At 41.0% G+C, this 72,089-nt stretch overlaps 1 protein-coding gene and 1 pseudogene across 2 annotated transcripts; both read right to left on the bottom strand.

Annotated features, from left to right (window-relative positions):
- Window positions 1-11,688: 11,688 nt before the first annotated feature.
- LOC120065061 (transcription factor E3-like) lies at window positions 11,689-23,768 on the bottom strand. Of its 2 annotated transcripts, XM_039015743.1 has the most exons (9): window positions 23,430-23,765; window positions 21,654-21,865; window positions 21,270-21,494; window positions 18,962-19,057; window positions 17,239-17,350; window positions 16,964-17,014; window positions 16,752-16,827; window positions 16,417-16,564; window positions 11,689-14,003 (listed from the first exon to the last, which is right to left on the bottom strand). In XM_039015743.1, exons 2-9 carry the CDS (start codon window positions 21,843-21,845, stop codon window positions 13,566-13,568), a joined length of 1,338 nt encoding a protein of 445 aa, XP_038871671.1. In that variant the 5' UTR covers window positions 21,846-21,865; window positions 23,430-23,765; the 3' UTR covers window positions 11,689-13,565. The 2 variants fall into 2 exon arrangements, with proteins under 2 accessions (XP_038871671.1, XP_038871672.1); XM_039015744.1 differs by lacking the exon at window positions 18,962-19,057 and having other exon boundaries at window positions 23,430-23,768.
- An 11,712-nt stretch (window positions 23,769-35,480) lies between these two features.
- On the bottom strand, window positions 35,481-37,447 carry LOC120065062 (annotated as a pseudogene).
- Between the last annotated feature and the right edge of the window lie 34,642 nt (window positions 37,448-72,089).

Consider the following 72,089-nt stretch of genomic DNA (forward strand, 5'->3'; position numbering starts at 1 on the left):
GCAGTGCCCTTGTTTGGGTGTAGGGCCTGATCAGAGCCTGAAGGTACTGAGGTGCCGTTCCCCTCACAGCTCCGTAGGCAAGCACCATGGTCTTGTAGCGGATGCGAGCTTCAACTGGAAGCCAGTGGAGAGAGCGGAGGAGCGGGGTGACGTGAGAGAACTTGGGAAGGTTGAACACCAGACGGGCTGCGGCGTTCTGGATGAGTTGTAGGGGTTTAATGGCACAGGCAGGGAGCCCAGCCAACAGCGAGTTGCAGTAATCCAGACGGGAGATGACAAGTGCCTGGATTAGGACCTGCGCCGCTTCCTGTGTGAGGCAGGGTCGTACTCTGCGGATGTTGTAGAGCATGAACCTACAGGAACGGGCCACCGCCTTGATGTTGGTTGAGAACGACAGGGTGTTGTCCAGGATCACGCCAAGGTTCTTAGCGCTCTGGGAGGAGGACACAATGGAGTTGTCAACCGTGATGGCGAGATCATGGAACGGGCAGTCCTTCCCCGGGAGGAAGAGCAGCTCTGTCTTGCCGAGGTTCAGCTTGAGGTGGTGATCCGTCATCCACACTGATATGTCTGCCAGACATGCAGAGATGCGATTCGCCACCTGGTCATCAGAAGGGGGAAAGGAGAAGATTAATTGTGTGTCGTCTGCATAGCAATGATAGGAGAGACCATGTGAGGTTATGACAGAGCCAAGTGACTTGGTGTATAGCGAGAATAGGAGAGGGCCTAGAACAGAGCCCTGGGGGACACCAGTGGTGAGAGCACGTGGTGAGGAGACAGATTCTCGCCACGCCACCTGGTAGGAGCGACCTGTCAGGTAGGACGCAATCCAAGCGTGGGCCGCGCCGGAGATGCCCAACTCGGAGAGGGTGGAGAGGAGGATCTGATGGTTCACAGTATCGAAGGCAGCCGATAGGTCTAGGAGGATGAGAGCAGAGGAGAGAGAGTTAGCTTTAGCAGTGCGGAGCGCCTCCGTGATACAGAGAAGAGCAGTCTCAGTTGAATGACTAGTCTTGAAACCTGACTGATTTGGATCAAGAAGGTCATTCTGAGAGAGATAGCAGGAGAGCTGGCCAAGGACGGCACGTTCGAGAGTTTTGGAGAGAAAAGAAAGGGATACTGGTCTGTAGTTGTTGACATCGGAGGGATCGAGTGTAGGTTTTTTCAGAAGGGGTGCAACTCTCGCTCTCTTGAAGACGGAAGGGACGTAGCCAGCGGTCAAGGATGAGTTGATGAGCGAGGTGAGGTAAGGGAGAAGGTCTCCGGAAATGGTCTGGAGAAGAGAGGAGGGGATAGGGTCAAGCGGGCAGGTTGTTGGGCGGCCGGCCGTCACAAGACGCGAGATTTCATCTGGAGAGAGAGGGGAGAAAGAGGTCAGAGCACAGGGTAGGGCAGTGTGAGCAGAACCAGCGGTGTCGTTTGACTTAGCAAACGAGGATCGGATGTCGTCGACCTTCTTTTCAAAATGGTTGACGAAGTCATCTGCAGAGAGGGAGGAGGGGGGGGGAGGGGGAGGAGGATTCAGGAGGGAGGAGAAGGTGGCAAAGAGCTTCCTAGGGTTAGAGGCAGATGCTTGGAATTTAGAGTGGTAGAAAGTGGCTTTAGCAGCAGAGACAGAAGAGGAAAATGTAGAGAGGAGGGAGTGAAAGGATGCCAGGTCCGCAGGGAGGCGAGTTTTCCTCCATTTCCGCTCGGCTGCCCGGAGCCCTGTTCTGTGAGCTCGCAATGAGTCGTCGAGCCACGGAGCAGGAGGGGAGGACCGAGCCGGCCTGGAGGATAGGGGACATAGAGAGTCAAAGGATGCAGAAAGGGAGGAGAGGAGGGTTGAGGAGGCAGAATCAGGAGATAGGTTGGAGAAGGTTTGAGCAGAGGGAAGAGATGATAGGATGGAAGAGGAGAGAGTAGCGGGGGAGAGAGAGCGAAGGTTGGGACGGCGCGATACCATCCGAGTAGGGGCAGTGTGGGAAGTGTTGGATGAGAGCGAGAGGGAAAAGGATACAAGGTAGTGGTCGGAGACTTGGAGGGGAGTTGCAATGAGGTTAGTGGAAGAACAGCATCTAGTAAAGATGAGGTCAAGCGTATTGCCTGCCTTGTGAGTAGGGGGGGAAGGTGAGAGGGTGAGGTCAAAAGAGGAGAGGAGTGGAAAGAAGGAGGCAGAGAGGAATGAGTCAAAGGTAGACGTGGGGAGGTTAAAGTCACCCAGAACTGTGAGAGGTGAGCCGTCCTCAGGAAAGGAGCTTATCAAGGCATCAAGCTCATTGATGAACTCTCCGAGGGAACCTGGAGGGCGATAAATGATAAGGATGTTAAGCTTGAAAGGGCTGGTAACTGTGACAGCATGGAATTCAAAGGAGGCGATAGACAGATGGGTAAGGGGAGAAAGGGAGAATGACCACTTGGGAGAGATGAGGATCCCGGTGCCACCACCCCGCTGACCAGAAGCTCTCGGGGTGTGCGAGAACACGTGGGCAGACGAGGAGAGAGCAGTAGGAGTAGCAGTGTTATCTGTGGTGATCCATGTTTCCGTCAGTGCCAAGAAGTCGAGGGACTGGAGGGAAGCATAGGCTGAGATGAACTCTGCCTTGTTGGCCGCAGATCGGCAGTTCCAGAGGCTGCCGGAGACCTGGAACTCCACGTGGGTCGTGCCGCTGGGACCACCAGGTTAGGGTGGCCGCGGCCACGCGGTGTGAAGCGTTTGTATGGTCTGTGCAGAGAGGAGAGAACAGGGATAGACAGACACATAGTTGACAGGCTACAGAAGAGGCTACGCTAATGCAAAGGAGATTGGAATGACAAGTGGACTACACGTCTCGAATGTTCAGAAAGTTAAGCTTACGTTGCAGAAATCTTATTGACCAAAATGATTAAAGTGATACAGTACTGCTGAAGTAGGCTAGCTAGCAGTGGCTGCGTTGTTGACTTTGTTTGAAAGTGTAGCTGGCTAGGTAACCTCGATAGCTAGCTAGGTAACCTCGGTAACTGGCTAGATAATTAGTCTAAACTACACAATTGTCTTAGATACAAGGACAGCAAAGACAACTATGTAGCTAGCTAACACTACACTAATCAAGTCGTTCCGTTGTTCCGTTGAATGTAATAGTTTCTACAGTGTTGCTATTCGGTGGCTAGCTGGCTAGCTAGCAGTGTTGACTACGTTACGTTACGTTAAAAGGACGAAAATAGCTGGCTAGCTAACCGATAATTAGTCTAAACTACACAATTATCTTAGATACAAAGACAGCAAAGACAACTATGTAGCTAGCTAACACTACACTAATCAAGTCGTTCCGTTGAATGTAATAGTTTCTACAGTGTTGCTATTCGGTGGCTAGCTGGCTAGCTAGCAGTGTTGACTACGTTACGTTAAAAGAACGAAAATAGCTGGCTAGCTAACCTAGATACTTACTCTAAACTACACAATTATCTTTGATACAAAGACGGCTATGTAGCTAGCTAAGATCAAACAAATCAAACCGTTGTACTGTAATGAAATGAAATGAAATGTGATACTACCTGTGGAGCGAAGCGGAATGCGACCGGACAGCGACCCAAGTCAGACAGTTGAGAACACATCTTTGTCGTATTATTCACTCTCTCAGAATTTGCTGCTTCAAGTGAAGTAGCCTACCTCTCCTAGTTGGGCATGCAAGATCAAGTGTGCCTAGTACACTGAGTTTACAAAACATTAAGAACACCTGCACTTTCATTGACATATACTGACCAGGTGAAAGTCATGATCCCTTATTGATGTCACTTGTTAAATCCACTTCAATCAGTGTAGATGAAGGTGAGGAGACAGGTTAAGGAAGGATTTTTAAGCCTTGAGACATGGATTGTGTATGTGTGCCATTCAGAGGGTGAATGGGCAAGACAAAATATTTAAGTGCCTTTGAACGGGGTATGGTACTAGGTGCCAGGCACACTGGTTTGTGTCAAGAACTGCAACTGCTGGGTTTTTCACGCTCAACAGTTTCCTGTGTGTATTAAGAATAGTCCTCCATCCAAAGGACATCCAGCCAACTTGATAAAACATTGGGAGTCAACATGGGCCAGTATCCCTATGGAAAGCTTTCGACACCTTGTAGAGTCCATGCCCGCAACAAACTGAGGCTGTTCTGAGGGCAAAAATTATATTGATCACCCATATTTGCCTCCATCAGAAAATTGTCCCACTCCTAAAAGGTAGGCTATAAAACATGGCTCAAGAGAAAATGCAAGTCTCTCCAACTCAGCTCTCTAGCTTATTCGTCAATATAGCCCAGTACTGATAGCCTAATATAATGGGCCACATGAGAATTTTTGTAATCTAACCTACACTGAGTGTACAAAACATTAGGAAAACCTGCTCTTTCCACAACATAGACCAGGGGTATTCAACTCTTACCCTAAAAGGTCTAGAGCCTGCTGGTTTTCTGTTCTACCTGATAATTCATTGCACCCACCTGATGTGCCAGGTCTAAATCAGTCCCCGATTATAGGGGAACAATGAAAACAAGCAGTGGAACTGGCTTCGAGGTCCAGAGTGGAGTTTGAGGGACATAGACTGACCAGGTGAATCCAGGTGAAAGCTATGATCCCTTATTGATGTCACTTGTTAAATCTACTTCAATCAGTGTAGATCACGTGTCAAACTCATTCCACAAAGGGCTGAGCGTCTGCAGGTTTTCACTCTACCCTTGTTATTGATTAACGAATTAAGGTCGCTAATTAGTAAGGAACTCCCCTCACCTGGTTGTCTGGGTCTTAATTGAAAGGAAAAAACAAAAACCTGGAATGAGTTTGAAATGAGTTTGACACCACTGCAATAGCAACCCGTCATTCAGGGTAGGTAGGCCAGCGGAAAATACGGAGCGTAGGGCTCGGTAATGTTCTCTAGTTGGGCCGTGATTGGCTCAGTGTTCGGTTAGTCATGGCAACACTACATCGCCGCAAAATCTACGGGGAGAGCTCAAATATTCATGCCCCTTGGGCGCTGCCATAGAGCTACATTAGAAGTGCCCATCCAAGAAGGCTCAAGGTCATTAGCCACAGATAAAATGACGTCACATCACGTTATATCTACCGTAGCTTTGATTGGACTGATCATGTCAACATCATACTTTCAAAATCTTAGCTAGCAAGCAGTCATCGTCATGAACCACGTCGACAATCTACTGGCAAATCCTTTTCAATCTTTGTCATATGAAGGGAAATTATAAATAGAACATATCGGTGTTCATCCGTCATTGGACATAAACATTACACAACAAGTTGGAAATCGCAAATTCAACAACGAGTGGTTTGGAAGGAATCTGTGGCTATTTAAAAAAAAAAAATGCCCCATGGCTGGCAAGTGAGCTGCGTGATCACATACGCCTAAAATAACATTGGTAGACTGCGGTTGGGTTCGGGACCAGTTGCGGTAGGAGATGGGAGTTGGACAGAAAGCCAGCGGGTGTGGCCTACCGAGTGGATCAGCGGGAGGCGTTACTATAGACCAGATTTATTTCCAACCGGCCTTGGCAGGGAGTCCCATAGGATGGCACACAATTGGCCTAGCGTCGTCCGGGTTAGGGGAGGGTTTGGCCGGTGGTGCTTTACTTGGCTCATCACGCTCTAGCGACTCCTTGTGGTGGGCTGGGTGACTGCGGGCTTACCCCAGTTGCCAGTTGAACGGTGTTTCCTCTGACACATTGGTGCGGCAGGCTTCCAGGTTAAGCTGGCGGTTATAAAGGAGCGCGGTTAGGCGGGTCATGTTTCGGAGGTCATGTGACATGTCTGCTAAAATGTTTTATCTGGTTCTACAATAACAGATGGAACAGTACATGTTAGCTTTGATTCTATTCTATACAAGTTAATAAAATCCAACTTATTATATGGAATGTGCACAGGCTTCATGATGGCAAAAAAAGCATGGTTCTTGAACATTTAAAGAGATTGTCAGCCGATGTGGTTTTCCTGCAAGAGCTACAAGAGGAGAAATGTATTATTTAAAGAGAAGCTGGGTTGGAGAGGCTTGTGCTGCCACCTACTGTAGTAACAGCAGAGGTGTAGGCATTCTGATAAATATGAATACACCCTTTCCCCTTATATTTAATTTAATTTTACCTTTATTTCAGCACACGAACCAAGAAAGACCTTTTCTAATTTTGAATTATACCTTACATGGCGAAAAATACACATTGATTTCATTTTATATCCCCCCAGGGGCAAACCTGGTGTTTTTAGATAGAATTCAAGCTATATTAGATCCACCCCAGACAGGAACTATTATTTTAGCAGGTGACCTAAATCAAGCATTCAGCAAGTTAGACAGACATAGCAATAAAAAAAGGGAAATTTAAGGAGTCTTCAAAGAGCCTCAACATTTTAATTCTACACATTTTATACAGGACACCTGGAGATTATTATTCCGAACTACATAAGACTACTCCTTTTTTTCTCAAAGTAAGAAAACCTACTCAAGAATTGACTGCATTTTTATTTTAAAAAAAACACAATTAACAAACATCTAAAATCCATGATATAGTGATATCAGATCTTTCTCCTGTATCATGCTTAATTACACCAACAGTAAATACACTTAGTGACAGAATATGGAGAATGAACAGAGCATATCTTCAAGACTTGAAATTTATTAAATAGGTAAATGAAAACATAAAGACCTTTACCATTACAAATGTAGACATAGAGGACAGAGAACAGCTGACCTCTGACATCATTTGGGATGTTTTTAAGGCGTACATTAGGGGAATGATAATATCATATTCAGCTAAAGTTAAATCTGAGTTTAAAATGAAAAAGAAATCACTATCTTAGAAAAAGCCCATAAAAATCTTTACAAGGAAAAGATGATAATACAATTTCTGAACTTAGGCAGGAATATGGCCTTTTACTTTTGAAGAGAGCCAACAACTACAGGTTAAACTCAAATAAAGCATACTATTTAATGGCAAATAAACCTTGCAAATCCTTTCGCAGACCTCACAAAACGAATACACACCAAACCAGTTATAAACAAATGCTTTAATTAGAAATAGCAACGCAATTAATAACAATTTTAAAAGATTCTATGAAAATCTATATAAACCAGAATTGGACTGATCTTACAGCCTTCTTAGACTCAATAACCCTGAAGCAGATCAAAATCTTAATCACTAAACACGGAAATCACTCAAAAATAAATATTGGACACTGTTAAAACATTTGTGTGGAGAAAAGCACCATGGATGGACAGCTTTCCCATAGAATTTTATTTAATATTATGTATCTCCCCTATTTACTCAAATGACAACACACGTCACTCAATTCAGTGCTTCCAAGTTCCATGTATCTAACAGTTATTTAAGTTATATTAAAAGTAGGAAAATCTGGAGAGTCCCCTGCAGATTACAGACCAATACATTTAATAAATTACAACAATAAAATAGTAACAAAACTCATAAGAAATAGAATGGCAAAAGTCTTGATTGGACTTTTTTTATTGCATTTCTTTTAAATTTTTACCCCCTTTTTATCCCCAATTCCCTGAATACGATCTTATCTCATTGCTGCAAATTCTCCAACAGGCTCGGAAGAATCCTCCAAAACATGACCCGCCAAAACGCACTTCTTAACACCCGCTCGCTTAACCCAGTCGCCAGCTGCACCAATGTGTCGGAGGAAACACCGTTCAACTGATGACCGAAGACAACATGCAGGCGACCAGCCCGCCACAAGGAGTCGCTAGAGCGCGATGAGCCAATTGTGCGCCGCCCTATGGGACTCCCGGTCACGGCCGGTTTTGACACAGCCTGGGTTCGGACCCCAGGCTGTAGTGACGCCGCAACACTGCGATGCAGTGCCGTAGACCACTGTGCCACTCAGGAGGCCCTTTGAGTGGCCTTTTCTATTCAAAACTTTGGAAGCATTAAACTTAACAGCTGAAATAATACATTTCATTAAAATATTATCTTAATCACCTAAAGCAAAAATATACACAAATAATACATGATTTAATACATGATTTGATTTGATTACATTGCACAAGACAGGGATGTCCTCTCTCCCCCCTGCTGTTTGCACTGGCAATTGAACCTCTTATAGAGTTAGACAGGACCCAAACGTAACGGGTATCAGTATTGATAAACATGTATATAAACTAAACTTATTTGCTGACGATCTCCTGATATACCTGACTAATATTGAAAACTCAATGCAACTCCTTGTTAAAAATATTAACAAGGAAAGGAAAGGGGTAAAAGGTTTCATTTCCTACATGTACTCTGGTCAAGCTCTGTTGGGGAATGATGAACCTCTGAAAGCTTACATGTAGTGGCATGATGAACTTGGTCTCATTTTTGAGGATGAGAATTGGGGAAAGCTCTTTTTAGATGCTCAGCGTCTACCATTTAACACAAGGCACAAGTTGATGCAATTCAATATTTTACATAGGATCTACTTTACACCAGAGAGACTGTATAAGATCAATTCTAAATATTCAACATTTTGCCCAAGGTGTAAAACGGGAGTGGGCACACTTATGCATATGTTCTTGTCCTGCCCTGAACTAAGCAATTATTGGAAAGACATTATTCAGATCTTATCACAGGTTACTAATATAACAGTACCACTAGATCTCTCCCTTATACTTCTTGGAGATGATTCTGTTCTACCAGTTAATATTTGTAGCAAAACCAGATTCATTAAATTGTCAGTCATTGCAGCCAATAAATGCACAGCTACTATATGGAAGAGTTGCACTCCGCCAAGAAAGCAGATGTGGCTAAAAGATCTTCCTATATTCCATCTGAAAGAATAACATACAATTTACGTAATAAACCCTTTGAATTTACTGATGTCTGGGGGGACTTTCAGCAGTTTCTAAAGACGTCACTTTAGCTGCCTCATTACTACTTTCTTCATTAATGTATTATTATTATTTGTTTTTGTGTTGAAAAATTTATTTTCTAGCATGGAATGTGAAGGTCATTCTGTTTCTTTTTTTGTTGATAATAAGTGAAGCTAATACCGGTAGAGGGGAGGTAGGGGGGTGTTCCTGTGTTGGGGAGGGAAGGGTTTTGCACGATGTGCCTCCATGTAGCATGGTGTTTTGTGTAGATGGAAGGAATAACGGGGCATTATCTGTGTCATATTTTGATGATTGTTAAATTGTAAAAAAAATAATAATAATTCTAATAAATATATTGTACAAAAAATATATATTATCAAAATACTCTAAAATATCAGGATATAAAAGTTACGTGAAAAAAACTGAAATAATTGCAATAAGAAAAATTAAATAACTCATGATCTACAGCAATCCTTTAAGTAGACCACAACAAATATTAAATACTTAGAATGCTTGATAAGTGACAACAAATATATAAAGATAACTTTATCCCGTTACTCAACAACATGAAAACAGATCTAACTAAATGGAACAATCTCCCCATAAATCGTTCAGGTAAATCTTGTGTATATTTTGAACCTCGTTAGAATGGCATTTCTCCAAAGGTTAATATATTTATTTTCAGTAATACCAATTAACCCACTGAAAACATGCTTTAAAAAAGTATACCCTGCCATAACAGACTTCAAATGGGAAAATAAAACTCATAGAACAAATAGGAAAGTTCATGTTCTTAAACATGGTACATGTTCTTAAATCTGAGGGTGGTTTTAACCTTCCAGATTTGGAATTGTATCAACTCGCCACCCAAGGCTTTTACTAGCGACATAATGTTAAATGCACTAAAGAGGAAAAATGGGTACATAATGAAGAGACACAAGGTCATCCTTAGAATCTTTTCACGTGTCGGTTTTCAAAGAATGAAGCTAAGAACATTAACAACTTCATAATTAAGAACACTATAACAACATGGAAGAAAATGTCATGGATTCTACAAGAACCAATATCACTGATGAATTGGCCCACATGGAAAACTGAAGAAATAGAAACCGTAACGTGGTAATAGGATATACAGTTGAAGTCGGAAGTTTACATACACCTTAGCCAAATATATTTAAACTCAGTTTTTCACAATTCCTGAAATTTAATACTAAGAAAAATTATCTGTCTTAGGTCAGTTAGGATCACCACTTCATTTTAAGAATGTGAAATGTCAGAATAATAGTAGAGAGAGTGATTTATTTCAGCTTTTATTTCTTTCACCACATTCTCAGTGGGTCAGAAGTTTACATACACTCAATTAGTATTTGGTAGCATTGCCTTTAAATTGTTTAACTTGGGTCAAACGTTTCGGGTAGCCTTCCACAAGCTTCCCACAATAAGTTGGGTGAATTTTGGCCCATTCCTTCTGACAGAGCTGGTATAACTGAGTCAGGTTTGTAGGCCTCCTTGCTCGCACACGCTTTTTCAGTTCTGCCCACAAATTTTCTATGGGATTGAGGTCAGGGCTTTGTGATGGCCACTCCAATACCTTGTTGTCCTTAAGCCATTTTGCCACAACTTTGGAAGTATGCTTGGGGTCATTGTCCATTTGGAAGACCCATTTGCGACCAAGCTTTAACTTCCTGACTGATGTCTTCAGATGTTGCTTCAATATATACACATCATTTTCCTTTCTCATGATGCCATCTATTTTGTGAAGTGCACCACAGTCCCTCCTGCAGCAAAGCACACCCACAACATGATGCTGCCACCCCCGTGCTTCACGGTTGGGATGGTGTTCTTCGGCTTGCAAGCCTCCCCCTTTTTCCTCCAAACATAACGATGGTCATTATGGCCAAACAGTTCTATTTTTGTTTCATCAGACCAGAGGACAGTTCTCCAAAAGTACAATCTTTGTCCCCATGTGCAGTTGCAAACCTTAGTCTGGCTTTTTTATGGCGGGTTTGGAGCAGTGGCTTCTTCCTTGCTGAGCGGCCTTTCAGGTTCTGTCGATATAGGACTCGTTTTACTCTGGATATAGATACTTTTGTACAGGTTTCCTTTCCCATGATGTTAAGCAAAGAGGCACTGAGTTTGAAGATAGGCCTTGAAATACATCCACAGGTACACCTCCAATTAACTCAAATAATGTCAATTAGCCTATCAGAAGCTTCTAAAGCCATGACATCATTTTCTGGAATTTTCCAAGCTGTTTAAAGGCACAGTCAACTTAGTATATGTAAACTTCTGACCCACTGGAATTGTCATACAGTGAATTATAAGTGAAATAATCGGTCTGTAAACATTTGTTGGAAAAATGACTTGTGTCATGCACAAAGTAGATGTCCTAACCGACCTACTAAAACTATAGTTTGCTAACAAGAAATTTGTGGAGTGGTTGAAAAACAAGTTTTAATGACTCCAACTTAAGTGTATGTAAACTTCCGACTTCAACTGTACAATAATTTCCATGACAGAATTTAAAAGACATTTTGGACTGATCAATGTAGACATTTTCAAATATATTGTTCTTGTGATGTACTTGTCTGTTAATGTTATGCATTACCTCATGTTTTATGTTTTGTGTGGACCCCAGGAAGAGTAGCTGCTGCTTTAGCAGTAGCTAATGGGGATCCTAATAAAATATCAAATACCAGTCTGAGAAAGCAGTGGGTATGCAAGGAAAGGGTGTTTGGAACAATGAAGCCCAACCATTGAGACACATTGCACTCTGAAAACCCTTTACTTTGTCCATTGTGAAATATCATGATCAACAAGACAAAGCATGGAATTGAAATTTCATCACTGCAGTGAAAAGCATAAAACATGAGCAAAAGTTTTTTCTACATTTTTATTTTGGTTAAAATAAAACATACCAGAAAACAGTAAAGAGTGACAGATTGCTTAATATTGCTGAGTATAGAAAAAGCAAGTAATTCAATACACTTTCAAATATAATTCAAAGTGGCCAACAATATATTCCCTTTAAAGCCGTTAAAGGTTTGTGTTCCAGTAAACGCAGAACCATAAGTGAAAATCAGACCAGCAATATATATTTTTCTAAATGATTCAAAATAGAGGATGTCATATCAAACCACAGCCGCAGTTCAAGTAACACTAAACTGCATTTAAAGAAAACATTCAGATAATCAGACATATTGCATTGTTTTTTGAGTTCATGTGTCAAACATTTTCATCTCTTTTTATGTTTTTTAAATAAAAGCCTGTTAGGAGAGTAGACTCTGCATCCATCTTCCTTGACATGGAGGAAAGGCACAAATGTTTCAACAGCATCTGGGAAGCATCAATTGACAATACATAGAAAAACAGATCCCTAACATATACTGCTAACGAACGTACTTTTCTTTGAAAAGCTTGTCAATACAAATGAAAGAAAGACTGAGGGCTAGAGGAGTGATACGCACTAACCATGCACGGACTTCAGTCTCTTGGAAAAACATGTGGAATGTTACACATTTTCAGATTAGATGACTCAGAAAAAGGTAACTGTATGTCTAGAGCTAGAAGTCAAGTCTATGTGACAAGGCCTTGGAAAATCGCTATAGAAATCTTAGTCAACATAATCATATTATTATGGTCACAAATTACCATATGACCGTCTAAGAAATATACTGCATGGCCCAGTACGTTTCTGCAACACACACAGCATGCAGTGTTTCAGAGATTAGTGCCAAACGTTAAAGCTATACTTCCATTGACTATAAAAATATATATATAATGCACCCGTATAAAGACTTAAATCTATGATCATTCTGTGAAAGGTGGCCTGCTTTGGCTGACTAGCTGCAGCAGCTTTTGCTTTACTTCTATATTTATTTTGTTCATTGTAAGTTCAGTTACATACCGGCTGTATAGCCATTCAACAGACAAAAGCTTTTTAAAAATGCATAGACAACAGGAAAAGGTGCAACAAACATGTTTTGAAAGTTCACAAATATTTAAAAAAAAATGTAAGATACAGTAAATATATATTTTTTGTTTTTAGAGGTTATCAAATCATTTTTTTATATCACAAACTATGTGCCTTATATATTTAATAAAATATCCCTTTGGTATATTTTTGTTAGACAAACATGAGATCTGTAAAATGCATTCACTTATGTACTTTAAGCTATAGAAATCCTGATTTTCAACTACCTAAATTCAATAAAGCACCTGTTATGTAGTTCATGCCAATTTCACAAAATAGACAAGAACCTTCCCACAAAAGTTACAAAGTGCACAAAGTATATACTCTACAATGAAGCAATAATATACTGTACTTAACTAAACCACCACTCTATTTCCTCTTTAATGTCTGTGCAGGGAAATATTGGTTGAGTTGAGGCTTGCAAGAAAAAGTGTTTTAATTTTTTTTTAATCAAATGTCCATATCCTAATTTTACTATGTTCCATTTGAAAATGATTGCATTTATCATTGATGGTGTGCTGAAAAGGGGGGGGGGGGGGGGGGGTTCTAAGTTCAGGGACCAATATTAACTTGGTAAGGGAGGAAAGGGTAGCCATTTATTTTGGACTGATTCAGATCAAAGTCATTTTTTGTGAAACCGTTGGCTGTTTGTTTTAAAGCAGAGTCCAGTGCCATATGCAGTGTTCTAGCTCTTATTTTCCAGTGCTCCTCCTTCTTTCCCCAACCCTCTCATTACCCAACTCCCTGGTCTCTCTCTACTAGTTTGACCCCAGTATGTCCCTGCTACAAGTCCTCCTCCATACTGAAGCTGCTCCTACGACTGCTGGTCTTTGAGGCACCTGGTGACACGAAAAACAGTGGGTCCACCCTCTCTGGGGACAGTGTGTACCCCTCGTCCATGATGATGTCCCCTAACCCCACGTCTAGGTACAGCCCAGCATTGGAGGGGTCATCCAGCTCGGTGAAGCTGACACTGCCCAGGTCCAGGGGGCTGCTTATGGTCACAACAACAGGGGAGTCAGAGGAAGGTGGGGAGGAGGTAAGGACAGGCTGCGCCATGGCTGCCACCCCCAGGCTGAGAAAGGTTTGGGAGCAGGCCTCTCCAGAGCTGGGCCCCAGTTTATGGTCTCCCTGCTGAAGGTGCTGCTGCTGAAGGAGGGAGGGGTCTGAACTCAGGCCAGGGGACATCAGGCCATGGAGCTGAGCCTGCATCTCCAACTCCTTCACACAAGAACAAAAAAATAATAATCTCTAAATATATTGTATGATAACATTTCTAGATTTTTTTTCTCCTTATAGTCATGATAACTATAGTACCTTCAGAAAGTATTCACACCCCTCGACTTTTTCCATATTTTGTTGTTACAAAGTTGGATTTATATAGATTTAATTCAATTATTTTGCCAACGATCTACACAAAATACTCTGTCAAAGTGGAAGAAACATTTTTACATTTGTAAAAATAAAAATATAAAAAATAAAATATATAAACTCAGTGACCAGTTTATTAGGTACACCCATCTAGTACCGGGTTGGACCCTTTGCCTCCAAAACAGCCTGAATTCGTCAGGGCATGGCATTCAATCGTTGCTCAATTGGTATCAAGGGACCTGAAGTGTGCCAGGAAAACATTCCCCACACCAGTACACCACAAGCCTGTCCCGTTGACACCAGGCAGGATGGGTCCATGGACTAATACTGTTGACGCCAAATCCTGACTATCCGCATGACGCAACAGGAACCGGCATTCGTTGGACCAGGCAATGTTTTCCACTCCTCAATTGTCCAGTGTTGGTGATCGCATGCCCACTGGAGCCATTTCTTCTTGTTTTTAGCTGATAGGAGTGTAACCCGATGTGGTCGTCTGCTGCAATAGCCCATCCGTGACAACGATCAACGAGTTGTGCGTTCCAAGATGCGTTCTGCACACCACTGTTGTACTGCGCCGTTATTTGTCTGTTTGTGGCCCCCCTGTTAGCTTGCACGATTCTTGTCATTGTTCTCCAACTTCTCTCATCAACAATATGTTTTCTCCCACAGGACTGCCGCTGACTGGATGTTTTTTTTGTTTGTCGCACCATTCTCGGTAAACCCTAGACACTGTCGTGTGTGAAAAACCCAGGAGGGTAGCTGTTTCTGAGATACTGGATCCGGCGTGCATGGCACCGACGATCATACCACGCTTAGTCGCTTAGATCACTAGTTTTGCCCATTCTAACAATCAATCGAACAGTAAATGAATGCTTCGATGCCTATCTGCCTGCGTTATATGGCAAGCCAAGGCCACGTGACTCACGGTCTGTAGGAGCGATCGCTTTTTGTGAATGGTGTGGATTGAAAAAGTGTGATTAAAATATTTTTTTAAAGAATCACCGTTGGCAGTGATTACAGATGTGAGTCTTTCTGGGTAAGTCTAAGAGCTTTGCACAACTGAATTGCACAATATTTGCACATTATCCTTTTTATAATTCTTCAAGCTAGTTGGTTGTTGATCATTGCTGCTTAACAGCTATTTTCAAGGCATGCCATAGATTTTCAAGCCGCTTTTAGCCAAAACTGTAACTAGGCCACTCAGGAACATTCAATGTTGTCTTGGTAAGCAACTCCAGGGTAGATTTGGTGAATGTCTCCCAGTGTCTGTTGGAAAGCAGACTGAACCAGGTTTTCCTCTAGGATTTTGCCTGTGCTTAGCTTTATTCCGTTTCTTCTTATTCTAACAAACGTCCTTGCCGATGGCAAGCACACCCATAACATGATGCAGCCACCACCATGCTTGAAAATATGAAGAGTGGTTCTGCGTGATTTATTGTGTTGGATTTGCCACAAACATAACGCTTTATATTCAGGACATAAAGTTAATTTATTTTAGAGCCTTATTGCAAACATGATGCTTTTGGAATATTTTTATTCTTCTTTTCACTCTGTCAATTAGGTTAGTATTGTGGAGTAACAACGTTGTTGATCCATCCTCAGTTCTATCACAGCCATTAAACTTTGTAATGGTTTTAAAGTCACCATTGGCTTCATGGTGAAACCACTGAGCGATTTCCTTCCTCTCCAGCAACTGAGTTAGGAAGGACATCTGTATCTTTGTTGTGACTGGGTGTAATGATATACCATCCAAAGTGTAATTAATAACTTCACCTTTCTCAAAGGGATCATCAATGTCAGATTTTTTATTTTTACCCATCCACCAATAGGTGCCCTTCTTTGTGAGGCATTGGAAAATCTCCCTGGTCTTTGTGTTTGAAATACATTGCTCGACTGAGGGACCTTACAGATAATTGTATGTGTGGGGTACAGAGATGAGGTAGTCATTCAGAAATCATGTTAAACACTATTATTGCACAGAGTGAGTCCATGCAACTTATTATGTGACTTGTTCAGCAAATTTGTTGCCATAACAAAGGGGTTGAATAATTATTGACTCAAGACATTTCAGCTTTTCATTTTTAATTAATTAGTTAATTTTGAAAAACATAATTCCACTTTGACATTATGGGGTATTGTGTGTAGGCCAGTGACAAAAAAATCTAAATGTAATCCATTTTAAATTCAGGCTGTAACAACAAAATGTGGAAAAAGTCAAGAGGTGTGAATGCTTTCTGAAGGCACTGTATGTCCAATAACTGACCTGGATGCGCAGCATCAAGCTGTGGTTAGCATGTTCCAGCTTCTTCTGACGCATCTCTACCTCCTTGGCTCTCTGCTGCTCCTTCTGCAGCTTCCTGATGTAGTCCACCGAGGCCTTCAGAATGGTGCCCTTATTCCAGCGCGTCTCCCTACAGCCATGAGAAAAAGAGAGAAGGTTGTTAGAGAGGAATATCAAATCTGATACAAATGTAATATTGCTTTTCATTCCCAAAATGTAAAATCTGATTGAGATTTAATTTGTGTCAATACCACCACTGATCAAGTCATCCAAAGTAAAATGCCCTGAATAAGAGAAGAATAACGACACAAACTCACGGGTCACTTGACTTGGGTATTATGGCCCCCAGCTCCGTTATGCGGTCATTGATGTTAAACCTCCGCCTCCTCTCAACTGTCAAGAGAAACAATGGGGAAAGAGATTTAGAAATGAAACTCACTGCCACTCCAAGAGGAACAAGAGCTGTCTAGCATCATAGAGGGTAAAGAACAATACAGAAGTGAACAAAAATAAAAAAGGTATGACTCACTGAGGTTATGGTTGTCCTTCTTCTGTCTCTCTTTCACCAGCACTTTGGTATCTGCATATTGAACATAACATATACTTTAGTGGTGCTGCTGTGCAATCTAAAAACCCATTTTTACAATTTACAATTTAACAAAATGGAAAGTTACATAGGACATAACATAAGACGTTTATAATCCCCCCCAAAAACATTCTTATCTCCAGAGCTATATAAAATAAGGAGGAACTGGACAGTGAGGATCATGGACCTAGTACAGGAGGAAAGGAACAAGGCCATACCAGAGTATTCCCTTTTAATATTGGTCAGATCCGCAGGGCAGGAGTTGCTGACAGTGAGGGTAGGTGCTGCCATTCCAGGACTATGGTATATATCCAGGAGGTTCCCAGGGAGCTGTAAGAGGCAAGGGAAACCACTGCATTAACATCAAAGCAAGCAAAGTTTAACACTGACAACCTGGACAAGCTTCCAGGAGAAACTAATGAAACATAAAAATTCAACTCAATATATTTTCTATTGTCATACATTTTCTTGTTCTACGTGTATCAGAATACTCATTTAACTGTCATAACTTTCAAAACAGGCTGTCTCGTAGCCTCGTAGCATACTGTACTATATTTGACCTTCAATGATTGTACACAAGGATACTAAATTACCATACGACAGGTTGGCTGGCTTATATGGAATATAATTTCAAGCAAGTCATCACAATTTATTATAAGCCTAATACCTTGTTGAACCTTCAATTAAGGAAAAGTTATCCAAAAGCATTAATGCATTTGAAACAAATCTGACATGTGTTGCGGTAGGCTATAAATCCTTATAAATGTGAGAAATATTGCCAAATGTCTATTCCCCCTTTTTTAAATTTTCAACCTAAAATGACAGCCAAATCTAACTGCCTGTAGCGCCGGCCATGAAGCAAGGATATGCATATTCTAGGTACCACTTGAAAGGAAACACTTTGAAGTTTGTGGAAATGTGAAAGGAATGTAGGAGAATATAACACATTAGATCTGGTAAAAGATAATACAAAGAAAAAAGAAAAAAAAAATTGTACCATCATCTTTGAAATGCAAGAGAATGTATTATTCCAGCACAGGTGCAATTTAGATTTTGGCCACTAGATGGCAGCAGTGTATGTGCAAAGTTTTAGACTGATCCAAGGAACCATTGCATTTATGTTCAAAATGTGGTATCAAGACTGCCCAAATGTGCCTAATTTGTTAATTAATAACTTTTCATGTTCAAAACAGTGCACTCTCCTAAAACAATAGCATTGTATTATTTCACTGTAATAGCTACTGTAAATTGCACAGTGCCGTTAGATTAACAAGAATTTAAGCTTTCTGCCAATATCAGATATGTCTATGTCCTGGGAAATGTTCTTGTTACTTACAACGTCATGCTAATTGCATTAGCCTACATTAGCTCAACCGTTCCACAGGGGACCCACCAATCCTGAATAAGTTTTAACAAGGCCACTCTGCCATGTGCTGCCGAACAACCCGATTGATTTACCTCAATGTTCTTTCTTTTCTTTTCATGCTCCTGAAGCAAAACCAAAATCCCAATTTTCTGATGCGGGACGTAATCTCTTCAATCTCTTTCCCTCTAACAACTCAACTGTTAAAAATGTATTTTGAGCACCCTCTGAATTGTCCACCATTCCAATTTCACATACTGCCATGCCCTGCATGCCTTGTCCTCCTCTCCCATTTCTCCTGGTTGCTACCCCACCCAGACAACACTGGCCTGACGAGTCTTAGTTAAGTTCCAGAAGAGTATGTTTACTCCTACAGCACCACTGAATTCCAGTTTGAGAAATTCAACCAAGACAAAACAGATATAGCAAGATAATTCCAAAAATGATAGGCTAGTTGTTAATTGAATGTCACTGCCTAATTGTCACTAATTTGACAGATCCATACATTTGTCCATACTTGTGTTTTCGGATTAGCCCAATTGCAATTGACAAATACACATTTCCAGATTTCCACATACTGTACTAGGCAGCTGTAGACCCAAGTCAATTAACGTCATGAAGTCATCATTGAAACTCGATTCAAGGCTGATGATGTCGTCAATTACGCCATCTATCTGGAAAGACACACAGACACCCAACTTAGCTTTACATTAATAGAACAGCTAATAAAATATTTTTTAATGTGGAAAGTTAAAGGACAGCTTGAATTTAACTGTATTACATTACTTACTTACTTGAAATGTATATATACACTGCTCAAAAAAATAAAGGGAACACTTAAACAACACAATGTAACTCCAAGTCAATCACACTTCTGTGAAATCAAACTGTCCACTTAGGAAGCAACACTGATTGACAATAAATTTCACATGCTGTTGTGCAAATGGAATAGACAACAGGTGGAAATTATAGGCAATTAGCAAGACACCCCCAATAAAGGAGTGGTTCTGCAGGTGGTGACCACAGACCACTTCTCAGTTCCTATGCTTCCTGGCTGATGTTTTGGTCACTTTTGAATGCTGGCGGTGCTTTCACTCTAGTGGTAGCATGAGACAGAGTCTACAACCCACACAAGTGGCTCAGGTAGTGCAGCTCATCCAGGATGGCACATCAATGCGAGCTGTGGCAAGAAGGTTTGCTGTGTCTGTCAGCGTAGTGTCCAGAGCATGGAGGCGCTACCAGGAGACAGGCCAGTACATCAGGAGACGTGGAGGAGGCTGTAGGAGGGCAACAACCCAGCAGCAGGACCGCTACCTGCGCCTTTGTGCAAGGAGGAGCAGGAGGAGCACTGCCAGAGCCCTGCAAAATGACCTCCAGCAGACCACAAATGTGCATGTGTCTGCTCAAACGGTCAGAAACAGACTCCATGAGGGTGGTATGAGGGCCCGACGTCCACAGGTGGGGGTTGTGCTTACAGCCCAACACCGTGCAGGACGTTTGGCATTTGCCAGAGAACACCAAGATTGGCAAATTCGCCACTGGCGCCCTGTGCTCTTCACAGATGAAAGCAGGTTCACACTGAGCACATGTGACAGACGTGACAGAGTCTGGAGACGCCGTGGAGAACGTTCTGCTGCCTGCAACATCCTCCAGCATGACCGGTTTGGCGGTGGGTCAGTCATGGTGTGGGGTGGCATTTCTTTGGGGGGCCGCACAGCCCTCCATGTGCTCGCCAGAGGTAGCCTGACTGCCATTAGGTACCGAGATGAGATCCTCAGACCCCTTGTGAGACCATATGCTGTTGCGGTTGGCCCTGGGTTCCTCCTAATGCAAGACAATGCTAGACCTCATGTGGCTGGAGTGTGTCAGCAGTTCCTGCAAGAGGAAGGCATTGATGCTATGGACTGGCCCGCCCGTTCCCCAGACCTGAATCCAATTGAGCACATCTGGGACATCATGTCTCGCTCCATCCACCAACGCCACGTTGCACCACAGACTGTCCAGGAGTTGGCGGATGCTTTAGTCCAGGTCTGGGAGGAGATCCCTCAGGAGACCATCCGCCACCTCATCAGGAGCATGCCCAGGCATTGTAGGGAGGTCATACAGGCACGTGGAGGCCACACACACACTACTGAGCCTCATTTTGACTTGTTTTAAGGACATTACATCAAAGTTGGATCAGCCTGTAGTGTGGTTTTCCACTTTAATTTTGAGTGTGACTCCAAATCCAGACCTCCATGGGTTGATAAATTTGATTTCCATTGATAATTTTTGTGTGATTTTGTTGTCAGCACATTCAACTATGTAAAGAAAAAAGTATTTAATAAGAATATTTCATTCATTCAGATCTAGGATGTGTTATTTTAGTGTTCCCTTTATTTTTTTGAGCAGTGTATATAGAAGGTACAATGACACAAAGTAAGTAATTATCTTGCCCTAATGAAGAATGATTTCAAAAGAAAAGGCATGTGTCTAAGAGAGGTGCAGATATCATTAAGCTGCCAGTGTAGTATTTAACAGCAGACTGTGCAACTAAGCCAACAATGGCAACATGACAAGAGGCATTACAGAACAAACAAAAAAGTAATTAAGTGATCAGTAGGTTAGGCCTTCAACCTAAACTTTCATGGAAAATATGTCTGGGAATAGACAATGAGAAGCCGTTCAATTGTGAGCTTTATCCATGGACTTCCCATAGCTTTATTCCACTTAGACTAAACAAAACATCTGTAAATTGTGGGAGTTCAGATTTGTAACTAATTTGATGCCTGCCGCAAAAGGCAGTAGGTCCATACAAACTTTAGCATGATACCATCCCACTTAAGACATCAAGCCAATGTGAGTGGTGTATTGCAGTATAATGCGGTCTTCAGTCATACCACATACCTCCTCTTTGTTGGATCCCAGGTTGAGTAAAGCCATTGGGCTGTTTGGAGCACTGAGGGCTGTGGGAGCCATCTCAGGGGCAGAGCTAGACAGTGGCAAGGGAGATACACCTAGGATTTGAGGTGCCACCTTATTGCCGAGGGTGGTGGAGAGATACTCCTTCACCTGCTGCCTCTGAGACTGCTGGATGTGATACTTGGTGGGGTTCTCCAGATGGGTCTGCACCTAAACAGATTTAAAGAACATGTCAGTCAAACAGCCAACTAAGAATGCAACTTGTAACATACCAATTTAATATGGAGGTTATAAGCTACCATTTCATGGTGTGGAATGCCATGCAAGTGTAGTTCCTCTGGAGAGAAGCCATTAGAAGTGGAGTCTCACCTTCAACACCTCCACGGGCACCTGTGCGGGTGGAGGGCGAGCAGCCATTGGGGGCAGAGTGACATAGATGGCAGGGGTGGAGTCAGTTGCCCTGAGCTGAGCCACAGAGTCCTGCTGCTGGGCCTCCCGTCTCTCTTGTTCCTGGGCTTGTTCCCGCATCAGCTGCTGCCGAAGCAGCACACGCGACGACATGGCTCAGTTGGGTTGTACGCCTCCATTCAAACAGGAGAGGGAAGAGAGAGGTAAGAATATATACATGTACGATATGCTCTGGCTTTTATATGGCTTGGCTGCATAGGCCTACTTCATCCTCAGATAGCAAGCCCTGGAAGTCAGACTACTGAACAAGATTATATTTCCAACACCCAGATGAACCAGCAGAATAAATTGAAATGGGATTTTGTTCAACATTCTCACTTGCTGGGCTCCTTTCATTGATCCTGCGTTGTGGTATAACTACCCCTCTGTGTAGGTAATGCAGTCATTGGTGCAGGGTCTCATATGGTTAGTTTGCTTACTCTAGTTCTTCCTGACCAATGACTTAACTTATGGGCCTTACTTCCGTCAACCCCTTTTGGCTCCAGATACATGTCCCCAGAGCTGTGGTATTCAAACTTGTTCAGTGGGGACCCCATTTTTTTCCAGTCAGTTTCTGGGGACAGCATTTTTTCCAACCCAAATCTAATGACACATCAACAAATAACCTTCAATTCATTACATGTTAATCAAAGAAACCAATAAATACATAACATTTTATTTTTCAAATTATCTTTCTCAAAAACGTTTGTATATTGTCCCATTAAATAATCTGTACTCTTAATTTTGTTACAAAAATATATATATTTTACGTCCCCTCTGAAGTTCCCCGCGATCACGACTTTGAATACCACTGCCCCAGAAGCAAAAGGTCAAAACAGCCATGCCAATAACTTAGAGTATGGATATACTGACAAGATACACGTCTCTCCGCCCTAACAATGGGAGACGTTGTCCACACAGCTGCGCGGCGGGCTGTCTAGTTCTTAAGATTAGTGGATACATCTCATTGTTATACTTAAAAAAAATATTCGATGAGGGTTGTTGGCGTCAACCGCCGCTATTCAATGGCGAGAGAAGACACTATGCTACTATCCTCATGACATCAATATGCCTCGCCATCTCCGATAAACGTTTTTTCCTCAAAGTTGCATATATCAGCACACTCGTAACAACTTAAACATTACAAAACTTTTATTCGATCAAATAAACCTCACGTAACAAATAAGCCATTTATTTTTTGTTGACCAAATTCGACACCCATTGACCTCCATACAAAAACAACTTCCTTGGTGGGCGAAAGGAGGGAGACAGATTTTCCGACGAGTTGGGCCTCTCGCTTCCTCTCTGCTGTTTACCAACATGTTGAGTCCAGTTCAAGAATTTAACGATCTGTATTGGAAAGCTCTTGCATTGACTGAATTTAAATAGAATTCACCCCAACTGTTAATCAGATTAAAGCCTGTACATTTCAGTTTGGTTACTCCTTTTCTATTAAAGGCAGTGGATAGCTAGACCATAACGACGTTGGCTGGCTAGCTAGCTAAAGTTACACAATAATGACGACTTATGTAAAGATGTGTGGACATATTAGCTTGTTAGCTAACTGCTAACGTTACGGAGAAAACAGCTACGCTTCCAAAGTGTTCGACAACAAACAAGACAAGTTGGGTCAGTATGGCCACTATAATACAATTGTGTTACCACTTCAACACTTTTATAAACAAGACAAAAACATACCTTTACTTCAGTTCAAATAATTCAGAATGAGGCACCTGTGTGTGAGCAGCATTAGCCAACGTTAGCAGGGAGTTTTTTTTGGAGGGGGGGCAGGAAGTTGTCAAACTTGACAATTAGTTTGTCAAAATAACAACTGGAGAATTCGTGTTCCCTGTCATGTCTGCATTTAGCGTGACATTTCGAATTCTGGCGAGCTAGATACAGTATCTAACTAATAATGTGCCAATTGCGGAAAATGCCAGCAACTAGTAGTGGTGGGGAGTCGCTTCAAAAACAATCGATTCCTCGAGTTCTTGTCCGTCTACTCCCATTTCCCGGTGTCAAGCTTCAATCGACTCCTACGATTCAGTATTTTTTGCAACGACTAAACTATTTTCCGTAATCTCCTTCGAAAACCCAAGCTCTCGAATCTTTCACGGCAAATAAAGAGAGACGGGAGGGGCACAGCCTGGGATGTCGGACACTAATAAAATAGTGTTGGTCACATACACGTTATTGGCAGATGTTATTGCGGGTGTAGCGAGATGCTTGTGCTTCTAGCTCCGACAATGCAGTAATATCTAACAAATTACACGACAATATACCCAATACACACAAATGTAAGTAGGAATGAGTTAAGACTATATACACATAAGGTCAAGCGATATCAGAGCAGAACGGACTAAGATACCGTAGAATAGTATAGAATACAGTATGTACATATGAGATGAGTAATACCAGATATGTAAACATTACTAAAGTGACTAATGTTCCATTCCTTAAAGTGATCAGTGATTCCTAGTCTATGCCTATAGGCAGCAGCCTCTAATGTGCTAGTGATGGCAAGGCAGAGTCAGAACTGTGCATCAGTAATCAACAGATGTAAGCTATAGCAATGATAAGTTTAGCTATTTCTTGGCCTACAATGTCTTGAGCAAGTTCACTAAAGTAAAGTAGGGGTTATCAATGAGTAGGCTGAGCTATTTGACACGCAACAGACCAAACACACACTAGCGTTTTTTATAGCGAAGAGAAAGAGGAGCAGGCGAGGGATCAGAACCATGCGCATAGGCTATATCTTGGTAGTCTGGTAATCTAGCAATGCCTCGTAAATTCAACTAAAGTATAATAGGTTATCAATGAGTATGGTTAAGCTATTCTTCATAGTGCCAGTGAATTGAAGTTGAACATTGCCAAATGCATCAGTTTAATATAGTGTAGGATGCCACCCTTCCAACAAGTCAGTTCGTGAAATTTCTGCCCTGCTAGAACTGCTCCAGTCAACTGTAAGTGCTGTTATTGTGAAGTGGAAATCTCTAGGAGCAACAACAGCTCAGCCATGAAGCGGTAGGCCACACAATACCTGTTAGGAGCTTATTGAAATGGGTTTCCATGGCCAAGCAGCCGCACAGAAGCCTAAGATCAACATGCGCAATGGCAACCATCGGCTGGAGTGTAAGGCTTCCCGCCATTGGACTCTACCTGCCCCAATGCATAGTACGAACTGAAAAGTTTGGTGGAGGAAGTGAATACCGGAACAATATTTCTAACATAATGTGGGATATGGTCAATGGGAAACTATGGAAAAAATAATGTAATATTGGTTTTCATATTGTGATGTCATTAAACACTGTATGGATGAAATACTGTAACTTGGAAAGTACATCCCCTTTATCAAGTTTCCATCCAATACGTTCTGCATATGAAAATAATGAAAGTATTTTTGTTAAGATCAGATGGGATTTTAGGAAGTATAAGAGAAACTCTCTCCGATAAAAACTGTAGCCACGGCCCAAGTGAGGTCGGAGAGCATGTCAGGCGAACGGAGCCGTCCCCTTTGGCCAGATTGCATAAAAAGCCTTGGTAACGAAATTAACATTAGACCAGGAAACGAGGCATTAGCTACATGTTTGAAATGGTTGAAACTTTAAACCTCAACACAAGGTGAAGAAATAAACTCACCTTCCTTTAGACCAGAGAGACGAAGAGCTGCAGCTCATGTCCATAGTGGTCTGAATCCTTAACCCTGAATAATCCACGAGGGAGAAAGGACAAACTCCCCTCTCAGACAATCACTGGTACAGCTGATTAGCTGTCCTGAGTCAAATATCTTGAACTCTTCAAACCATCCCATCCTACTACGAGTCTCAAATCAACCCACTGGAATCATCAGCACGGCTGGCTTATCTTCAAATAAGCAGCTTCAGAAGGGAATGGAAGAGTGAACTCTGTAGTTCTGTTCAGGACAAAGACACCCATACGTAAATACAGTTGAAGTCGGAAGTTTACATATACAGTACCTTAGCCAAATACATTTAAACTTAGTTTTTCACAATTCTTGACATTTAAATCTAGTAAAAATTCCTTGTCTTAGGTCAGTTAGGATCACCACTTTGTTTTAAGAATGTGAAATGTCAGAATAATTGTAGAGAGAATGATTTATTTCAGCTTTTATTTCTTTCATTACATTCTCAGTGGGTCAGAAGTTTACATATACTCAATTAGTATTTGGTAGCATTGCCTTTAAATTGATTAACTGGGTCAAACGTTTTGGGTAGCCTTCCACAAGCTTCCCACAATAAGTTGGGTGAATTTTGGCCCATTCCTCCTGACAGAGCTGGTGTAACTGAGTCAGGTTTGTAGGCCTCCTTGCTCGCACATGCTTTTTCAGTTCTGCCCACAAATTTTCTATAGGATTGAGGTCAGGGCTTTGTGATGGCCACTCCAATACATTTACTTTGTTGTCCTTAATAACCTCTTGAAGCTAGGGGGCAGTATTTTTATGTTTGGAAAAATAACGTTCCCAAAGTAAACAGCCTATTTCTCAGGCCCAGACGCTAGAATATGCATATAATTGGCAGATTAGGATAGAAAACACTCTAAAGTTTCCAAAACTGTCAAAATATTGTCTGTGAGTATAACAGGACTGATTTTGCAGGCGAAAACCTGAGGAAATCCAACCAGGAAGTGCCTCTTATTTTGAAAAATCCCTGTTCCATTGCCTGCCTTTCCTCCATTTAAAGGGATATCAACCAGATTCCTTTTCCTATTGCTTCCACAGGGTGTGAACAGTCTTTAGACATAGTTTCAAGCTTTTATTCTGATAAATGAGCGAGATTTATCACATCGCGTCAGTGGACTGCCAGATATACTTCGATTAGTTAATGTGCTCGACAGTGGTAGCTCGACATTTTCTTTCTCTCTTGTATTGAATAGTTTACCGTCCGGTTGAAATATTATCGATTATTTATGTTAAAAACAACCTGAGGATTGATTATAAAAATTGTTTGACAAGTTTCTACGAACTTTACGGATACTATTTGGAATTTTCGTCTGCCCGTCATGATCTGCACGAGCCTGCGGATTACTCAACAAAACGCGCCAACCAAATGGAGGTTTTTGGATATAAAAACAATCTTTATCGAACAAAACAAACATTTATTGTGTAACTGGGAGTCTCGTGAGTGCAAACATCCGAAGATCATCAAAGGTAAGCGATTAATTTGATTGCTTTTCTGACTTTCGTGACCAACCTACTTTGCTGCTAGCTGTTTGTAATGTTTTGTCTACTGATCGATGTCCTCACACAAACGCTTGGTTTGCTTTCGCTGTAAAGCTTATTTTCAAAATCTGACATGACAGCTGGATTAACAACAAGCTAAGCTGTGTTTTGGTATATTGAACTTGTGATTTCATGAAATTAAATATTTTTTGTAATTTAATTTGAATTTGGCGCTCTGCAATTCAGCGGATGTTGACGAAAATGATCCCGCTAAAGGGATCTGTGCGCCAAGAGGTTTTAAGCCATTTTGCCACAACTTTGGAAGTATGCTTGGGGTCACTGTCCAATTTGAAGACCCATTTACGATCAAGCTTTAACTTCCTGACTGATGTCTTGAGATGTTGCTTCAATATATCCACATCATTTTTCTGCCTCATGATGCCATCTATTTTGTAAAGTGCACCAGACCCTCCTGCAGCAAAGCACACCCACAACATGATGCTGCCACCCCCGTGCGTCACGGTTGGGATGGTATTCTTCGGCTTGCAAGCCTCCCCCTTTTTCCTCCAAACATAACGATGGTCATTATGTCCTAACAGTTCTATTTTTGTTTCATCAGACCAGAGGACATTTCTCCAAAAAGTACGATCTTTGTCCCCATGTGCAGTTGCAAACTGTAGTCTGTCTTTATGGCGGTTTTTGGAGCAGTGGCTTCTTCCTTGCTGAGCGGCCTTTCAGGTTATGTCGATATAGGACTCGTTTTACTGTATATATAGATACTATTGTACCTGTTTCCTCCAGCATCTTCACAAGGTCCTTTGCTGTTGTTCTGGGATTGATTTGCACTTTTCGCACCAAAGTACGTTCATCTCTAGGAGACAGAACGCGTCTCCTTCCTAAGCGGTATGACGGCTGCCGGTCCCATGGTGTTCATACTTGCGTACTATTGTTTGTACAGATGAACGTGGTACCTTCAGGCATTTGGAAATTGCTCCCAAGGATGAACCAGACTTGTGGAGGTCTACAATTTATTTCTGAGGTCTTGGCTGATTTCTTTTGATTTTCCCATGATGTTAAGCAAAGAGGCACTGAGTTTGAAGGTAGACCTTGAAATACATCCACAGGTACACCTCCAATTGACTCAAATTATGTCAATTAGCCTATCAGAAGCTTCTAAAGCCATGACATAATTTTCTGGAGTTTTCCAAGCTGTTTAAAGGCACAGTCAACTTAGTGTATGTAAATTTCTGACCCACTGGAATTGTGATTTAGTGAATTATATGTGAAATAAGCTGTCTGTAAAGAATTGTTGTAAAAATTACTTGTGTCATGCACAAAGTAGATGTCCTAACCGACTTACCAAAACTATAGTTTGTAAACAAGAAATTAGTGGAGTGGTTGAAAAACGAGTTTTAATGACTCCAACCTAAGTGTATGTAAACTTCCGACTTCAACTGTACATTCATGACTTCTTATTCCAAACGGGTATCAGAATAGTTACCCAAAATAGAATGTGTCCAAGTTAAGTGTCCCCTTTTCTCTGTCTCTCTTTTTTTCCCCCTCTCCATCTCGGGGGAGCAAGACATATCTTGTCCGTCCACTAGGGACCTTTGTCTCATGTGAAGGGTGTATGTTTATTCTGTGTTATTATGTAGTTAGCTAGTAAATAAATAATTAAACCATTTGGTGTAGTACTGAATCATGAGCAAGGCTGGGGTTTTTGCAGATCCAAGAAGGTTACGACATTCACGCCCTGACCATAGAGAGCCCTTGTTTCTCTATGGTGTAGTAGGTCAGGGCGGGACTAGGGGGTATTCTAGTTTATAATTTCTATGTTGTGTTCTAGTTTATATTTTCTATGTTGGTGTTTTGTATGATTCCCAATTAGAGGCAGCTGGTAATCGTTGTCTCTAATTGGGGATCATATTTAAGTAGCTATTCTTCCCACCTGTGTTTGTGGGATATTATTTTGTGTTTGTGCCTGTGCACCACGTAGTCACGTTTCGTTGTTCGTTTATTGATTTATTGATTTTGCTTTAAGTTTCACTTTGGAAATAAATATGTGGAACTCAACCTCCGCTGCGCCTTGGTCCCGTTCTTACGACAACCGTGACAACAACTGGTCAGAATGATGCTATGACAAGAGATAATGATTAATAAGATGACTGTTTATGAAATAGATATATACACGTTATAGTGTTTAATTCGGGAGATGATAACTCTAAACAACCTCTTCCTTGATGCCGCAAATCCTAATGAGAATTTTTTTACATGATTCATTTAAATCAGGTAACAATTAAACATAGTTAGTGGATTAAATAAATAGTCATCAGATTAATGAAAGTCACGAGACTTGTTTCTCACAATAAACCTTTCATTTACCTTGTCTGTGTAATCGGAATGACTTGATAAACTATTTACACCAGGGTAGTCCATACATGTTTCTGGATATTTACCCTCATGCAGGGCTGCTCGTTTGGAGTGAAAACCTTCAGGAGTATAATACAGTTCAGAAAATAAATCTAAAACCCTTCCAAAAGTATAATAATGACATGGTAGACAATTTTTTTTGTCTAATATGTTTTCTCACACAAGTTCGTATCCCCAAAACTTCTCTTGTTTACGTTTGGTTGTAGGCCCCTTTGTTTCACCAACATTTGAGTCATCTGTAGGTTCAGTACTAACCGCAGGCCACAAAGACTGACAACAATAGGGAAAGCTCTGGTCCTTCATAGCTCTAAGGTTTGCTAACTGCATCCTGTGGTGGCGATTCGAAGGTGTGGTGGCGCCTCAGGGGGTCTTTTTATGTATTAGTAAACTGCTCACGCACCAATATTTAACAGGTGGTCACTCAAGACTTGAATTGATTAGCTTGTTCTACTGTAATCATTGGGTGCACAAACTAATCCCTCACATTGACATTTGTAAAGAAATCAATGGAACTGGGACCACGGTGAGAAGACAAAATGTTGGCACTTCCTGATTTGGCATTGGAGAAATATTAGATTAATGCATAGGCCTCTCTCTCTGTCTAGTCTTAGCCTGTAATTTCTGTAGTTATCCGAGTTCCACCTGTAAGAAACAGTTTGTTTGACACAGGTTCCTTCCAAATCGAGAGTGAATTAAGTATCGCCAAGTTGTCACGTTCCTGACCTGTTTTCTCTTGTTTTGTATGTGTTTAGTTGGTCAGGGCGTGAGTTGGGGTGGGCATTCTATGTTTTGTGTTTCTATGTTTAGGTCAGTGGTAATTAGCCTTATATGGTTCTCAATCAGGGACAGGTGTTTGACGTTTCCTCTGATTGAGAACCATATAAAGGTAGGCTGTTCACACTGTTTGTTTGTGGGTGGTTGTCTTCCGTGTTTGTGTCTGTGCACCACACGGGACTGTTTCGTTTGTTCGTTCGTTTGTGTAGTCTGTACCTGTTCATGCGTTCTTCGTGTTTATGTAAGTTCTCTCGTTCAGGTCTGTCTACATCGTTTATTAGTTTTTTTAGTTTGTTGAAGTATTTTCGTGTTTCGTCATTACTTTAATAAATTCATTATGTCATATCACAACGCTGCGCTTTGGTCCAATCCCTACTCCTCCTCTTCTTCCGAAGAGGAGGAGGACAACCGTTACACAAGTAAAGGTTGGTCAAAAATATTAGGATCATATATTCCGTATGCACGACCTGACACACGCTTTAGATATGCCGGTGAGGTTCAAGTTCACATGGCTACTAATGTCATTTTTGCCTTTGATATACCAACAAGTCTTTATCTGTACTCAAGTTTTGATATGTAAAATGTTGACTGAATTGCACGTCATGCTACCACTAGGGGATGTTGTGAAAAGGGTATAACAATATCGACTGAACAGATATCATTATTATTATATATTTTTTTAAACACCCTGTCTTAGATGACCTTTTATTTTTCATCCATCAGAAAATGCAAAGTTCATTGCTGTCGTCAGGCTGTCAGAGTTCGGTAGCAATTTTGTCTGAAAAGAAAATGGTGAGAAATGGGAAATTGGATAAACTCACAGATCAACCTATCAATTACAGTACTAACAGTAGAATAACAAACAAAAAAACTAACTTCAAAGTAACAAAATAGGATTGTCATGTGATCTACAAACCAAGGATTTGCCCAACAAAATGTTAGAACATAAGACATACCTGCTCTTTTCTGCTGTTTTTTCCTTTTCTTCCCAGCAGCCATGAGTGCTTGGCCCTGCTGAATGTATTTATTTATTTTATTTCACCTTTATTTAACCAGGTAGGCTAGTTGAGAACAAGTTCTCATTTGCAACTGCGACCTGGCCAAGATAAAGCAAAGCAGTTCGACACATACAACAACACAGAGTTACACATGGAATAAACAAACATACAATCAATAATACAGTAGAAACATCTATATACAGCATGTGCAAATGACGTAGGATAAGAGAGGTAAGGCAAAATATAACATTCAAAATATCCTTTAAATCCACGGCCCTGGAGGCAGCAGCATCAGCTGAACCACCCGTCTTTGCCCTTTGCACTTTTATCTCCACAGTCATAGATCTGAACTTGTGTGACAGAAAAATAAAGATATATTAAGATTCAATTCATCAAAGGACATTGAAGTGGGCCCCAGCCCAAGTCATAATACTACTGTAAAAATGAAACAATACATGATCATCTGGGTTGTGTTCAGTGCAGGGTTGTCCGACAAAAAAGAACTCCTGACCAATCGATTGGTTGACATTTTAAATGTGTATTCACTGAACTTGTCTGATGCTTTAAGCACAGTTTGATTAAATAATTAAGACAAACAAATGACTAGAGGGAGTCCGACCAGCAATTGATTTTGCCAGGTCAGGCTCAGACTTTGAGCTGTGTAAAAAAATAAGAAATGTAAAAAAAGACAGCGAGTGACTAACTAGCACCCGTTCTCGCTCACCTCCCTACTGCAGCAACCACCACAGAACATCAAATAGTTTTTCACGGAACATAAATTACAGCCATTTCTGACTCAAAAGTTCTGTTACTGAAATCCCTCCATATTCCCTCAACCCTTGCTCTCTTTACGTGACCCATGTACGCATCGCATACGCGTGACCAAAGACCTATTTGCACAGGACTAGTATTACTAGAGAACGTTGGTTACGTAATTATTACTCCAGAATTCCCATTATTCCAGAGGACAATTCAGATGGGATCAACTTTCTCCAAACTGCCCCCTGTAATCATTTTTTATTAAATATATATAAATTGACAGTTATGATAGAATCCTGGAGGTTTTTATTATAGTCGTGAAGATACAGTATTTCAACATGTACAGGTGATAATTCGAGCTTGGTTCCCAAGTTTCTAAACCATACCAAACCATCTTTGGTCTAGTGTCGCCATAATATTTGAATTGAGGAAGTGTGATCATAATCATTAGGATATTTTAGTGATCTGCAGTGCGTCCTTAATGCTCTCCAGTCTTCAGATGATAAACATTGCACTTGAGACGCGTTAAGTCTATGGATGAGAAAGTAAATTTATAATTTCCATTATTTCAGTTGTATGCGGCTTTGCAATCTATTAACAGCAAGGGTTGCATTAAATATGCTCAATATTTTTTACTGAGGCATTTGGCAATATTCAATTCTTATGCAGAAAACATATACACAAAACCATTCACTTTGAAAGTTGACAGGCTACATGTAGGCCTTTCATATAGCTTACGCCCAGCGAATCACCTGTCAAACTCGTTCCCTCAAAACACAGGGATGTCGATTCACAGTATTATCAGAGGACAGGACTAAAATTACAGATGTGAGGTTTTGTGCTCGTGTACACAATTGCATTACCCGACCTGACCCAGTAAAACTAATCCCGTCTGAATAGGGTACAATATGGCCTGACCTATAGCATATCATGATCACATCAATAAATTGGTTATAGCAAACTCTAAACACGTAACAGCATATTAACAGTACGTAACACATATGGTGTCCAGGGCACAGCTGGGGGCTGAGGGGGGTTTATAACAAGCAGCAATGGTGAGAGACTTGTTTCTGGGAAGGTGGATTTTTTAAAGTAGAAGCTCGAATTGTTTGGGCACCGACCTGGATAGTATGACAGAACTCTGCAGGATGTCTCTGCAGTAGATTGCAACTCTGCCCTCTTTGGCAGTTCTATCTTGTCGGAAAATGTTGTAATTGGGGATGGAAATTTCAGAATTTTTGGTGGCCTTCCTAAGCCAGGATTCAGACACGGCTAGGACATCTCAGTTGGCGGAGTGTGCTAAAGCAGTGAATAAAACAAACTTAGGGAGGAGGCTTCTAATGTCAACATGCATGAAACTAAGGCTTTCACGGTTACAGAAGTCAACAAATGAGAGCGCCTGGGGAACGGGAGTGGTGCTGGGGGCTGCAGGGCCTGGGCTGACCTCTACATCACTAGAGGAACAGAGGAGGAGTAAGATAAGGGTACGGCTAAAGGCTATAAGAACTGGCTGTCTCGTGCGTTCGGAACAGAGAGTAAAAGGAGCAGATTTCTGGGCGCGGAAGAATAGATTCAAGGCATAATGTACAGACAAGGGTATGGTAGGATGTGAGTACAGTGGGGGTAAACCTAGGCATTGAGTGACGATGAGAGATGTTTTGTCTCTAGAGGCACCATTTAAGCCAAGTGAGTTCACCGCATGTGTGGGGGTTGGAACAAAAGGGATAGCTAAGGCATATTGAGCAGGGCTGGAGGCTCTACAGTGAAATAAGACAATAATCACTAACCAAAACAGCAATAGACAATGCATATTGACGTTAGGGAGAGGCATGTGTAGCCGAGGGATCATATGGTCCAGTGAGTAGCTAGGGAGCTGGAGACATGGCGATTCAGACAGCTAGCAGGCCGGGGCTAGCAGGCTAGCAGATGGGCCTCAGGGGGACGTCGCAACGGAAGAGCCTGTTGAAACCCCCTCGAACGGTTTCGTCGGCAGACCAGTCGTGATGGATCGGCAGGGCTCCGTGTCAGCAGCAAAGGGTCCAGGCCAATTGGCAAAAGAGGTATTGAAGCCCAGGAATTGTCTGATTGATCTCTTCGGCTAGCCGGGAGATTGGCCTAGCTCCAGGCTAGCTCAAGGCTAACTGGTGCTTGCTTCGGGACAGAGACGTTAGCCAGGAGTAGCCACACGGATAGCAGCAAGCTAGCTGCGATGATCCGGTGTAAAGGTTCAGAGCTTGGGGTAGGAATCCGGAGATGTGGTAGAGAAAAAGCAGTCCGATATGCTCTGGGTTGATATCGCGCTGTGCAGACTGGCAGGAATTGACCGTGCTGAGGCTGGCTGATGTCCGAGTTAACGGTGATGACCACTAGCAGTGGCTAACTGACTACTAGCTAGTAGCTAGTTAGCTGGCTAGCTTCTGTCGGGGGTTCCGGTTCTAAAGTATAAAAAATAGCAGATCCATACCACATTGGGTGAGGAGGGTTGCAGGAGAGTATGTTGAAATTGAGATTAAAAATATAAAAAATATATACACGAAGAAAAACGATATATACCTGGGACGGGACAAGACAAGACAAAGACGTCTGACTGCTACGTGTGTCCTCTATCTGAGTAGGGTTAATGCTGTACTTTTTCATTACAGTCTTTATTTGATCATTGTAGCACCTTGTAGAGCAGTGGCCCCGGTGCAGTCGACCATACAAAGAAAAGGACTATTAAAGGTCCAGTGCACTACTTTTGTGAAAAACATTTATTTTATTTTTTATCCAGGGTTTTCAGGGGAGTGCTGCAACTCAGCCCCTCTACTTCCCGCGGCTATGGATGTGGCGACTGTAGACGGTCCAGGTCTTGCAGCTGTTGAGGAGAGTTAGGATGATCACTGCCTGGTAAACAGACCAGACCATTTTTTGTCTGAAGCTTGAGGACTTTGTTCTTTGAAAGGGGAATTAACCTAATGACTTTTCAGATCAAGCATACTTGCATAAGGAGTGACTTAACCGGCCAGTACGGGTCACCTTTCCATCCACTTTAGTTTCTAAGGTCAAGATTATGGCCACTTCAATTGGTATGACCAATCCAATGTCACTGTATAATCCTTTACATTTACAGACTCCATACCAAATCAGTTATTTAGAAATCACGCATTCACTTTAAATTCTAACTCATCTTGTACCATCTCAGTATTGATATTGAATTGAAAAAGGACGTGTGCTTGTTTGTGAGATATGAAATTATCCTAATTGTACCAGAGTCCGTCTCTGATTCACATTTATGTTTTTGATGTACATACAAATCCTATATACTGTATACTGTATGTATGATATCATTTCCAGGGGCTTACTATGAGAAGGTAGCATATGGGGGTTATCATTGGTTATCGTATTGTAATATAAACGACATAAAACAAAATTGTCATTTCCAGTTTGCTGCATATTTTATTTTCATCATAAAACAGTCAAATGAAAACATAACATACAAATATAAATAGCTTTGGAAATAGATTAAACACATGGCAGCAAAACATACATACAAGTTCAATGTAGAGAAGTTCCTTTTTGTTTCCTTTCATACATGTCTGTTTCCAGATCGGTTTGATGAATAGGGAAAGTTTATGCGGGTGCAACAGAGGAAACCTCTGTTTTGGATGTAGACACTTCAGTGCCATCATCTTCTGCCTTGCCAAATAGTTGCATGATGCAAGTACGGAACTGGAGAGAGAGGAATAATTAAACATAAGAAGACTTTGAAATTGAATGTCTATCTACAAAGTGAGCGAACACATCGTGATCTGATGCTTTTTAAAATAAAATATATGTACACAAGAAAGGCATTTGTGAAACATTTAGAAAAATGTGTATTGTTAGAGTTTTGTAACATGAAATCGGTAAGAAAAAAAACTGTCTGAGAATCTTGTTACGATTTACCTGTTTGTTCATGAAGACATATATAACTGGATTGTAGATGGTGGCGCTCTTGGCAAAGTAGGCAGGGATTGCGGCAGCCAGAGGGTGGAAAGCATACCCAGGGTTAGCCGCAGCAAAGCAGGTATAAGGTCCCCAGCATACACAGTAAGCTATAATCATGACAACAACCATCCTGGACACTTCCTTCTCAGCTTTCTGTGTTGACTCAGAGTCTTTCTGCTGTGCAGCAACCTGTGGTCATTCAGAAGGAATATCAAATGGTTAGATTTATCCCTCTAATATGCCTTTTCAAAAGGTACACTTGACCATTACTGTATTTACCAACATAGCTGCTTGCTACATTATAATATATTTAAAATATCACTTACAGCACGGATGGCGAGCCAAACAAAGATGTAGCAGAAGATGATCACGAACAGGGGGAAGAAGCAGCATGTAATCATGAGAACAATCATGTAGGACTTGACTCCAGGATCCTCATTGCCTCCGAAGACATCAGGTCCACATGAAGTCTTCAGGCCATGAGGCCAGTACCTGGTGGAGGGAGAGAGATAGAGAACTTGGTTAAATAATTACATGTTTTGAACTTGAATCCTCTGTGCAATAAGAAGAGAAATCCCCACCTGCTCCAGCCAAAGATGGGGGGAGAACACCAGAAAGCAGCCCAGACCCAGGAGAAGATAATGCCTCCCATGGCCCATTTGGCATCAAACTTTACACTTCCAAAGGGCTTACACACCACCACCCATCTCTCCCAGGAGATGACAGCCAGAGACCACAGAGCAGCAATACCTTTATAAGATTTACATATACATTAGACAAAAGAGACATTCTGATTACTGTCACTATGCTATGGTGCTCTAGCAACTGCCAAATACTATTTCTCAGCACTATGTAGAAATGTAGAATTTCCTTGTTAAATATTAGATCAAATTGTTGTCCATGTAAAACTGCATTTTACCACAAGTGGAGACAGTGAATCCCTCAAAGACACACATTGGGTGTCCCAGAATGAAGTAGCCAAAAACCTGGTTGATAACACTGATGGTGCTAGCCAAAAGTGTCTCCCCAATGTCAGCAATAGCAAGGTTGACCAAGATCCAGTTGAGAGGGTGTTGGAGCTTCTTGAATTTTGCAGTGGCCACCAGTACCAGGCCATTGGTGAAGACTGAGAATGACCACTATGATCATCCAAAGTGTTGAAACATTGTACACCCATCTTGGAGCAATGTGGTAGTTGGGGCCCTCAAAGGGATCTGAGAGAAAAAAATAGAAAATAATTTTGTCAGAAGAAGAGAATGACAGGTGCAAGTGCCTGGTTAGATGAGCTACATGCTTTTAAATGATCAGTGAAGATGCAAAAGCAATGCAAATTACATCAATAATATTAATTCATTAAAATGATTATGTATGAAGCACAATTTCACTTATGCCATCTATGTTGTATATAACATAAATACATACAGGAAACATAACCTCATGATTTAAATAAAATAAAATATATGAATTGGAAGGCAGAAGGCAGAAGCAGTTGCTTGTTCTCTCCCACCTTTGGTGTTATTGCTATTGGTCTAGGTGAAGGACGATTCTCTCGTTGTCTCTTCGTTATGGCGCCTGGCTGCATAAGCTGCATTTCCCCAACCCTCTGCCATTTCTGAGAAGGAATCTGAAGAATATGCAAATCAAGAAGACAATATATTATATCCCTTTCAGTCATTAAATTGTTCTAAAATGTTCACCTTGCCAGTTGTTTGTTGCCACAGTCGTGTTTTTTGCCTTTACCTGTTGGCAGCTTTTTCTGTCTTCTGGTTTGCTTCTCTTGCTCTTCACCTGTTGTGGTGTTAGCAACCAACAAAATGGTGTACCCCAATCTGTGGGGTTTTATACCAGCCATGTCCTCATCGAGATTAAGATCTAAATCAGAAATGGTTTCACACACACACACACACACACACACACACACACACACACACACACACACAAAGTTCAATTACTGTATGCTGACCCGGAAGAACTGAAGACCAAGGTTTGAATTTAAGGTTAATCCTTCTTGGATAAGAAGTGCTTTTGGTGTCGCGTTCCTCAGCATTCAGGCGAAATTGCTTATCCTCTTCATGCAAGAAAATAGTTGACTTAACAATTATTCTTAGAGAAAACGTATTTTGACAATACAAATGGTTTTACTATAAAGAAGTAAAAAGGGAAGTAGTCTTTGAGAATCAAACGCTGATTACATTTACTTCATTCTATGCTCAAGCTTTTCCTGCTGTAAATACAAACCAGTAATGAGGAAAGTGGATCACTTTGGTTCTTTAGGCTGATTGGAGAGTTAATCTCTATCCTATCTGCTTTACAAGAGAGTTCATATGGGGTGTGTCATGTGAGTTTGGTCTTTAAACAATCATTCATAACAGGTAGCAGTGAATAAACATTGAATATACAGTTGAAAAACATAGAAAGTGAGACCAGAAGGTATTTTCATTTTGCTGCACGTTTATTTTAAGCAGAAAAAAACATTGTTAAATACATTGTATATATACACAATTATCTATTTACATGTATTCTTTTTTTGTTTGTTTTTGCAAGAGGGCAAACAAAATGTTTACCTCACAAGTTACTTTGAAAGTGGGAGGTTTTGAAACCATAAATTGTTCACATAGTTTTGAAATTATCAGATTTCCAATGGCAGTTCATTTCAGTTCTCCTTAGCAGTGATGCTGTCTAGTTTAGCCACTGAAGAGTGAAGGGAATGCCTTCCAAGATGGCAACTTTTTCTTTGCCACTTGAAGAGACATTGATAGTAGTACTATATATACACATATTCCCATAATGTACCACTACAATAGCTATAGTATGACTCTGGTTGTTTCGAAGACCATGGATTTAAAAAAACTCCAAGGGGTGGTCCATAGCAATTTAGGTTTTGTGGGTAAGGTTTTTTACACACATTGCACATGAGTTAAAGCTTAATAATCTCCTAAAAGTTGTGGGAAATGATTTGTTTAAGAAACACAAGAGGATGTACTGTACATTTGTTTCCAAGAGGTTGTCTGGGGTTTATGCATGTGCCACAGAGGAAACCTCTGTTTTTAATGTAGACACTTCAGAGCCATCATCTTCTGCCTTGCCAAAGAGCTGCATGGTGCAAGTACGCAACTGGAGAGAGAGGAATAATTAAACACAAGAAGACTTTGAAATTGAATGTCTATTTACAAAGTGAGCGAACACATCGTCATCTGATGCTTTTTAAAATAAAATAAATGCACACAATTAAGGCATTTGTGAAACATTTAGAAAAATGTGTATTGTTAGAGCTTTGTAACATGAAATCGGTAAGAAAAAAAAGAAGACATATATAACTGGATTGTAGATGGTGGCGCTCTTGGCAAAGTAGGCAGGGATTGTGGCAGCCAGAGGGTGGAAAGCATACCCAGGGTTAGCCGCAGCAAAGCAGGTATAAGGTCCCCAGCATACACAGAAAGGGATAATCATGACAACAACCATCCTGGACACTTCATTTTTCATTTTCAGCCTTTCTGCTGCGCGGTAACCTGTGGCCATTCAGAAGGAATAGCAAATGGTTCGATTTTTTCCCAGTAATATGCATTTCCAAAAGGTACACTTGACCATTACTGTATTGAACAACATAGTTGCTTGCTACAGTATAGTATATTTGAAATATCACAGATGGACAGCCACATGGAAATATAGCAGAAAATGACCACGGCCAGGAGGAGGAAGCAGCATGTAATCATGAGAGTAATCATGTAGGACTTGTCTCCAGGCCATTGGTGAAGACTAAGGCAATGACCACGAAGATCATTCAAAGTCTTGAAATATTATACAACCAAATGTATTGTGCTTACTGCCAGTGCCAGTTACAAATGGCAGGTCTGCTGTTTGTGAAATAACTTATACAAGACTACACTGCAACAAAAGACCTTTAGCAACATCAATTTAGTTTAAAAAGGAAACCATTACCAGAGGTGTGGACTCGAGTCACATGACTTGGACTCGAGTCAGACTCGAGTCACAAATATGATGACTTGCAACTCAACTTTAACACCAATAACTCGTGACTTAACTTGGACTTGAGCCTTTTGACTCGAACTGACTTAATACCCTCCCCAAAGCCAAATATAAAAAAGTATGCTATTTTAAAATGTGTGCAGTGCATCAACTCTTCATTTAAAGGATTACAGTTTGAATTGGGCAGCAGCCAATCAAATTGTGCCAGCTGAGAAAAAGTTGCGCCTGGCAGTGCAGAGGATCGTCGGCGGGTGAATTCAGATGGAGCCCTTGGAAAGATGATACCCAATATTATTATTTTCAGATATAAAGACTACGCTGTATCAAAAAAAAACGGATTGCAACTTTTTTCCCCCCACCTTTTTTTAATCAGATAGGCTAGTTGAGAACAAGTTCTCATTTGCAACTGCGACTTGGCCAAGATAAAGCATAGCAATTTGACACATACAACAACACAGAGTTACACATGGAATAAACAAAACTTACAGTCAATAATACAGTAGAAAAATAAGTCTATATACAATGTGAGCAAATGAGGTGAGATAAGGGAGGTAAAAGGCAAAAAAAGGCCATGGTGGCGAGGTAAATACAATATAGCAAGTAAAACACTGGAATGGTAGATTTGCAGTGGAAGAATGTGCAAAGTAGAAATAGAAATAATGGGGTGCAAAGGAGCAAAATAAATAAATAAATACAGTAGGGGATGAGGTAGGTAGTTGGGCTAAATTATAGATGGGCTATGTACAGGTGCAGTAATCTGTGAGCTGCTCTGACAGCTGGTGCTTAAAGCTAGTGAGGGAGATAAGTGTTTCCAGCTTCAGAGATTTTTCCAGTTCGTTCCAGTCATTGGCAGCAGAGAACTGTAAGGAAAGACGACCAAAGGAGGAATTGGCTTTCGGGGTGACCAGTGAGATATACCTGCTGAAGCGTGTGCTACGAGTGGGTGCTGCTATGGTGACCAGTGAGCTGAGATAAGGCGGTGCTTTACCTAGCAGAGACTTGTAGATAACCTGTAGACAGTGGGTTTGGCGACGAGTATCAAGCGAGGGCCAACCAACGAGAGCGTACAGGTCGCAATGGTGGGTAGTGTATGGGGCTTTGGTGACAAAACGGATGGCACTGTGATAGACTGCATCCAATTTGTTGAGTAGAGTGTTGGAGGCTATTTTATAGATGACATCACCGAAGTCGAGGATCGGTAGGATGGTCAGTTTTACGAGGGTATGTTTGGCAGCATGAGTGAAGGATGCTTTGTTGCAATATAGGAAGCCGATTCTAGATTTAATTCTGGATTGGAGATGCTTAATGTGAGTCTGGAAGGAGAGTTTACAGTCTAACCAGACACCTAGGTATTTGTAGTTGTCCACGTATTCTAAGTCAGAGCCGTCCAGAGTAGTGATGCTGGACGGGCGAGCAGGTGCGGGCAGTGATCGATTGAATAGCATGCATTTAGTTTTACTTGCGTTTAAGAGCAGTTGGAGGCCACGGAAGGAGAGTTGTCTGGCATTGAAGCTCGTCTGGAGGTTAGTTAACACAGTGTCCAAAGAGGGGCCAGAAGTATACAGAATGGTGTTGTCTGCGTAGAGGTGTATCAGAGAATCACCAGCAGCAAGAGCAACATCATTGATGTATACAGAGAAGAGAGTCGGCCTGAGGATTGAACCCTGTGGCACCCCCATAGAGACTGCCAGAGGTCCAGACAACAGGCCCTCCGTTTTGACACACTGAACTCTATCAGAGAAGTAGTTGGTAAACCAGGCGAGGCAATCATTTGAGAAACCAAGGCTGTCGAGTATGCCATTAGGAATGTGGTGATTGACAGAGTCGAAAGCCTTGGCCAGGTCGATGAATACGGCTGCGCAGTAATGTCTCTTATCGATGGCGGTTATGATGTCGTTTAGGACCTTGAGCTTGGCTGAGACGTGGCTGAACTTGCAAAACATGTGTGAAGAAAATGACAGATGGAGGCGCAACAACTTCCAACTTTGTCCGACATTTGAAGCTGCACAAAGAACGGTAAGTCGGTAGCCGACAGCTATATAATTTATAACTTTGCTAGTGTAGCATGTAGGCTTATGTAATGTTAAATCAATGAGCCTCCACACAGTCTTTCTCATGGCTACCAATGTATTTCCATGGAAATATAGAGTTTATTTGGAAAGTAATAAATATATACATGTTTTAAAAGCATTCATGATTTGCGTAAATGTAATATACTAACTATTACTCTTGTTAAAAATATGAAATGGTATTACATTTGGGGAAGAGCACATTATTTTCCACTTGTTATGTCAGTCACAAAATTAGCTCATGTCAGCAATTTTTTTGTTGTTGATTGCTTGGTAAGGTAGTCTAGCCAGCTATCTAAATCTTGTCAGTAGCAAATTACCAACCGGGCATGCAGGGCATGTGCTCAGGGGACCTGACCTCCAGGAGGCCCCCATTGATTTTGTTAGTCACTCTCACATAGATATCATATGAACACAGTGGGCGACCCGTCATTCAGAGTTGCTGGTGCAGAGCACCACATTTTTAGCAAATGGGCGTGCATGTTTTGCATGTTATTTTGGCATTAATACGTGTCACATATCAGTTTGCAAACAGGGGTAAAACAATATATATATCATTGAGTTAATAAAGCTACATACAAACATGGTCTCTTTTTTGTTTTCTTGAGTAAGGCAGCTCCAAAATGCAGGTGTTTCAGCCTAGCTCAGTGCTTTCTGTGGTGGTGGGGCAAGCCAGCAGAAAATACGAAGTATTGCGCTGTGATTGGCTCAGTGTTCTGTCATTCATGGGGACACTACGTCACCTCCAAGTCTAAGGGTAGAGCTTGAAAATTCAAGCCCCTTGGGTGCTGCCATAGATTTACATTAGAAGTGCCCATTCAAGAAGGCTCAAGGTCATTGGCCACAGATAAAATGACATCAAATCACGTTATATCTACAGTAGGTTTGATTGGACTGATCATGTCAACATCATACTTTCAAAATCTTAGCTAGCAGTCATCATCATGAATCAAGTCGACAATCTACTGGCAAATCCTTTTTAATACTTATCATATGAAGAGAAATAATGAAGAGAAATGACAGATATCGGTGCTCATCGGCCATTGGACATAAACATTACACAACAAGCTTGAAATCGCAAATTCAACAGTGAGTGGTTTGGAAGGAATCAGTGGCTAACTGCAAGTATTGCAAAGCAATCATTAGCCTGCTATTCGGTGGAGTGGCTGTGTAGTCCCAAGTCTAAGATTAAGGGTCTATTTTCCTAGTTAAAAATGATAAACATTCAACATTGGCCATGCTGTCAATGAAGCATGATTTGTGCCGCGCTCAAAACAACTGTTAACTCTGAACTGCAAAATCTGACTTGAGTGAGTTCAAGACAGCTGGGAACTCTGGAAAAATTAGCTACGATTGGGAAAATACCTTTTGAACTTTCATCCAACTCGGAATTGTAAATTGGGAACTCGGGCCTCTTTCTAGAGCTATGACCTGAAGAGCCCTGACGTCATAAGGATTAAAAAAAAAATATTTGAGTTTCCAGTTGTCTTGAAAGCACTATAAGTCCAGAGAATGCCAGACTTTGATGACAAAATTTGATTTAAAAAAATTGCCAACAAAGGACTGCCGTGCTACCTTCCTGTTCAAGTGAGCACAGCACCACAAGGTGAGTCCAAAAATGTCTTGTATGCTGCTGCATAAATTATGTAATATGCCAGGGGGATATGTATACTGCAGCTAAGAAAGTAATATTAAGTTTATGTTGTGTAGTAAGCTGTTAGTAGCCCATTTGCCTCACCCTAATAATTTGGTATATTTTCACCTCTTAATTTCACCTACTGTTCTGACTTGGTGGTGCACATGTAGCCTATAACCTGTTTTTGAGAAATGTAATCATTGAATATTGTAAAAGCTTTCATTGTCTGCTTATATGCCCCCTTTATTTATCCTACAGTTCTGACTTGGTGTACAGGGAGAACACTGTAAGAACGGCTGTTCTGAATTCTGTTCTGAATTCTGTCGCTGTACATTTCAAAAGTGCTGAACAAATAGTTATATTGGCTACATCCGTCCTAGCTCACTCATTAATGTCTTAATCTCAATTACGGATTGCCTCTTATCCGCTTGTCGTCCCCTTGTGCCGTAGTTTGTACATCTTAATTGTCAGTAGAAACCACATTTTCAGCAAGTCGGCCATATCAGCTATGTTTTTTTTAAAGGCTGTAAATGAGGCTGAATGAACTGTTTCGCTGCCAGACAAGGTTCCAGTGATAGCCAGGTGTAGCAGTGGTAAGGTGTTGGGACTGATGTTGGAACTCTCCTGTTGGGACAGCTTTATGTAGGCTCTAACAGTTTGTGGGCATCGTTTGTCACCGTTATAGAGCAATGAATTTATTGTTTATTGTTGTGTTGTATAGTGGCATTGCTGGCATGCATCACACTTTTTTTTTTCAGCACCAAGACTTACATGCTAAAATTGCCACTGTATGAACATGGTACAAGCCATGACAAAATGTCTAGAATGGCAGGAAATTCGCTTTTAAACTGCCAAAGTTTCTCACCAGTTCATGGAAAAATGTGAAGAATTGCAGGAAATTAGCTTTAAAACTGAAAATGTTTCTCCACCCAATGCAAAATGTGAAGAAATGACAGAAAATGTGCTTTAAAACTGCAACACTTTCTCTACACCTCATGGCAAAATGTGTAGAATTGCAGCAAATGTACTTAAAACACTGCAAAAGTGGGCGACCTCCCAGCCATCCAAGACATTCATGCATGGCAGTGTCTGAGAAAAGCCCAAAAAACTGCAAAGGACTCCTGCCACCCGAACCATGGACTCTTCTCTCTTCTCCTGTCCGGCAGGCTCTCCCTATTTCCCCAGGCCATAAGACCGTTGAATAGTATAAAACTGTTGAATAGCTAACTACCCATGTCATCCCTCTGTCCCACAGACTATCTGCACGAACCCTATGCCCATCCTCAGGTCTCTACCACTCAACCACACACACCTACATTGACACTAATTACATTCAATCATTCTCACACATTCACTACTGACACCTTACATATACACCAGTGGTGGTCATTGTCGTTTATGATGAGGGAGGACAATTTCTTTCTTCATGAGCATGGCCTTATTTCTATTACAGCATGTTGGATGACTGTCATTCATATTCCGTTCACCCAGTTCAATGTAACATCGATAGGTTTAGGATACAACATGATACTCAAATGTTCCCTATACCCATCATGGGGTTGCTACAACCTCACCTATTGTTAGGTGAGAATTATCTGTTAATTGAATGATTAGAATATTCCGCCCTGAAACATATAATTGTATGGAAGTGATTAGAATGTATAAAATCATAATCAATAAATGTGTAGTCCTAGTCAGGATTAGGGTAAAGACAATATGTCTTCATGGTATTATAAACACAGACTGTCTGAGCTTGGTGCCGACCTGACTAGAGATTTGGGAGAAGAACAGGGAGTATGTCTCAAGGACAAGGTCACTAATCTCTGGCGGCTGGGTAGCAGGACATGTGTGTGTGCGTCTGTTTGTGTGTGTGTGCATGTGTGTGTGTGTGTGTGTGTGTGTGTGTGCGTATGGTTGTGTGAATGTGTGGGCGTGAGAAGTCAGTATAAAATTAATTGTTTTGTATTCTTGACTTTCGAACGTTCCCGTGAATAAACCTTTTTGACTATTTCAGCTGGGCCTCCGTCTGTTTCATTTGACCAGGATCTTACAAATTCTGGTTTGCAGACTGAGTAATATAATTAAATTGGGTTACGAACCCGGAGAACAAAATTCTCCTATCACCTATGAATGAAGTTCACAACGTAGGTGCAGACAGGTCGAGACAAAAATTTGAGATGACAGTGACACGTGGACAGACATTGACACATTCAATAACGCATTGCGCACTCTTGTATGCATCTAACTTATCTAGGGTGTAATCATTAGTCCAACAGTTGCAAACGAGAGTTTCCATTGGACAAATTCAGATATTTTGATCCCCGTTTCGTTTGCTTCCGTTTAAGAAGCCGTTTTGAAACAGAATCGGCGGAATGGAAACACTCATAATCACGCATAAACACAGTTCACTTTCATAGCAGCCATGTTTTATTCCTTCCCGCCTCTATGCACTCTCCTCCTCTTACCTTTTCCCTTTGTTTATGGACTTCAATGAACAACACATCAGCTGTATGTGACCAGGTGAAAAAAAACTTTCCAAGCCAAACCTTGTCATAACCGCTACACAGAGACTTCATCGTTATCCCCATATTAGCTAAATTAACGTCCTAGTCAACATAGCTAATACAACTAATGCGTTAGTAAACCTGCTACAATCATGCAGTAACGTTACAGTGTATAGTCAGTAAGCAGTTACACCGGCGGGCCCCAGTGGCAATAAATTTAAAAAACCAAAAGCTTACCTTGACTTGGAAGAGTTCCAGTTGTGTTGGATAGTCATAGCCAGCTAGCTAACATAGCATCCCTCTGTTTGAGCCGTGTGTTTAAGTAACTAACCAGCTGCATTTGCTAGCTAAGAAAGTGAAACTGCAAGTGAAAAAAAGACAAAATCTCTCTCTCTCTGTCTCTTACTCGATTCTTCTTCATCTTTGAAGAAACCAATTTGTTGAAAACTGTTCAACTATTGTCTTTCTCTCTCTTTGAGTCAACTACTCACCACATTTTATGCACTGCAGTGCTAGCTAGCTGTAGCTTATGCTTTCAGTACTAGATTCATTCTCTGATCGGGTTGACAACTTGTCAGTTCATGCTGCAAGAGCTCTGATAGTAATTATGACAACGTCCGGAGGACGTCCTTCAACCTGTGTAAGTCAATGGAAGTGGGTGAAAACCAAGAGCCTCCTAGGTTTTGTACTGAAGTCAATGTACCAAGAGGAGGACGGAAGCTAGCTGTTCTCCGGCTACACCATGGTGATGCCCTACAGAGTGCTGTTGAGGCTACTGTAGAACTTCATTGCAAAACAGTGTATTTTAAACAATTATTTGGTGACGTGAATATATTTAGTATAGTTTTAGATAAAAAGTATAACTTTTTCAATGTTTTACCATTTTTATGAAATTCACTGAGGAGGATGATCCTCCTATTCCTCTTCTGAGGAGCCTCCATTGATAAACTCACACTCACTCATTACCATGCACGCACCACATACCCTACTGCCAAAATAAATGTATTTATTATAGTGATTAATATTACCATTCATTGCTACTATATTGTTTATTACGATTATTATTATCATTAGTATTTATCCTGCTACCAGACACTTTTATCCCTGTTTACATGTACTTTTACCGCTGTTTACATGTACAATCTCTCCAGTACCCCTGCACATTGCAATAACAGTGCTGGCACTGTACTGACCTGTACAAGACCTGCAAAACTGAAATATCACATTTACATAAGTATTCAGACCCTTTAAATCAGTACTTTGTTGAAGCACCTTTGGCAGCGATCACAGCCTCGAGTCTTCTTGGGTATGACGCTATAAGCTTGGCACACCTGTATTTGGGGAGTTTCTCCCATTCTACTTTGCAGATCCTCTCAAGCTCTGTCAGGTTGGATGGGGAGCGTTGCTGCACAGCTATTTTCAGGTCTCTCCAAGAGATGTTCGATCGGGTTCAAGTCCGGGCTCTGGCTGGGCAACTAAAATACATTCAGAGACTTGTCCCGAAGCCACTCCTGCGTCGTCTTGGCTGTGTGCTTAGGGTCGTTGTCCTGTTGGAAAGTGAACCTTTGCCCCAGTCTGAGGTAATGAGCACTCTGGAGCAGGTTTTCATCAAGGATCTCTCTGTACTTTGCTATGTTCATCTTTCCCTCTATCCTGACTAATCTCCCAGTCCCTGCCGCTGAAAAACATCCCCACAGCATAATGCTGCCACCACCATGCTTCACAGTAGGGATGGTGCCACGTTTCCTCCAGACGTGAGTCTTGGTGTTTCCGAACTTCTTCCATTTATGAATGACGAAGGTCACTGTGTTCTTGGGTTCTTCAATACTGCAGACATTTTTGATACCCTTCCCCAGATCCGTGCCTCTACACAATCCTGTCTCGAAGCTCTATTGACAATTCCTTCGACCTCATGGCTTGGTTGTTGCTCTGACATGCACTGTCAACTGTGGGACCTTATATAGACAGGGGTGATTACAGTCTGAATTAAAAATTGATTAAATAGATTTTTTTTGCACCCATATACACACACACAATACCCCATAATGACAAAGTGGAAACTTTGTTTTCTAATTTAATGAAAATTTTATTCATAAATATCTCATTTACATACACTACCGGTCAAAAGTTTTAGAACACCTACTCATTCAAGGGTTTTTCTTTATTTTTACTATTTTCTACATTGTATTTTATATTTGAGATTCTTCAAATAGCCACCCTTTGCCTTGATGACAGCTTTGCACACTCTTGGCATTCTCTCAACCAGATTCACCTGGAAGGCTTTTCCAACAGTCTTGAAGTAGTTCCCACATATGCTGAGCACTTGAGGGCTACTTTTCCTTCACTCTGCAGTCCGACTCATCCCAAACCATCTCAATTTGGTTAATGTCGGGGGATTGTGGAGGCCAGGTCTGATGCATCCCTCCATCACTCTCCTTCTTGGTCAAATAGACCTAACACAGCCTGGAGGTGTGTTGAGTCATTGTCCTGTTGAAAAACAAATGATACCATCCCATCTGGATTGGGCTTAGTGGGACTGTATCGCTGAAGAATGCTGTGGTAGCCATGCTGTTTAAGTGTGCCTTGAATTCTAAATACAGCACAGACAGTGTCACCAGTAAAGCACCCCCACATCATAACACCTCCTCCTCCATGCTTTACAGTGGGAAATACACATGCGGAGATCATCCGTTCCCCCACACCATGTCTCACAAAGAAACAGCGGTTGGAATCAAAAATCTCAAATTTGGACTCCAGACCAAAGGACACATTTCCACCGGTCTAATGTCCATTGCTTGTGTTTCTTGGCCCAAGCAAGTCTCTTCTTATTGGTGTCCTTTAGTAGTGGTTTCTTTGCAGCAATTCGACAATGAAGGCCTGATTCACACATTCTCCTCTGAACAGTTGATGTTGAGATGTGTCTGTTACTTGAACTCTGTGGAGCATTTATTTGGGCTGCAAATAAGGCTCGTAACTCTAATGAACTTATCCTCTACAGCAGAGGTAACTCTGGGTCTTCCATTCCTGTGGCGATCCTCATGAGAGCTAGTTTCATAATAGTGCTTGATGGATTTTGCGACTGTACTTGAAGAAACTTTCAAAGTTCTTGACATTTTCCGCATTGACTGACCTCCATGTCTTAAAGTAATGATGGACTTTCGTTTCTCTTTGCTTATTTCAGCTTTTCTTGCCATAATATGGACTTGGTCTTTTACCAAATAGGGCTATCTTCTGTATACCACCCCTATCTTGTCACAACACAACTGATTGGCTCAAACGCATAAAGAAGGAAAGAAATTCCACAAATGTACTTTTAAGAAGGCACACCTGTTAATTGAAATGCATTCCAGGTGACTACCACATGAAGCTGGTTGAGAGAATGCCAAGAGTGTGCAAAGCTGTCATCAAGTCAAAGGGTGGCTATTTGAAGAATCTGAAATATAAAATATATTTTGATTTGTTTAACACTTTTTTGGTTACTACATGATTCCATATGTGGTTATTCCATAGTTTTGATTTCTTCACTATTATTCTGCAATGTAGAAATAGTAAAAATAAAGAAAAACCCTTGAATGAGTTGGTGTTCTAAAACTTTTGACCGGTAGTTTAAGTATTCACACATCTGAGTCAATACTTTGTAGAAACACCTTTGGCAGCGATTACAGCTTTGAGTCGTCTTGGGTATGTACAGTATGTCCAGTGGTGGGAAAAGTACCCAATTGTCATACTTAAAGTATTGATACCTTAACAGAAAGTTACTCAAGTAAAAGTTAAAGTCACCCAGTAAAATACTACTGTAAGTATTTGGTTCTAAATATACTTAAGTTTCAACAGTAAATGTAATTGCTGAAATACACTTAAGTATCAAAAGTGAAAGTATAAATCACTTCCAATTCCTTATGTTAAGCAAAGCAGACGGCACCATTTTATTATTTTAAAAAATGTATGGCTAGCCCCGGGCACACTCCAACACTCAGAGTGAGTCCGCCAGATCAGAGGCAGTAGGGATGACCATGTGTTCTCTTGATGAGTATGTGAATTGGACCATTTTCCTGTCCTGCTAAGCATTCAAAATGTAACGAGTACTTTTGGGTGTCAGTGAAAATGTATGGAGTAAAAAGTAAAGTAGTCAAAAAAATGTATAGCTAAGTACAGATACCCCCCAAAAATGACTTAATACTTGAAAGTATTTTTACTTAAGTAGTTTATACTACTGAGTATGTCTGTATCAGCTTTGCACATCTGGATTTGGGGATTTTCTCCCATTTTTCCCCTGCAGATTTTTTCAAACTCTTAAACTAGATGGGGAGCAGCTGTGAACAGCAATATTCAAGTATTTCCACATATTTATCAATAGGGTTCAATTAATGGCTTTGGCTGGGCCACTCAATTACTTTCGCATTCTTGTTATGAAGCCATTCCAGCGTTACTTTGGCTGTATGCTTGGGGTCATTGTCCTGTTGGAACGGAAAACTTTACCTCGGTCTAAGGTCGTTTGCACCCTGAAACAGGTTCTCATCAAGGATTGACCTATATTTGGCTCCATTCATTGTTCCCTCTACCAGTCTCCCAGTCCCTCCCGCTGAAAAACATCCCCATAGCGTGATGCTGACACCACCATGCCTCACGGTAGGGATGGTGTAAGACAGGTGATGAGCTGTGCCTTTGCAAACTCCAGACGTGCTTTCGTTTGCCTTTTTCTCAGGAGTGGCTTCTGTCTGGCCACTCTTCCATAAAGCCCAGATTAGTGAAGTGCTGTAGAGACCGTTGTCCTTCTGGCAGGTTCTCATATCTCAGCCAAGGAACTCTGTAGTTCTATCAGAGTGGTCATTGGGTTCTTGGTCACCTACCTGGCCAAGGTCCTTCTTGCCCAGTTGTTCAGTTTGGTCGGACAGCCAGCTCTAGGCAGAGTCTGGGTAGTTACATATTTTTACAGTTTACCAACGATGGAGACCACTGTACTCTTGGAAACTTTCAACAATCTAGAAATTGTTTTATACCCTTCCCCAGAGACCGTATATGCCTCATCACAATTATATCTCAGAGATCTATGGAGAGTTCCTTGGACTTCATGGTATAGTTTAATTTGGAATGTCATAGCCAAAGGTGTGTGAATACTTATGTAAATTAGATTTTGTTCATTTAATTTTCAACCAATTAGCAACAAGTTCTAAAAACATGTTTTCACTTTGTTATTATGGGGTATTGTGTGTAGATGGGTGAGAGAAAAAAATATTTATCAATTTTGAATTCAGGCTGTAACAACAAAATGTGAAATAAGTCAAGGGGTATGAATACTTTCTGAAGGCACTGTATGTGGGTTAGACAGATGTAAGCATGGAGGGATTTGTCTTCGGACTAAAGCAGCTTATTGGGACAAATGGGGTTCTGCAGGATTTAGACTACCAATAAAAGTCTAATTAGTATTGACAGGAGTCCAGTCAGAAACGTCTTAATCTCTCTGATTGATGGTTCATTTTGTCGATGCGGGGTTTATCCAAAAAACAGAATCCCTCGCGGTAGAACACACGCATGGTTAAGGGTTTTATTTAACTCCTGGTATCATTTTCCGTTTTCTAGAGTTGTTAAATGAGACGTTTAACTAACAGACTTCAGAAGACCTCCAAGAATGGGAGAGGATGGAAGCAGTAAACATGATGACACGCAAGAACAGTCTGTTAAAGTGTTACCTCTGTTTTCTTTTGTGTATTTTTGTTCTACTTTCACTATTCTTAGCTGTGTTACGTTGTGCTCCTTTATCCTGTTACGCAAATAATTTTTTTGGGGGGGGGGTCTATAGCACAACTAAACCATTAAATTGAAGGAACGTCTTGTAAAGCCTACCTGCCATCTCCTCCTCATCGAGCTCCTCCATAAGATGCTGCATCGCTTCGAGGGTAAGTCTGGAATTCCGCTAGTTCTGAACTATTCGTGATTGGTAAAAGTTCACTACTAGCAGAACTCGGATTTGCCCCCGACATTCTTCAAGAAATCTGACCAGAGGCGAAAATAATGCTCTTGTGTAAATTGGGATTTTGGAATTGTCTTTGTTGTTTATGAAAGACTAATGTAGGTCTACAGGGATAGAATGGACTTTTAATCATGTAAACGTGGTGTGATCTGAACATGGGTTGCAAATTGTATTTGTGTGGCCTTGTGTTCGTTTTACATCATTTCATGATTTAATTTCAATCATATTACTTCGGTATTTTTATAATAATACTAATAGTAACAATACTACCACTACTTCTAATTATTTTTAAAATTATTATTATTAGCCTACTATTGGTGGTATTACTAGTATTGCTGTCATTAATTAGCCTAATTTGTTGGTATTGTTTTCTTTAGCATATTACTTTATAATGTGTGAATACTTATTGATAATAATTGTGTTGTTGTTTTTGCTGTTGTTCTGGAAGAAATATCCTCCATTACAATCAATATTTTTCTAGGGTAAATTCTTTGACAGATTTTGCAGTAGCCTACAGTACATGGGGAAAACCAGGTAGTTTTTTTTATTTCATCATAGTATCATTTAAATATCCTTATTTATTAGGCAATTTTATCCCAACAATGTATACCTTATAAAGGATCTATGATTCTATGTTTTAAATACTGTAGTCTATGAGGGGGCACAAAGTACTGAGGATGGTTGGGGGATGATCCGAAGGGGGGCTAGGCCACCGACCATAAATTGAAGAATTTAGCATTTTTCAAACACCTGAAACAACTTTTTCCTGTTATATGGGGACATAATTATGATTCATTCTATGTATAAAAAAATAAGCATATTTTTCTGCTTATGTAAGCATACCTATAGCTGTCTGTATCCGCCTGACTGTTGTTTTTTTTTTTTTAAAGAAACTAAATATTCTTCTCTGTTAAAATCTGGGTAAAAGATTGAAAGGAATTTGAGCCTTATTCAGTACATTTAGTTATTGCTTGCTTTTCTAAAGTCTACCAACTTTGCCAGCAGGAATGCCAGCTAAAAGAGATAGACAAAGCTAGCTACTCTAACTTGATTGATAGTCAGAAATTGCTTCTTCATAGCTAGTTATGAGGTTGGGCGATTGGGAACCTATCTGTGCTAGCTGAAGCCAAATTCATAAAATTCCTTGTTGGCTAGTAGCATTACAGAGAAACAACAACTAGATATACATTATATGAACAAAAGTATGTGGACACCTGCACGTCGAACATCTCATTCCAAAATCATGGACATTAATATGGAAACCATGGGAACCAATTTCATGAATCTCCTGACAAAGAGTTATTGTGCTGACGTTGCTTCTAGAGGCAGTTTGGACCTCGGTAGTGAGTGTTGCAACCAAGGACAGACGCGCTACGCACTTCCACACTCAGCGGTCCCGTTCTGTGAGCTTGTGTGACCTACCACTTCGTGGCTGAGCCGCTGTTGCTCCTAGACATTTCCACTTCAAAATAACAACATTTACAGTTGACCGGGCCAGCTCTAACAGGGCATTTGACGAACTGACTTGTTGGAACATGGCACCATCACAGTGAAAGTCACTGAGCTCTACAATGAGCAACGACATCCCGGGTGGCGCAGTGGTCTAGGGCACTGCATCGCAGTGCTAGCTGCGCCACCAGAGTCTATGGGTTCGCGCCCAGGCTGGGCTGGGTTCGCGCCCAGGCTCTGTCGCAGCCGGCCGCAACCGGGAGGTCTGTGGGGCGACGCACAATTGGCATAGCGTCGTCCGGGTTAGGGAGGGTTTGGCCGGTAGGGATATCCTTGTCTCAGTATGTAAAAAAAAAAAAAAAAAAAAAAAATGTAATGAAATGTAAAAATGTAATAAAATGTATGCACTCTACTGTAAGTCGCTCTGGATAAGAGCGTCTGCTAAATGACTAAAATGTAAATGTAAATGAGGCCATTTTACTGTCAATGTTTGTCTATGGAGACTGCGTGGCTGTGTGATTTATTTTATACACCTTTATACATCAGCAATGGGGTGGTTGAAATAGCGGAATCCACTAATTTGAAGGGATGTCCACATACTTTTGTATATATACTGTATTCTTTAAACAGGATAAATCTGAGGGGGCACGCGTCTGTATGCACCTGTGGCTGCATAGCTGAATTAAGGACAGAGCTGTTACGGACTAATTAAGTAATTAAGGACTAAGAGTAATTACGGTGCAGACGTTGCCAATTGCTTTTTACTGTAAAGGAGGCATGAAGATAATGCTTTAATCTGTTTAGCCTTTTGATTTCAATACTTATTGAAATAAATCGCTTTTCTTTCAGAAGGTGGGAACAAAAGCCTTTTAATGAAGGAAAAACATCATGACCACAATGACCTCAGGCTGTCTTTTTTTAAGATTAAGAGATTAAGATCACTATATTTGTCAGTTGTACACTGAAGGTCCAACCAAAATGTTACTTTCACTTCATCCTAACCGCTCCGAAAGACACACATACAGGTCGGAGAGGTTGGAGCAGGGGGCTGCCACACTGGGTGCATGTGGAGCAGTTGTTGTGAGGGGTTTAGTGCCTTGCTCCATGGCTCACCGACAGGCAATGGCATCTAGGATTTGATACCAGCAACCCTCCCGTTGCCAGATACATTCTCACCAGATTTTTTTCAGTCAGACCTGGGATTCAAACTGGCAACCCTCCGGTTGCTGGCTTGTCTCTCTAACCGCAAGGCTACCTGCCGCCCAGGAGAGTGAAATTCCACTTTTGTATTTTATATGGTTTTATAAGAATAGACAAAGGTATGAGAAAGCGGGGAGACATATGAGAGGGGACAGAGTAGGAGAGTTTCCAAGTTATCTGATGTCACCTAAACTATATACTTACCACTACTCCCCCTATCATTAGCTGGTCGAATTAACTCTGTAAAAATGAATACCCTTCCAAAATTCTCCAACTTTTTTCAATGTATAAAAAAAACATTTTTTATTACGCAAACTCGATGGGATTATCTCAGGGTTCCCTTGGAATAAAAAAATTCAAGGATCCGCAAGGTGTACTTGTAGCCAAAAGGCCGGTAAATGGTGATATTGAGTCGTTTCATTTTACAATCCAAAGGGAATGCATGGAGCCATCTATACATTCGCAGTCCCCGTGGACCCGTTGGTACATAAAACATTCTCCATTCAGGGTGCAAAGGCATCAAATTCCTCCTTACCTTGATTTAATGGCAAGGAGGCGGGGGGGGAAAAAATGCATACTTGCTTTATAAAACACAATTTTTCACCACCATACTACGGTGGCTACTGCTACTTCCTGACATTGCATACAGCGTTCAACCAAGGGTAAACAACAGACTGCTGCAACATGATTGGCTGAAGTACAGTTGAAGTCGGAAGTTTACGTACAGTTAAGTTGGAGTCATTAAAACTCGTTTTTCAACCACTCCAAATTTCTTGTTAACAAACTATAGTTTTGGCAAGTCGGTTAGGACATCTACTTTGTGCATGACAAGTAATTTTTCCAACAATTGTTTACAGACAGATTATTTCACTGTATCACAATTACAGTGGGTCAGAAGTTTACATACACTAAGTTGACTGTGCCTTTAAACAGCTCGGAAAATTCCAGAAAATGATGTCATGGCTTTAGAAGCTTCTGATAGGCTAATTGACATAATTTGAGTCAATTGGAGGTGTACCTGTGGATGTATTTCAAGGCCTACCTTCTAACTCAGTGCCACTTTGCTTGACATCATGGGACAATCAAAAGAAATCAGCCAAAGACATCAGAAAAAAATGGTAGACCTCCACAAGTCTGGTACATCCTTGGGAGCAATTTCCAAATGCCTGAAGGTACCACGTTCATCTGTACAAACAATAGTACGCAAGTATAAACACCATGGGACCACGCAGCCATCATACCGCTCAGGAAGGAGACGCGTTGTCTCTCCTGGAGATACTTTGGTGTGAAAAGTGCAAATCAATCCCAGAACAACAGCAAAGGACCTTGTGAAGATGCTGGAGGAAACCGGTACAAAAGTATCTATATCCACAGTAAAACGAGTCCTATATCGACATAACCTGAAAGGCCACTCAGCAAGGAAGAACCCACTGCTTCAAAACCGCCATATAAAAGCCAGACTACGGTTTGCAACTGCACATGGGACAAAGATCATACTTTTTAGAGAAATGTCCTCTCGTCTGATGAAACAAAAATATAAATGTTTGGCCATAATGACCATCATTATGTACGGAGAAAAAAAGGGGGAGGCTTGCAAGCCGAATAACACCATCCCAACCGTGAAGCACGGGGGTGGCAGCATCATGTTGTGGGGATGCTTTTCTGCAGGAGGGACTGGTGCACTTCACAAAATAGATGGCAACATGAGGGAGGAAAGTATGTGGATATATTGAAGCAACATCTTAAGACATCAGTCAGGAAGTTAAAGCTTGGTCGCAAATGGGTCTTCCAAATGGACAATGACCCCAAGCATACTACCGAAGTTGTGGAAAAATGGCTTAAGGACAACAAAGTAAAGGTATTAAAGTGGCCATCATAAAGCCCTGACCTCAATCCCATAGGAAATTTGTGGGCAGTACTGAAAAAGTGTGTGCGAGCAAGAAGGCCTACAAACCTGACTCAGTTATACCAGCTCTCTCAGAAGGAATGGGCAAAGATTCACCCAACTTATTGTGGGAAGCTTGTGGAAGGATACCCGAAACGTTTGACCCATGTTAAACAATTTAAAGGCAATACTTTGGCCACTCCTCTATTAACTCTGCTACTTCAGGTTATAACCAAGCCAAAAACATTTAAGTAAGAACCACCCTCAAGAGCTGGAACCAGTTTAGACGTAAAACTTTGGATTACAAACCTCATCATTAAGGGCCCCTCTACTCAGAAATCACATTTTCCGTAGTAGATGGAGCCTTCTCCATGTGGTTTAACTTTTACAAATCATTGAATGATTTGATGCATTGTGACGGCACATTTGCATCTTTCCAACAACTCTCAGCAAAATTCCACCTTCTAAATAGTCATTTAGTTATTTACAGGTGAGCAGCTTTGTCCGTGACATGACCTCTCAATTCCCCAGTCTTCCTGTGGGCCCTTCCACTGATGCATTTTTGACACCATCCCCAACTATAAAAGGTAATCATTTTTATAGCTATGATAAAACCTACTCTCTTCACAATCGTTCATTAACAGCTATTCAAAATTAATTGTAAAAAATATCTAGTTGATGAGTTTACTAATGACACATGGAAAGATTTTCTGTACTGTGTCCACTCCTGTTCTATGTATAGATGTAAAATCCTCCACTACACTCACTGGACTAAACACATACTACCCTACGTACAGGGTTCCTTTGACAAATTCTGCCGAATGTGGCATCCTTTCTTTTCCCTCTACTCCACTTGTCTGCTTTGTGGGTGTTTAATACCAGCCTGACTTATTATAATAATTGTTCTATTCATTTTGTTGTTATGAATGTATTTTCTGTCTTGAAATTATTATTTATATTTAATATTTTTTGTATGGGTATATACACTGAGTGTACAAAAACATTAAGAACACCTACTCTTTCCATGACATGTACTGACCAGGTGAAAACTCTGATCCCTTATTGATGTCACAATCCACTTCAATCAGTGTAGATGAAGGGAAGGAGACGGGTTAAAGAATTTTTTTAATTCCACCTTTATTTAACCAGGTAGGCCAGTTGAGAACAAGTTCTCATTTACAACTGCGACCTGGCCAAGATAAAGCAAAGCAGTGCGACAAAAACAACAGAGTTACGCATAAACAAACATACAGTCAATAACACAATAGAAAAATATATGTACAGTGTGTGCAAATGTAGAAGAGTAGGGAGGTAAGGCAATAAATAGGCCATAGAGACAAAATAATTACAATTTAGCATTAACACTGCAGTGATAGATGTGCAGATGATGATGTGCAAGTAGAGATACTGGGGTGCAAAAGAGCAAGAAGATAAATAACACTATGGGGATGAGGTAGTTGGGTGTGCTATTTACAGATTGGCTGTGTACAGGTACAGTGATCGGTAAGCTGCTCTGACAGCTGATGCTTAAACTTCGAGAGGGAGAAATAAGTCTCCAGCTTCAGTGATTTTTGCAATTCATTCCAGTCATTGGCAGCAGAGAACTGGAAGGACAGGCGGCCAAAGTATGTGTTGGCTTTAGGGATGACCAGTGAAATATAACTGCTGGAGCGCGTGCTACAGATGGGTGATGCTATGGTGAACAGTGAGCTGAGATAAGGCGGGGCTTTTCCTAGAAAAGACTTATAGATGACCTGGAGCCAGTGGGTTTGGCGACGAATATGTAGTGAGTGCCAGCCAACGAGAGCATACAGGTCGCAGTGGTGGGTAGTATATGGGGCTTTGGTGACAAAATGGATGGCACTGTGATAGACTACAACCAGTTTGCTGAGTAGAGTGTTGGAGGCTATTTTATAAATGGCATCGCCAAAGTCAAGGATCGGTAGGATAGTCAGTTTTATGAGGGTATGTTTGGCAGTATGAGTGAAGGAGGCATTGTTGCGAAATAGGAAGCCGATTCTAGATTACATTTTGGATTGGAGATACTTAATGTGAGTCTGGAAGGAGAGTTTACAGTCTAACCAGACACCTAGGTATTTGTAGTTGTCCACATATTCTAAGTCAGAACCGTCCAGAGTAGTGATGCTGGGCGGGCTGGCGGGTGCGGGCAGCAATCGGTTGAAGAGCATGCATTTAGTTTTACTAGCATTTAAAAGCAGTTGGAGGCCACAGAAGGAGTGTTGTATGGCATTGAAGCTCGTTTGGAGGTTTGTTAACAGTGTCCAAAGAAGGGACAGATGTATACAGAATGGTGTTGTCTGCGTAGAGGTGGATCAGAGAATCACCAGCAGCAAGAGCGACATCATTGATATATACAGAGAAATGAGTTGGCCCGAGGATTTAAGCCTGTGGCACCCCCATAGAGACTGCCAGAGGTCCGGACAACAGGCCCTCCGATTTGACACACGGAACTCTATCTGAGAAGTAGTTGGTGAACCAGGCGAGGCAGTCATTTGAGAAGCCAAGGCTGTTGAGTCTGCCGATAAGAATACGGTGAGGGGCAGCCATGACCAGCTCGGAAACTAGATTGCATAGTGGAGAAGGTACGGTGGGATTCGAAATGGTCGGTGATCTGTTTGTTAACTTGGCTTTCGAAGAATTTAGAAAGGCAGGGCAGGATGGATATAGGTCTATAACAGTTTAGGTCGAGAGTGTCTCCCCCTTTGAAGAGGGGGATGACTGCGGCAGCTTTCCAATCTTTAGGGATCTCAGACGATACAAAAGAGGTTGAACAGGCTAGTAATAGGGGTTGCAACAATTTCGGCGGATCATTTTAGAAAAAGGGTCCAGATTGTCTAGCCCAGCTGATTTGTAGCGATCCAGATTTTGCAGCTCTTTAAGAGCATTAGCTGTCTGGATTTGGGTGAAGGAGAAGTGAGGGGGGCTTGGGCAAGTTGCTGCAGGGGGTGCAGAGCTGTTGGCCAGGGTAGGGGTAGCCAGGTGGAAAGCATGGCCAGCCGTAGAAAAATGCTTATTGAAATTAGCGATTAACGTAGATTTAAATCGGTGGTGACAGTGTTTCCTAGCCTCAGTGTAGTTGGCAGCTTTGAGGAGGTGCTCTTATTCTCCATTCTTTGGGACTTTACAGTGTCCCAAAACTCTTTGGAATTAGTGCTACAGCATGCACATTTCTGTTTGAAAAAGCTAGCCTTACCTTTCATAACTGACTGTGTAATGTATATTGGTTCCTGACTTCCTCCCTGAAAAGTCACATATCGCGGGGGCTATTTGATGCTAATGCAGAACGCCACAGGATGTTTTTGTGCTGGTCAAGGGCTGTCAAGTCTGGGGTGAACCAAGGGTTATATCTGGTCTTAGTTGTACATTTTTTGAATGGGGCATGCTTAATTTAGATGGTGAGGAAAGCACTTTTAAAAGAGCCACCAGGCATCCTCTGACGGGATGAGGTCAATATTCTTCCAGGATACCCGGGCCAGGTTGATTAGAAAGGCCTGCTCGCTCAAGTGTTTTAGGGACGGTTTGATATTCACGAGGGGTGGTCGTTTGACCGCGGACTGATTAAGCACGCAGGCAATGAGGCAGTGATCGCTGAGATCCTGGTTGAAGACAGCAGAGGTGTATTTAGAGGGCAAGTTGGTCAGGATGATATCTAAGAGGGTGCCCATGGTTACAGATTTAGGGTTGTACCTGGTAGGTTCCTTGATAATTTGTGTGAGATTGAGGGCATCTAGCTTAGATTGTAGGATGGCTGGGGTGTTAAGCATATTCCAGTTTAGGTCACCTAACAGTACAAACTCTGAAGATAGATGGGGAGCAATCAATTCACATATGGTGTCCAGGGCACAACTGGGGGCTGAGGGGGGTCTATAACAAGAGGCAACGGTGAGAGGCTTGTTTCTGGAAATGTGGATTTTTAAAAGTAGAAGCTTGAATTGTTTGGGCACAGACCTGGATAGTATGACAGAACTCTGCAGGCTAACTCCGCCCCCTTTGGCAGTTCTATCTTGCCGGAAAATGTTGTAGTTGGGGATGGAAATTTCTGGCTTTTTGGTGGCCTTCCTAAGCCAGGATTAAGACATGGCTAGGACATCCGGGTTGGCGGAGTGTGCTAAAGCAGTGAATAAAACAAACTTAGGGAGGACGATTCTAATGTTAACATGTATGAAACCAAGGCTTTTACTGTTACAGAAGTCAACAGATGAGATCGCTTGGGGAATGGGAGTGGTGCTGCAGGGCCTGGGTTAACCTCTACATCACCAGAGGAACAGAGGAGGAGTAGGATAAGGCTAAAGACTAAGAACTGGTCGTCTAGTGCGTTCGAAACAGAAAAAAAGAAGCAGATTTCTGGGCGTGTAAGAATAGATTCAAGGCACAATGTACAGACAAGTGTATGGTAGGATGTAAGTACAGTGGAGGTAAACCTAGGCATTGAAGAATGATGTTTAAGCATTGAGACAAGGTTTCCTAATATTTGGTATACTCAGTGTATGTTGACACAAACACAAGCTTATTGAATTACAATGATCTGTTTAAGTCTAGGGAACTGGGGGGGACATAACTTTTATTAAATGTTATTTATATATTTTTAAACATATACAGTACCTCTCAAAAGTTTTTATTTATGTGTACTATTAACTACATTGTAGAATAATAGTGAAGACATCAACTATGAAATAAGACATATGGAATCATGTTGTAACCCAAAAAGTTATAGATATTAAAATCTAATTTCCTTCAAGACTGTTGGAAAAACATTTCAGGTGAAGCTGGTTGAGAGACTGCCAAGAGTGTGCAAAGCTGTCATCAAGGCAAAGGGTGGCTACTTTGAAGAATCTCATAGATAAAATACATTTTGATTTTAGATTCTTCAAAGTAACCATCCTTTGCTTTGATGACAGCTTTGCACACTCTTGGCATTCTCTCAACCAGCTTCAAGACGTAGTCACTTGGAATGCATTTAAATTAACCTTGTTAAAAGTTCAATAGCGGAATTTATTTTGTTCTTAATGCGTTTGAGCCAATCAGTTGTGTTGACAAGGTAGGGGTGGTATACAGAAGATGGTCTTTTACCAAATAGGGCTAAGACCGTATTATGGCAAGAACAGCTCAAATAAGCCAAGAGAAATGACAGTCCATCATTACTTTAAGACATGAAGGTCAGTCAATCCGGAAAATTGCAAGAACTTTAAAAAAAAATTCAAGTGTAGTCGCAAAAACCATCAAGTTACCTCTGCTGCAGAGGATAGGTTCATTAGAGTTAACTGCACCTCAGATTGCAGACCAAATAAATTCTTCACACAGTTCAAATAAGACACATCTCAACATCAACTGTTCAGAGGAGACTGCATGAATCAGGCCTTCATGGTCAAATTGCTGCAAAGAAACCACTACTAAGGGACACCAATAAGAAGAAGAGACTTGCTTTGCCCAAGAAACACGAGCAATGGACATTAGACCAGCGGAAAGCTGTCCTTCGGTCTGATGAGTCTGAACTTGAGATTTTTTGGTTCTAACCGCCATGTCTTTGTGAGACGCAAAGTAGGTGAACAGATTATCTCTGCATGTGTGGTTCCCACCATGAAGCATGGAGGAGGAGGTGTGATGGTGCTTTGCTGGTGACACTGTTGTGATTTATTTAGAATTAAAGTCAAACTTAACCAGCATGGCTACCACAGCATTCTGCAGCGATACGCCATCCGATCTGGTTTGCGCTTAGTGGGACAATCATTTGTTTTTCAACAGGACAATGACCCAACACACCTCCAGGCTGTGTAAGGGCTATTTGACCAAGTAGGAGAGTGATGGAGTGCAGCATCAGATGACCTCAACCCAATTGAGATGGTTTGGGATAAGTTGGACAGCAGAGTGAAGGAAAAGCAGCAAACAAGTGCTCAGCATGTGTTAACGCCTTCAAGACTGTTGGAAAAGCAATCCAGGTGAAGCTGGTTGAGAGAATGCCAAGGGTGTGTAAAGCTATCATAAAGGCAAAGGGTGGCTACTTTAAAGAATCTAAAATATGAAATATATTTTGATTTGTTTTACACTTTTTTGGTTACTACATGATTACATGTGTTATTTCATAGTTTTGATGTCTTAAAGAAAAACCCTTGAATGAGTTGGTGTCAACTTCTGACTGGTACTGTACTTTCAGATATTTATATCTGTAGTCATTACCTGATCATGTATGGATCCGTATTTCTCCCAAAAGTCGTCATTAAAAAAAATCCTTACATGATATGTAATATACATCTTCATGTCTGATTGAAAATTGACTAAATCTGACTCATGATCAATGTCCAGCGCCCAAATTAAATTTACCTGTTCAGGCGCCAAAAATCATTGTGTTTCTTCACATGAAGGTCACATATCTGAGCATACATTTGCACCATATTCAGTAGTAGACTACAAGGCATGGAAAAGCAAACATTGTCATGTTTAATCCAAAGCACATCTCTGCCATTTTTTTTATTTTTTATGCAGCACAGCAAACCCAAAGCTGCAATCACATGTTTTCTGTAAAGACACAAATGTAGGCCAATCTTTGCTAAAAATGTATTTTATTTAACAGAAAATACAAGTTGCACAGTTGTTGTGGATGTGATGGGTGCAGATTGGGTCATCAGCAGCGGTCCCTCATAGTCCAGACCCAAGGTGGTGGTAGTGTTGGTCTGTGATCCACTCCAAACTGTCAATGCATAAATCAAAATTGTGTCAAATTGCAAGAAAATGTAATTTCACATAACCATACCAAAAGGTAGCTACTCTACCTGCTTCATTCATGATGACAAAACGAACTGAAACAAGCTAGCTAGTTAGCTTATTTTAACCAGTAATACAAAATACACTAAAGCATTTAAAAAATGTTAGCTGTCACAATGAGGATTGACAGGGGGTAACATCCTTGAAGGGAAGTAAATGTTGTTATTTGTTAGCTAGCTAGGCTACCAGTTAGCTTTTACTCTCCTATCAAGCCTAGCTAGCTAACGTTAGCTCGCCCTACTGATTGCTGGCCAAATTAGCTAACGTTCTTGATTCTAGTTACTAAGATAAATAAAACATCTCAAATTAGCTACGAACTTCTTTGAAGTATTTTCTGAACAGCTTCTCACTTTTTTTCTCCAGTTGTTAATTCGACCACAAACCGCTTACAAACTCATAAGTCAATAGCCGGCCATACCATGAATGATATCCGGAGGGATTTCATGTTTGACAGATTATTGCGTTAAACTTAGAAATAACCTTTATTTTCAGCATATCAAGATCCGGATATGGACCTCAGCCAAGAGAAGCATATCTGCAATCAATATACTTTGTTACCTTGGAATGTGTTGGGAAAACATTTACATTACATTTAAGTCATTTAGCAGACGCTCTTATCCAGAGCGACTTACAAATTGGAAAGTTCATACATATTCATCCTGGTCCCCCCGTGGGGAATGAACCCACAACCCTGGCGTTGCAAGCGCCATGCTCTACCAACTGAGCCACACGGGACCGTGTGATGTAAGTCAGTATTTTCTAACATGAAGAGAGAAAATAGGATATCACATACACTACATGACCAAAAGCATGCTCATCAAACATTTCATTTCAAAGTCATGGGTATAAATATGGAGATGGGTCCCCCCTTTGCTGCTAGAAAAGCCTCCTCTCTTCTGGGAAGGCTTTCCACTTGATGTTGGAAAATTGCTTCGGGGACATGCTTCCATTCAGCCACAAGTGCATTAGTGAGGTCGGGCACTGATGTTGGGCGATTAGGCCTGGCTTGTAATAGGCGTTCCAATTCATTCCAATGGGGTTGAGGTGAGGGCTCTGTGCTGGCCAGTCAAGTTCTTATAAACCGATCTCGACAAACCATTTCTGTATGACCTTGCTTTGTGCACGGGGGCATTGTCAAGCTGAAACAGGAAAGGGCCTTGCCAAACTGTTGCCACAAAGTTGGAAGCACGGAGTCGTCTAGAATGTCTTTAGTAGCTGGAACGTTAAGATTTCCCTTCACTGGAACTAAGGGGCCTAGCCCGAACCATGAAAAACAGTCCCAGAGCATTGTTCCAAAGTTTACAGTTAGCACTATGCATTGGGGCAGGTAGCGTTCTCCTGGCATCCGCCAAACCCAGATTTGTCTGTCGGACTACCAGATGGTGAAGTGTGATTCATCACTCCAGAGAACGCGTTTCCAGTGCTACAGTGTCTATACCACTCCAGCCGACGCTTGGCATTGCGCATGGTGATCTTAGGCTTGTGTGCGGCTGCTCGGCCATGGAAACTCACTTCATGAAGCTACTGACAAACAGTTATTGTGCTAACGTTGCTTCCAAAGGCCGTTTGGAACTCGGTAGTGAGTGTTGCAACCGAGGACAGATGATTTTTACGCTCTATGTGCTTCAGCACTCGCCGATCCCGTTCTGTGAGGTTGTGTGGCCTAACACTTTGCGGCTGAACCGTTGTTGCTCCTAGACGTTTCCAATTCACAATAACAGCACTTACAGTTGACGGGGGAAGCTCTAGCAGGGCAGAGATTTGACGGACTGAATTGTTGGAAAGGTGGCATCCTATGACCGTGTCAAGTTGAAAGTCACTGAGCTCTTCAGTGAGGCCATTCTACTGTCGATGTTTGTCTATGGAGATGGCATGCCTGTGTGCTCAATTCTATACACCTGTCAGCAACGGGTGTGGCTGAAATAGCAGAATCCACTCATTTGTCAGGATATGGTATAAATCCACAAAAAATGAATTGGAAATGGTCTGTATTCTCTAGAATATCAAAAACATGTAATGTGAAGATATCCCCTGATATGGACTCTTTTCACCTAGTGCCTCATTGATTGAGACAGTAGTTGTCGTCAGTAGTTGCGGTCAGTAGTTTTGTGGTTGTGGTCAGTAGTTTTGTGGTTGTGGTCAGTAGTTGTGTTCAATAGTTGTGGTCAGTAGTTGTGATCAGTAGTTGTGGTCAGTAGTTGTGTTGTTGTGATCAGTAGTTGTGGTCAGTAGTTGTGTTGTTGTGATCAGTAGTTGTGGTCAGTAGTTGTGTTGTTGTGATCAGTAGTTGTGGTCAGTAGTTGTGTTGTTGTGATCAGTAGTTGTGTCATTGTGGTCAGTAGTAGCCAGTAGTTGTGGTCAGTAGTTGTGTGGTTGCAGTCAGTAGATGTGTGGTCGGCGTTATGCAGTGTAATGTTAATCAAATGCAAAAGTGGGGCAGTGCTGTTTTCCTTCATTCATTTTCTACATCCTGTTTCTGCTTGTTAAAACTTCTTATGGCTGCAATCCCGTTAAACGGGATCGATATGACAACAGCCAGTGAAAGTGCAGGGTGCCAAATTCAAACAGAAATCTCATAATTAAAATTCCTCAAACATACATTTATCTTATACCATTTTAAATGTAATCTTGTTGTTAATCCCACCAAAGTGTCCGATTTCAAATAGGCTTTACAGCGAAAGCACCACAAACGATTATGTTAGGTCACCACCAAGTCACAGAAATATTCAGCCATTTTTCCCACCAAAGAGAGGAGTCACAAAAAGCACAAAGAGATAAAATGATTCACTAACCTTTGATGATCTTCATCAGATGACACTCATAGGACTTCATGTTACACAATACATGTGTTTTGTTTGATAAAGTTCATATTTATATAAAAGAATCTGAGTTTACATTGGCGCGTTACATTCACTAGTTCCAAAAACATCCAGTGATTTTGCATAGCCACATCAATTTTACAGAAATACTCATCATAAATGTTGATAAATACAATTGTTACACATGGAATTATAGATATACCTCTCCTTAATGCAACCGCTGTGTCAGATTTCAAAAAAACTATACGGAAAAAGCAAACCATGCAATAATCTGAGAACGGAGCTCAGAAATTTTTTTTTTTTAATCCGCCATGTTGGAGTCAACAGAAATCACATTATAAATATTCCCTTGCCTTTGATGATCTTCATCAGAATGCACTCCCAGGAATCCTAGTTCCACAATAAATGTTTGATTTGTTCGATAATGTCCATTATTTATGTCCAAGTAGCTACTTTTGTTAGGGCGTTTAGTACACAAATCCAAACGCTCGTGCAGGTCCAGCCAAACGTCGGACAAAAAGTTATTACAGGTCGTAGAAACATTTCAAACTAAGTATAGAATCAATCTTTAGGATGTTTTTATCATAAATCTTCAATAACGTTCCAACCGGAGAATTCCATTGTCTGTAGAGAAGCCATGGAACGCAGGTCACTATCATGTGAAATGCGCATGACCAGGACCTGGCTCTCTGCCAGACCTCTGACTCAAAGAGCTCTCATCCAGCCCCACATCACAGTAGCAGCCTCATTCAAGTTTCTAAAGACGGTTGACATCTAGTGGAAGCCTTAGGAAGTGCAACATAACCAATATCCCACTGTGTATTCAATAACGGCTGGGTTGAAAATCGACCAACCTCAGATTTCCCACTTCCTGTTTGGATTTCTTCTCAGGTTTTTGCCTGCCATATGAGTTCTGTTATACTCACAGACATCATTCAAACAGTTTTAGAAACTTCAGAGTGTTTTCTATCCAATACTAATAATAATATGCATATATTAGCAACTGGGACTGAGGAGTAGGCCGCTTACTCTGGGCACCTTTCATCCAAGCTACTCAATACTGCCCCTGCAGCCATACGAAGTTAAGGTCCATCAAAAATTGCAGTCTGTGTTGAAATCGGAGAAAACAAATGATGGTTCTGTGAATGAGTATCCATAGCAACAGACATGAGAGCTGTTAGCTGACGTTAACTAGCTACTTTCCATCACTCAAAACTCCGATAAACAGCTTTAACTTTTCATTGGTAAAATCAAATGTTGTTCCAATTTTTAAAATTTAAATAGCAGAGAAGTGGACAAAGATTTCATATACTCTCTTTTAGTCTAACTTGTTGGGGGAGTGGTCAAACGGCAGTTGTTTCTAAGAGTTCACAGAAAATGTTATTGATTTGAATAGCAGATAAGTAGACAAATATGTCATGCCCAATAACTTGTCAAACTTGTTGGGAAAGTGGTCAAAATGTCAGTTTTTATAACAATAAAAAAAGTTAGAGGAATTGTTTGATCGGTATAAGATATTTTTGTTCCGAGTTCAGATTTGATAAGCAGAGAAATATTTCATACGCTCTAACTGTTTGTCTCAGTTGTTGGCAAAGTGGTCAACGTAACTGATATGTTTCAAAAGTTGTATTGTTGCATTTACAGTAAATGGAAGTGATAATGTCACAATTGGGAGATTTAGAACGTTGAAAAGTCCTATGAAAGTGAATGAAGATGGACAAAAAGGACAAAGTTATATACAAGCAACTCAATCCAGACCCGAAAACACAATTTAAAGTTTGAGTGGCTTTTTTTGCTTAAACGGTATAAGAGGAATTAGGCATAAAGCATAACTAGAAGAAAAATAACAAGTAGTATGTAAAATATTTAAAGTGGGGACTTTTGCTTCGCAAGCACCATTAATAAATTGCATGAATTCCTGCACAATGCAATCAGTTATCTGTTAACAGTTCTAAACATGTATTTTTATTCTATGCGCTGGCTGCGGAATTATAAATTTTCCGGCGTGCACATATGATAGACAGTTAACATATCCGGAGCCGCTGAGCTGGAGGAACGCGGTATTAATCCTGCAGTAGGATTTATTGCAGCCAGTATGTCAAACGAACTACTAAAATGAACGAGTCACTCGGAAAAACGAATCATGACTCTCAAGTCAGTAAAAATATTCGTTCAAAAAGAATGAATCGTTCTCAAACTGCACATCACTACTCTGGACCACAAAAAAGTATTTACTTGATTCAAGATTGTCTAACTACACTAAGCAAGGAAAGTACATTTCTAAATGGGATGTCGTTTTTGAGGGGGATTTGCTGCTGTTGTTGGTAAGTAATGCATCTTGCTAGCTTCTAAAACTTACTCAACCTTTAATTTCTCCTTTTACTGAACGTGCTTCTGCAGGCACTTCCACAATCTCATTAGTAATTAACACATTATCTAATTAACACAGGTGCGTCACCATAATTAAAGGTCTAATTCTGGACAGAATTCTTGTAAATTACTTTGGAAAGGCTTAACTTGTGCTAATTACATGATTCATTGATTTGATTTAAGTTATCAACACTTGGTTTACTGACCTCTTGAGAAGGTACATTTACCCTTTAAATGTCAAGGGCAAAAACAGAATAACATGATATAAAAATGCTTATTTAGATTTTTTAAATGTACAGAATTAAGATGCAATGGCATCTCAGAAAAATATGTAATTAATTGACAGCATGCCAGGGCGGATTGCAGAGGTCTTGAAAAAGAAGGGTCAAACCTGCAAATATTGACTCTTTGCATCAACTTCATGTAATTGTCCAAAAAAGCCTTTGACACTTATGAAATGCTTGTAATTATACTTCAGTGTTCCATAGTAACATCTGACAAAAATATTAAAAGACACTGAAGCAGCAAACTTTGAAAATTAATATTTGTCATTCTCAAAACTTTTGGCCACGACTGTACAGTCTTTACCCGCTGTTCCTGACAAACTATCAGCTATCACTGCTAAGCTTATCCAGTCGAACTGATCTTCCGTCACTAAATCCATTACGATCCCGAACCCGTCAATGCATAACACAAGTCCTCCAAATTAAAACATCTATTCTAAAGCTAAGACTACCCTCCATTACTGAAAAACATGCTGACATGTTCCAAGTCAGAATCGTTTTTGTTCAGATGCCTGTCACAAAATGTTCTGTCATCATGACATGTTGGACATATTTAAAAAGCAACTGGCATCAGACAGGTTTACTTCTTTTTCTTGAGAATAGAAGTCATGTTTTACTAGTCATTTTTTAATGCAAAGTAATTTTACATTACTCTTGTGCCATGCACTCTTTAAAAATACCATGCATATACTACGAGCAATATACAAAAATTCACATAAGTGCAAATGTATATTGCAAATGCATGTTGTTTCACATCTTAGATTATATGATAGACGAAAGGACAAATTTAGGCTAATAGAAAAACAATCAGACAAAACAATCAAACAATTCAATCTCTTTTACATATCTGCCCATTGTAGGTGCTCTGAAAGTGAATTTTTGGACCAATTGTATAATTTTTTTTCTTCTTCATATTCACATATGTTATGTTATACCCTATTTTACATCATCTGAGGTTGTGTTGTGCTCGCCATCAGTTGAGACACAACATGCTCTTGAAGAGGGTGGGATCAACTTTCAAATGGTAGCATAAATGTGGTTGGAGGTCCACATCAGAGAATGGGACTGTTGTTTTAAATTATACTGTCAATCCTCCATAGAAACCAATTGAAATCGTAGAAATATCGATAATAGAATAGACACGCCCAATTAGGTTGACATCCGACGGTGGGTGGGCCGGAGGCCATCTTAGTGATAGTAATTAGAAGATAAAAATTGAAATTCAATTTACATTTCAATGGTGTACCAGCTAAATTGCAGAGGTCTGAAGGGATATGTCAATTCTAAGAATTCTATTTCTATGATTGACATAACACCCACACTGTATTCAAGAGCATGTTGTGTCTCAACTGATGGCAGGCACAACACAAAAACCTCAGATGTAAAGTAGGGTCTAAAATACAACATGCAAATATTTAAAACATATGAGTTTACATGTTTTTAGACAATTGATGTTGAAGGTTAAAAAGTCATAATTTTTATAAAACTACATTGAACAAAAATATAAACGCAACATGTAATGTGTTAGTCCCATGTTTCATGAGATGAAAAAATATATATCACAATGTTCCATATGCACAAAAGGCTTCTCTCTCAAATACATTTTGTGCACAAATTTCTTTACATCCCTGTTAGTGAGACTTTCTCCATTGCCAATATAATCCCAGGCCTCCCGGGTGGCGCAGTGGTCTAGGGCACTGCATCGCAGTGCTAGCTGCGCCACCAGAGTCTCTGGGTTCGCGCCCAGGCTCTGTCGCAGCCGGCCGCAACCGGGAGGTCCGTGGGGCGACGCACAATTGGCATAGCGTCGTCCGGGTTAGGGAGGGTTTGGCCGGTAGGGATATCCTTGTCTCAGTATGTAAAATGTATGCACTCTACTGTAAGTCGCTCTGGATAAGAGCGTCTGCTAAATGACTAAAATGTAAATGTAATAATCCATCCACCTGACAGGTGTGGCATATCAAGAAGCTGATTAAACAGCATGATCATTACACAGGTGCACCTTGTGCTGGGGACAATAGGCCACTTTAAAATGTGCAGTTGTCGTCACAACACAATGCCACAGATGTCTCATGTTGAGGGAGCGTACAATTGGCATGCTGACTGCAGGAATTTCCACCAGCGCTATTGACAGATCATTTTATGTTAACTTCGCTACCATAAACTGAGGCATTTGGTAGTGCGTCCAACAGGCCTCACAACCGCAGACCACGAGGGGGGACTGGGCTGCACCCCTGCCCAGTCATGTGAAATCCATACATTAGGGCCTAATTTATTTATTTAAATGGACTGATTTCCTTATATGAACTGTAACTATAAAATCTTTGAAATTGTTGCATGTTATATTTTTGTTCAGTATATATTTTTTAAAGAATTTCTAAAATAGTTTGAAAGCTTTTAAATAATATCAAACTCAACCGTTTATCTTTTCCAGGGATGAAGACATGGATGTGTCATGGTATGGGGCATGCAAAACAAGTCAAATTTGAGCACCTTTATCTCCTGAATGTTTTGGCATTCAGGTCCAAAATCACTTTCTGACCCGTTCTTCCATGAGCAAACATATATGGAAAGGTTTGTTTAAATCAAAAGGGATGTTGTCAAAAAATGACTGAATTTAAAAATGGGTTTACCCTAATCATATATCCTGAGACAAAGAGGACCAGGTCAGATGAGGACTTTGAACACTGAAGTGAGAACAGAGGAATCAAATGCAGAGAAAGGAGGAGTATCTGCTTGCTATAAAGAAGAAGGTGAGTGGGTTGGCAGGCAGAAATGTTGCTCTGTAACACTCCTTCAGCTACATTATGTGAATTAACTTAACAGGAGAAAACAAATCCCTGTTCTAACTACCTATACATTTCCCATACGGAACTGGACAGGCAATGTGAAGAGGTAGGCTCATTTGCTCTGCCCTCAAATTGCAATTTAGTGCAAAGCATCATGGTATAATTAAAGCATGCTGGATGCCTAACAGGGATTTGTTTTCACATTTAATGTAGATGAAGGCACAGAGAGGATTAAATAAAGAACTCGCAGTAAGCACGTGAGACATTTTGCTATGTTAGACTGCCCCCTGCCAACCTTTTGCAAGGACAAGAGAAAATGCAGTTCTGTTCCATAGAGGAAAGCGCCCGCATCCGGCAGATGGTCAGACTATAGGCCTATGTCCCACCATAAACCAAAAGAGCAACAGTGAAAATAGTAGCAAAATGTCTCAGGTGTAAAGGCCTACTGTGAGTGCTTTTTTTTTTAATCTCCTCTCCGTTCCTTCATCTACATTTATGAAATGTGAAAT

This window comes from Salvelinus namaycush, chromosome 20 (assembly GCF_016432855.1).
Source record: "Salvelinus namaycush isolate Seneca chromosome 20, SaNama_1.0, whole genome shotgun sequence".
Lineage (NCBI taxonomy): Eukaryota > Metazoa > Chordata > Actinopteri > Salmoniformes > Salmonidae > Salvelinus > Salvelinus namaycush.

What these genes read in the sequence shown, in the direction of transcription:
- LOC120065061 (XM_039015743.1), bottom strand. Translation starts at nt 21,845, where the DNA reads ATGTCGTCGCGTGTGCTGCTTCGGCAGCAGCTGATGCGGGAACAAGCC. An exon ending in TGGGATCCAACAAAGAGGAG is followed by an intron (nt 19,058 to 21,269) that starts GTATGTGGTATG and finishes GTGTCTTTCCAG; the next exon opens with ATAGATGGCGTAATTGACGA. An exon ending in GTCTACAGCTGCCTAGTACA is followed by an intron (nt 17,351 to 18,961) that starts GTATGTGGAAAT and finishes TGCCTCTTACAG; the next exon opens with CTCCCTGGGAACCTCCTGGA.